Raw genomic sequence first — 72,089 nt, 5'->3', positions numbered from 1 at the left:
GTTGTGAACAATGTATGAGCAAATATTCAGGGGGAGAGTTTTTGATGTATGCCAAAGGGGGAGAATGTAGGGTTTAAGTTAGACCTTCATTACCCAAGGAGGGAGTTTGCCCTCTAAGAAAGGGAGAGAATGAAGGAAATCCTCATTCATGATTTGACATGAAGAAGAAGTTGAGCCTATGAGATTAGTCTAACTTAAAGGTCTTGTCAAACATCAAAAAGGGGGAGATTGTTGGTGCAATATCCCCTAGGTTAAGGTTGACCGGGTTGACTAAGCTTGAGTTGACTCAAGTTCGAGTCTCGATGTTTGACAATATATAGAGATTGCAGGAGCAATCGTCCGATTGGGGAGATTATTGATATAATTCCCCTCTGGTCTAGGACTGATCAGTTAGATGTGAAGAAGAGTCAGGTGGGTCAAAGACTTGACCAGATACTTGACTGGGAAAGTCCTAACTAGAGGTTAAGCAGGTGAAAGATCTAGTGAGTGAAGTTAGGTAGTTGGGAAATCCTGGTGAGTGAAGCCAGGTGAAAGACCTAATGAGTGAAGCTAGACAGTTGGAAAATCTTGGTGAGTGAAACCAGGCAGTGAGAAAGTCCTGATGAATGAAGCCAGGTATATAGATGAAAGTCCTGATGAGTGAAGCCAAGCAGATAGAAAGTCCTGGTGAGTGAAGCCAGACAGATAGAAAGTCCTAGTGAGTGAAGCTAGGCAGATGCAAATGTTGATTAGTCCTAGGAAGATCGTACCGGTTCCACTATACAAGAATTTTATACAAGTGTCGAACCTTTCCTAAATAACCTATTGTATTCTTTAGAAGTTAAATTAGGAATCACAGACGGAACTTAACATCATTGATTCCAAATTTAACTTATCTGTTCTTAATGGTTTAGATTTGAATCGCAAGCGGAACTTAACACTATTAATTCAAATCTACCTACGTTATAAATTCCATTAAATATTAATTTCCAAAATTGGCTTCTAGGACTGCATGGCAAGGCACATGACCTTCTTGGGTATTGGAGCATCCACCACCGCATAGACAAAGTCTTTTAAGGAAAGCTAATATTTAATTTCCTTATATAACTCTAGGTTTAACCAAAAGGAACAATCGAATTACAAATTCAAAAAACAAAAAAAACACAAACTCAAAAAATAAATTCGAAAACTAGAATCTATTGTCTCTTGTGTTTGGAATTCATACAAAGAAAAACTAGCATGATGCGGAAAATAATTACTAATTATACCTTTCTTTGTATGCAACGACCTCTTGATCTTCTGTTGTATTCCTCTCCTCCGCTTGGACGTCATGTGGACGACGATCTACCAAGACGAAATCCATCTGAACCACTTCTTCTTCTCCAAGAATCTCTAGCCACCAAGGGATGCCAAAATAGAAAATTTCCTCTCTTCTTCTTCTTCTCCAAGCAACCGTCCACCATGTACTTGTCATCTTCTTCTTCTTCCTCTCTAAGCAACCGGCCACAAGGATTAAGAAACCCTTGATACCGCCAGCTCTAAGGAAGCAAAAAAAGAGACAAGGTGCCGCCGGCTTTATAGAAGAAACAAAGAAGAGAAGGGGAAAGAAGATGGTCGGCCACAAGGAAGAAGAGAAGGGTCGGCCACACTAAGGAGATAGGGAGAGGAATATAAATATGTATGTCCTCATAAGGCACCCTCTCCCCTTCTTTTATAATCCTTGGTCTTGACAAAAAAAAATATTAATAACAATTAAAATCTCTCTCTTTTAAATTTCCTATTGTCTATGACAACAAAAAGAAAGTTTTAAAATTAATCTATCTCTTTTAACCATGTAGACAACTACAATAAAGGAAATATTAATTAAAACTTCTCTTTTAAAATCATGGTTACAAAAAAGGAAAGTTTATTTAAAATCTCTTTTTTAAATTTTATAGATAACTACAAATAAGGAAAGATTTTAACAAAATTAAAATATCTCTTTAATCTTTTATAGATAATTATAAAAAGAAAGATTTTAAAATTTAAAACTCTCTTTTAAATCATGTGACCTATTAAAAGAAATTTTTTAAAAATTTAAAATCTCTTATTTGAAATTTATAGAAGAGATTTAAAGAATTAAAACACCCTTTTAATGTGTTGTGGTCGGCCCCCTTTCAACGTTGGCAACAAATTTTCCATCAACGTTCAAGCAAACTTTTCAAACTTCTCAAAGCTTCTCACGTTGACACATCAAGCAAACTTTTGAAAATTCTCAAAGTTTCTCACATTGACAATTGGCAAGCAAGTTTTCCATCAACGTTTCTCTCACGTTGACACATCAAGCAAGCTTTTGAAAATTCTCAAGCTTCTCACGTTGACAATTGGCAAGCTTTTCAGAGCTTCTCACGTTGACACAATTACGTGAATCATCCTTGGATTACAATGCCAACATACGGACTAGAAGATGAATTTAGATGGATATAAGATTTTATTAAGGTTATAACAGGGATCGAGAGAAGAAATTAGTTTTAATCTCCCGATAAATTTGAGCTTTCCATGTTTACCTCGAACACCCAACTCAAGTTCATCAATAATAACTCATACCACTAAAGAGGTATTATTGAACTACCGCACCAATCCTAAATTACATTATGGACTCCTTCTTATGAGTGTGTTATTCTCCCTGTGTTTAAGATATATGTCGAATGTCCACTAATTAAATGAGTTACTAACAACTCACTTTAATTAATTTCTTAGTCCAAGAGTAGTACCACTCAACATTATCGTCATGTCGGACTAAGTCCACCTGCAGGGTTTAACATGACAATCCTTATGATCTCCTCTTGGGGACATTATCAACCAAATTACTAGGACACAGTTTCCTTCTATAACGAACAACACACACTATAAGCAATATCATTTCCCAACTTATCGGGCCTATTGATTTATCGAGCTAAATTTCACCCTTTGATAAGTTAAAGAAATAAATACTAATTATATGTGATTATTATTATATTAGGATTAAGAGCACACACTTCCATAATAACTAAGGTCTTGTTCTTTTATTGAGTCAGTACAAAAGGAACTTACCTTAAATTGTCCTGCTCAATACACTCAGAGTGTACTAGTGTAATTTATTAGTCAAGATAAACTAATACCTAATTACACTACGACTATTTCAATGGTTTGTTCCTTTCCATCTTAGTCGTGAGCTACTGTTTATAATTTATAAAGAACTGATAACATGATCTTCTGTGTGTGACACCACACACCATGTTATCTACAATATAAATTAATTGAACAACTACACTTAGTAAATAAATGTAGACTTTTAACCAATGTGATTCTTATTTCTAAATATATGTTTATACAAAAAACTAAGCTTTTAGTATACACTCTAACAGTAAAGACCTGGTGAATAAAGCCAGACACGTAGAAATCTAGGTGGGTCAATGTTGACCGAACACCTGGTGTTGGGAAGTCCAAGTAGGTTAAAGGAGTGACCGGATACTTGCCACAAGGAAATCCAGATGGGTCAAGGGTGACCGGACATCTGGTGGAAAGAAGTCCAAGTGGGTCAAAGGGTTAACCGGACACTTAGTGAAGAAGCCCCAGCAGGTCAAGGTTGATCGAATACTAGACATGAAGAAGTTCCAACAGGTCATGATTAACCCGATATTGGGTTTGGAAACCTTGGACTTGATTTAAGCAAGTCAAAAGAAGGTCAATCGATCAGTTGATCGATTGAACTGTGATTTAATCGATTAGTCGATTGATTGAATTGTGATTCAATCGATCAACCGATCGATTGAAGGTAGGCTACAATTGAAAGCTGGCCCAATCGATTGATCGATCGATTGGGAAGAAAATTTGTGAGCACGGAATGCTACCCAATCGATCGGTCGATCGATTGGGGGTTGTTTCTCTCACGCGATCGTGAGAAAGCCTAAATCGATCGATCGATCAATTCAGGTAGTTTCCAGCAGAGCATAGAGGTACTTTGAATCAATCAACCGATCGATTCAAGCCTCTCCAATCGATTGGGATGTGACCGTCACAAAGGAAGCGTCGAGTTTAAAGCTGTCTTCCTCGCAGCGACTCGATTATCTCTCGACGCTCTCCTCTCTTACGATTCTTACAGGTTCTTGCCAGTTCTTAATGTTGGTGCAACCTTAGGTCAAGGTTGACCTGGTTGACCCGACTCGAGGTGACTTGACTCGAGTTGTATTTTGATGTTTGACTTGGAAGATTGTCGGTGCAACCTTAGGTCAAGGTTGACCTAGTTGAGTTGCATGTCGATGTTTGACGAGAAGAGAGTTGTATTCTTGATGTTTGACAAGAATAGGTGTTTGGGAGATTGTAGGTGCAATCTTAGGTCAAGGTTGACCTGGTTGACCTGATTCGCGAAAAGTCCAAGTATGGAGACTTGGCACTGGAAAAGTCCAAGTACGGAGACTTGGCACGGGGAAAAGTCCAAGCAGGTAGCTTGGCACGCGGAAAGTCCTGGTGAGTGAAGCCAGGCAGTGGGAAAGTCCTAACTGGGATGTTAGGCAGTTGGAAAGTCCTGGTGAGTGAAGCCAGGCAGTGAGAAAGTCCTAACTGGGATGTTAGGCAGTGTGGAAGTCCTGGTGAGTGAAGCCGGGCAAGGGAAAATCCAGATGGATCAGGGATGATCGGACTTCTGGTGTTGGAAAGTCCAAGTAGGTCAAGGGAGTGATCGGATACTTGGCACGAAGAGGAAAATACAGATGGATCAGGGATGATCGGACATCTGGTGTGGAAAAGTCTAAGTGGGTCAAAGGGATTGACCGGACACTTAGCGGGGAGTGCTAGCGGGGACCGGATGCTAGGCATGATATACCAACAGGTCAAGGTTGACCGGATGTTGGTGTGGAAGCCTTAGGTTTAGGGTCGAGAAGTTTGGATCGGGCTGCAGATCGATCCAATGATACATGGGTCATCCGATCCGGTGACCGATCGATGCTATCGATGGTTATCCGATCGGTCCGAGACCGATCGGCGAGATGGCAAACTAGCGAAGAGAAGCCCGATACGGACCGATCGGACCGATCGATCAGATACCCTCGATCGGTCCATGGACCGATCAGAGTAAGCGAGCTTCTTCCCGATCGATCAGATGTTCGATCGGTCCACGCATCGATCAGGTTCTAGCCGCTGTGATGTAACGGCTAGTTTCTTCATTGCTTCTTCTTCGCGGTATAAGAAGACGAGGCATCTTCCGTGCAATTACTCGCTCTTTTCCCCGCTAGAACTTCGTTCTTCGCTCAAGCTTCGCTCAACCGAGCTTTGATTGAGCTCGCCTCCAAAGCTTCGCGTGAGCTTCGTCGACCAGCTGCTGCGTTTGGGTTGTGAAGTTGCTGCTTCACCTCCAGTCGACAAGAAAGCAAGCAATTGGTAGAGTGTTATTGTATTTCATATTGTATTGCTTTTCTTACTGTTCTTGTACTCTTTGTTTGCTGTTGCAAACGTTTGTGGCGAGGTTTCTCCACCCACAAGGAGTATATTGTATTAGCCGGTTCTCCGGGGACTCATCCACCGATGGATTGACTGGACTCGTCCACCTTACGGACACGCCGAGGAGTAGGAGTCCTAATCTCCGAACCTCGTTACATCCTTGTGTTAAGGTTTGGTTTTCTTCTCTGTCGTTTCTTTGTATTTTCCGCTGTGCTAACACGTTTTGTAGAAAGAAACGACGATTTGGGGTCGGCTATTCACACCCCCCCTCTCTAGCCGAGTACGAACGATCCTAACACTTAAAGCTTCTTGGAGCAAAGTGTTGTTGCACTTCCAAGGTCAAGAGGCATTCCACACAAGAAGAAGAAGCTAGCTAGGGTTTCATTTGTGAAAAATCTTGTAAGATTTTCTTTGTATTTGCTTCTTTTTTTCTTCTTGTTGTATTGAAAGATTGTACAAGGCTTCTCCGCTTTCGGTAGTTATCAAGAAGGAGTTATTTCATAGTGGATGAGTGAATGAGGGTCGAATCCTTGGATTTGTTACCTCTTCTTGAAGTGGATACCAAGCAAATCCCTTATGTTAGCATTGTGAGAGTTACTTGAGTGGTTTCCACTGCAACAACATCATCAAAGCAAGAAATCGAAGCACGATGAGCTATTCACACCCCCCCCCCCCCGGTCCCCTTGAGCTACAAATCGAACCTAACATTTTGGTCCACATGAACACAAGAAAATGGAGAAGACCAACATTTAAGGTTGTGCTAGTAACCCTCTAGTAAGTTTCGACCAAAGAAAGAGGAGAGAAGAAGAAGAATGAATCCTCATTTCAAAAATGAGAAGAAAATGCTTCTCTATTTTATCCAATGAAAATATTTAATGAGACTTAATGAGCATTAACACTCCATTAAGGCCATTTTTGAATTCTTCATTCTTGAATTCAATTTTTGAAATTGAATGAATAATTAATTTTGAAATTAACTCTTTTAATGTTTCATTAATCTCTATTAATCCTCTTTAGTAATGAATTCATTTGAGTCTAACTCAAGTCTAATTCGGATTAGACTGAATCCATATGGTTGGATTCACTTGAGTCTAACTCAATGAATCTAATCTAGATGTATCAATCATCTCATAATTGACTCTTAGAGTTAATACTAACAATCTCTTACTAGCTCGAATGTCAATAACTAAAATAATCTCATCCAATGGTTCATCATATTTTAGTCAAACTAAAATGAACCTATTTTCAAATGGATATGTTTTTAGTGTGTGACCCAATAGATTCTCATAACGTTGGCAATGCCTAAAATTATTTTAGATGCATAAGTAATGAGTGACATCTAACAAGACATCATTATTACCCAAGTGATAAGAATGTCGAGATCTGACCTAACATTTCTGTGTCTATTATCTTGTATGACTCAATCCTTCTATCCTTGATATCTAGATTAATCAATGAGGCATTGATCGTGTCATCCTCTTATCAATTTTTGTATTTCTTGATCTCTTAGTAGACACACTCAATTAAATAAGCTCATATCTCATATTGGCTAATTCGAGTATGCCCATATATTCTTGTGTCCTACTAATCAAGGGGTCCACAAATATCGCTTCTATCATAGGGAAGGGATAGATCTCATCTACATCACTCACATCCTTCTGCATAACTTATTGCATACCTAGTGATTGACTTTATAGTCCACCTTATTACAGGTGATGTTTGCTTATACCAAAGGGCATAACTCTTTATGTAGAGAACCGTAGTAACTTCAGGCCTAAGAACTATTTATACTAATAGTCACTATGAGAATATTTATGACCCTCATATAACGATTCATGAAACATTCTCAAGATGGGTCAATCAGTACATATTTTCTAATATATACCCATGTATCAACCTGATATCTCATATCTATGACTGTGAGATTAAGTCATCTATTGACCTACATGCTAGTCTCAAAGTATTAATATTGTCCTTATATATTAATGCTTAACTAGGAATAATTTAGAATAATATTCTATATATATCTACATATCTTACTATCAATTCAACCAATTGATATGTTGTAAACTAAAACCTATTACCCTAGAACATTATTATACTTATTCATTCGACACTGAACTGAAATAAATATAATAACTAACTTTACGTTTTATTAACTAATAAAATATGATACAAAAAGTACCCTTGTCAATCATATCATAATTATCTTTTAGGGCAGATACTAACAACTTCCAACTAGCACTAGTGCTAATTACTAAAATATCTAATACCCAATGACCTAGTGTAACCATTATGCTTCCTCTGTGCCAAAGTATTAGTCAAAGGATCTGCAATGTTAGCATCGATCAGTCGGTACTCTATATATCCTCACATCTCCTCTATTGATAATCTCTTGAATGAGATGGAATTGCTATAGTATGTGTTTAGAACGCTGATGAGAGTGAGGTTCCTTAGCCTGTGCAATAGCCCCATTGTTATGACAATAGAGGTCTATTAGATTCGCTATACTAGGAACAACACCAAGCTTTGAAATAAACTTCTTGATTCAAACAACCTCTTTTGCTGTAGCTAAAGCAGCAATGTACTTGGCCTCTGTTGTAGAATCAGCGACTATGTCTTGCTTCGAACTCTTCCAGCTCACAACATCACCATTTAAGCAAAATACGTATCTTAACTACGATCTAGAATCATCCTTGTCAGTTTGAAAGCTAGCATCAGTGTAACCCTTTGCAGTAAGCTCTTCATCACCTCCAAAGATATACAAATAATCTTGAGTTCTTCTTAAGTACTTAAAAATATTCTTGACTGTTGTCCAATGACCTTCACCTGAGTCTGACTAATATTTGCTCATCATGCTTAATGCATACGAGATATCAAGGCGAGTACAAAGCATGACGTATATGAAAGATCTTATAGTAGATGCATAAGAAATATAATCTATGTAGTCCCTTTCTTCCTTTGAAGAGGGGGATTGAGTCTTCGAAAGACTTACACCATGTGACATTGACAGAAATCCCTTTTTAAAATTTTACATGACAAAATGTTTAAGTACCTTGTCAATATATGTACTCTAGCTTAGGTCAAGCAATCGCTCACACAATCGTTCACACAATCTCTTAATCTATCTCTATAGATCTTGATGCTTAAAATGTAGGCTGCTTCACCTAAGTCCTTCATTAAGAAATAATTTCCAAGTCATGTCTTCACTGACTGAAGAGTAGAGATATCATTTCCAATGAGAAGTATGTCATCTATATACAATATGAGAAAGATGACTGTGCTCCCACTAATCTTCTTGTAGACACAAGATTCATCTTCATTCTTGATGAAACCAAACTCTTTGATCACATCATCGAATAGAATATTCTATCTTCTAAAAGCTTGCTTCAATCCACGTCCATCTGCTAGATCTCATATTCATAGTAAGCTATAATAGCAAGCATGATCCGAATAGATTTGACCATTACAACTGGTGAAAATATTTCATCATTGTCTATACCATGAATCTAATTGAATCCTTTAGCCACCAATCTACCTTTATAGGTATGTATATGACCATCTATGTCAGTCTTCACTTTGAAGACCCACTTACACCCAATGGGTTTGATCCTTTCAGGTGGATCAACTAAGGTCCATACTTGGTTAGTGTACATGGATTCCATTTCGAATCTCATGGGCTCTAGCCATTTCTTAGAATCTGGGCCTTGTACGGCTTCCTGATAAGATGTAGGCTTGTTGAGACCAACAAGCACTACATCACTATGGTCAGATAAGAGAAAAGAATATCTCTCAGGTTGACGATGGGTCCTATCAGATTTGTGTAGAGCTTGTGCTACTTGAACAGGTTGTTGCTCCACAACTTCTTACGGAGTAATAAAATCATGATCCATAATATCTTGTGGTATCTGTTCAATTTCCATTAAGGCTTCAGTGCTAGTTTGTGTATCTTGAATTTTTTCAAGAACGATTGTATCTCCACTAGTTTTTCTAGAAATAAATTCCCTTTCTAGAAACACACCATTTCTGGCAACAAACACTTTGCCTTATGTGAGATTATAAAAGTAATATTTCTTTGTTTTCTTGGGATGTTCTATAAAATAACACTTGTTTAATTTGGGTCATAGTTTATCTGAGACTTGTGGTTGAATATAAGACTCACAACCTCAAATCTTCATTAAAGACATCTTGAGACTCTTTCAGTCCATATCATATATGGTGTCTTTACGACGGCCTTAGATGGAACACAATTAAGTGTATAAGAGGCTGTCTCTAGAGCATGCCCCCAAAAGGAAGTAGGAAGATCTATTTGACTCATCATCAATTGTACCATATCTAATAAAGTATAATTTCTCCTTTCTGATACACCATTCCATTGTGATGTTCTAGGTGGAGTGAGTTGAGATATGATCCCACACTCAACGAGATGATTATGAAATTCTTGGCTAAGGTATTTCCCACCTTAATCTGATCGAAGCATCTTAATATGCTAACTAAGTTAGTTTTGTACTTCATTCTTAAATTCTTTAAACTTTTCAAAGAATTCTGACTTGTGTCTCATTAGATATACGTAGTCGTACCTACTGATGAAGTAATGATAGTCTCCTCTAGCTGCTACTCTGAAAGGGGCACATACATCAGTATGTATGAGTCCTAATAAGTCATTAGCTCTTTCGTTATATCCACTAAAAGAGTCTTAGTGATCTTGCCTTGAAAACAAGATTCGTATGCCTCATATGATTTAAAATTAAATGAGTTGAGATATCCGACTCTCATTTATGTGACCTGATAGACAATGCCAAAGATATGTTTGGTTCAAATTATTAGACTTGAACTGTTTAATATTTATGTTATAGTTTGAGTTTTAAAGTCTAGAACATAGAGTCCATTCATAATAGGTACACTACAATAGAACATGTCATTTAAATAAATGGAACAACATTTGTCTTTTATTACAAATGAAAACCCTCCTTATCTAAACAAGAAACAGAGATAGTGTTCTTAGTTAGAGTAGACACATAACAACACTCTTCTAGTTCTAAAACAAACCAGTGGACAAAGATAAGGAATATGTTCCTACAGTGACAGCAGCAATTCTTACAACATTGCCTACTCGTAGGTCCACTTAGCCCTTCATCAATGATCTAGTCTTTCGAAGTCCCTGTACATTGGTACAAATGTGAGATACACAGCCGATATCTAATACCCAAGAAGATGAGATAGATAAATTGACTTCTATAACATATATACCTGAGGAAGAAGTCTCACTTCTCTTCATTTCTAGTTCCTTTAGGTACAACTTGCAGTTCCTCTTCTAGTGTCAAATCTCACCACAGTGAAAGCAGGTTCCTTCCTTAGCCACCCCGCTTTTAGGTTTTAATGCATGTGTTTTGGGCTTCTCTTTGGTTTGGGTCTTACCCTTACCTTTGGGTTGTCGTTTACCTTTGCCTGCACCATCAGTACATTACTAGGTTTTACCTTCTTAAGGTTAAGTTTAGCAATTTTCAATATGCTTAACATCCCATATAATGACTTGTCAATTTCATTCATATTATAGTTCATGATGAACTGACTATAACCTTCTGGCAACGATTACAGAATAAGGTCAGTGGCCAATTTTGGCCTAATGGAAATCCCAATCTTTGTAGGTTCTCTACATACCCAATCATTTTGAGTACGTATGGTCTTATGAGACTTCCTTCTTGCATCTTGTATTGAAAAAGTGCCGTCGAGATCTCAAATATCTCATGCCTTGCATGTCTTTGATATAATTGTCTAAGATGTTCAATTATATCATAAACATCCATATTCTCATGTTACTTCTGAAGCTCAAAGTTCATGGTAGCAAACATAAGGCATGATACATCTAATGCATCATCTTGATGCTTCTTGTAAGCATCCTTATCAACTCTAGTAGCAGTAGTGGAGGGTGTTTCAGGAATGGGCTACTCTAGGACGTACAGTTTTCTTTCTTACTTGAGAACTATTCTTAAGTTTCTGTACCAGTTCAGGAAGTTAGCTCCATTGAGCTTGTCCTTATCAAGGATAGATCACAGAGAGAGAGTATTCGACGCATTTGACGACATGGTGATCTTCAACAATAAAATGTAAAAATAAGTATCATATTTAGATCATTTAATTAGACCTTTAATTAAATGATTCTCCCACTAAATTGTAAAGCTTGGTAGGAGCAAGTTATAGATGTGGTTTTAGCCACACTACTAGCTTCAAATCCAATCGCGATGACATTCATATGGGACAAAATCCATATTATACCTCATCTTGAGTTAACTTTGGCTAATCGCTCAAGACTTAGTATAATATAGGTAGACAATGTTTACTAATTACATCATATGTAACTCTTGTATCATTGGGTGAACAAGACTATTTGTTCATTTACCTATCTTATGAAATCCACATTATAACTCATCTTGAGTTAGCTTTGGCTAATCACTTAAGACTAGTATAATTTGAATTACATCGTATGGGATATGCCTCTAAGTTCTCAATCTAATTGAGGTAACCTAGTTAAGTCATATCTAAAGTTTAATAGTCGGGCATCACAATTGTCTTGTCACACTTTACTATGATAAATTGAGTCAGTTTACTTTGTCAAACATATCTACAATTAATCTAGGTAAAAGTGAGTATTAAATTTTGATAGACATATTTAAAAGAGACCTAATTATGATTAAACTACACACACATCACATACAATCATAGCACACATCAACATATATGTTAAATTAAATGTGGCATGGTTATAGCCCCATCAACTACTAATTTCTCAAGCCAATAAGAAGAGTGAAAGGTCAACCTAGGTCAAAGCAGCTTCTCCAAGTACTTCCTTGGTCATCGTGTGTTGTTGTCCTTCTTCTTTTTTCACCATTGTTTAGTAGAGTAGTTCTTTTCTAATTTGTATATTACAAAATCTAAAGAAACCTCGAGTTATATTCGAGGGTAGTCTAAATTTACAACAAGAATGAAAAAGGAGAGGCACGACACGCAGGCTGTGTAATAAATTACAGCTCACACATCCAATCATATCGAGGTTAAGGGTTATAACCATATACCATGTCATATAACATTCACAATATCTTTATGAAATAAAATCTACTATAATTTCAACAAAGAATTATGAGTCGCAATGCCACGGTGGTCCTTGCAGGGGTTAGGGGGTAGCACCCCAACGTAAAATTATTTTGCATATTCATTGTATGAGTTGTTGTCATACCCGAGACTCAGCTGCCTACAAAAATTTAGACCTTGTTGTTCTTAACAGTTTGGTCAAAACCTTGCTGTTCACAATAGTTTTTGGCTGAGATCTTGGAAGTATATATTTTTATCAAACGAAATCAGCTATAGCACACGTTCATAACATGTATGAAGATGCTATATACTTTAGTTTGTTCAACACAAACTATTTCGTTCCCAATAAAAACAAAGACTCATAATCATGCAAATCATAGTAATATCTCATGGTAATTTCTATATAACATATAAAATCTAACTGCAACTTAGTATATGCTTTCGCAAGCGGCTCTGATATCACGGTTAGGATCTGGCACGCTAAACACGTAAAATGCGCAGCGAAAAAACTTACTAGATCCTTTTAGAAGATCCATGCGAATGAGAGAAAAATATATACTAAGTTTTATGAGAAAGAGTTCTACCTTTGAAGCGTGAATACGATCTCTCGACAGCAAAGATTTCAGCACGATCACGTGTCCGTATCTCTTCTAGTATTCACATGAACATAAGTAAATGGAGAAGACCAACACTTAAAGTTGTGCTAGCAACCCTCTACTAATTTCCGACCAAAGAAAGAGGAGAGATTAAGAAGAATGAAACCCCATTTCGAAAATGAGAAAAAAATACTTTTGTATTTCATCCAATGAAAATACTTAATGAGTATAATTCACTTAATGAGACTTAATGAGCATTAACACTCTATTAAGGTCATTTTCGAATTCTTCATTCTTGAATTCAATTTTCAATTTTCGAAATTGAATGAATAATTAATTTCAAAATTAACTCTTTTAATGTTTCATTAATCTCCATTAATCCTCTTTAGTGAATGAATTCACTTGAGTTTAACTCAAGTCTAATTCGGATTAGACTAAATCCATATAATTGGATTTACTTGAATATAACTCAATGAGTCTAATCCGGATGTGTTAATCATCTTATAATTGACTGTTAGAGCTAATACTAACAACTTGTCAATCTCGAACTTATTATTCAGTAAAGTACGACACCCTACCTAGCATCTTCAGTTGTCTCGTACTCAAGTGGAAAAGAAGAAACCCTTGATATCCCCATCAACTCGTCAGAGGATGAACACGGAGAAGATAAATTACGATGATTGAGAAGATAAATAATTATGAATGAGTTATATAGGGTATAGAGATTTACCCCTTATTAACTCCGAGATTCGACAATTTGAACTCAAAAGGTAAATTTTCATCCATTTATCATCTCAGTTATGTCGACTTCAATAGCGTTGTGCTCGCATCCATGGTAGGTGAAGAAATAGAATATTCAGATAACTACCCATGTCAACTACCTTTCTTTTTACTGGTTGTGGTTGAGGGAGCTAGCTAACTGCTAGCTTGGGTAGATCAATTTATCATATTATGCATTTAATTTTAAATATTTAGTAAAGAGTCTCAATTACGTTCCCATAGGATACTGAAGGTATTGTAAGCTTCTGCATAGGATTTGATGGTCAACTATTTTGCTGGTGAGGTGGTCGAAGCTTGGTCGGGTCAAAGATGAATAGGACTGAGGACACCCAATCGAATTGAGCAGACCCCCTAAGATAGTGATTTATCTCGCTAGGATTCCTCTTAAAATTAGAGACTTGTTGTAGATCGGATTCTTATGACCCTAGTGGCTAGCTCTATCTTTCTCAATTTTGAGACACTTAGCCGAATGGATTATCCCGATCCTGTGGGTTTGCTCCCCTCAACTCATTGCCCTATTCTACTGGGCTTGAAAGACTATTAGCTGATCAAATTAGCTTAATCTTAACAAATACTCCAAACCAACATTCTTAGCCATCTTAGAGGCGCTTCGTCGATCAGATTTCCTCAATCCCTAAGAGTCATGCCCCTTATGACTCCGTGAGCCAATTGACCAACTCTTACCATCTGTCAACCCAACCCTAAGGGCGTACTTCCTGTCAAACCCCTATAGATGAACATGCACACCATCCGATCCACTCGCCACTACCCTAAGCTTGACTCATATATCTTGCATTAGCCCATTGGGCCCCCATTAAGATTTCTCCTATGAGATTTTTGTCTTGATAGCCCAATAGACTTTGTCAACCCCCTATAGATGAACATGCACACCCACTCGCCACAACCCTAATCTTGACTCATATATCTTGCATTAGCCTATTGGCCACCATTAAATTCCTCCTACAAGATTTTTGCCTTCATAGCCCAATAGACTTTGAGATTTATGACCCAAACCGTAATAAATGCCACACGTGGGAGGTCAGAACATGCGCAATACTATCATCATACATATACAGGATATTTGTTCAATACAACAAAAAATATAGTGATTTGATATTTCTAGCATAGGTGCTATGCACACACCTTATATTTCTACTTATTATTCATCTTCTACATTTCCTTATCTCACTGACTTGAATGTCAAAATGACTACATCAGAAAATCACCTGATCTATCTACTAACGCTCCTTCTTCCTCCCTGCTCTGTGAGTTTACCGATGTTCATATTTCAAAATCTTCTGTCAGTCAACTTTAAAGTTATCTCACTGGTTGTCCAAATCACCATCGATGAACAATAGCAAACTAAGGAAGTTACATTATGCTCCCAAGTCACCTACGGCCACACTTCTAAGGGCAATTCGTTGCATTACTGATACTATAGGTGTTAAAAAACTTGGTAAGTTCTCAAAAACAACACAAAATCCCGTGGATTATTCCATGATGAAACAATATTAGTTCATATCACATGCAACAGCGAATCAGCTGCTACAGTGGTGCGTGATTGTTATAAAAATCGTAACATACGTTGAGTTTTTTTTTTTTTTTTAATTTTCTTTATTTGCACTTTCTAATGTTACATTCATGTGCACAAATTCACTTAAATCTGGTTCAATATCATTGGTGAATATTCTATGATGCAATATACCATCAATATCATAGCGCAGGCTGCAAGATATTTTAGTTTGTGATATCTATTGTTACATTAGTGTGCAATAATTATTTAAATTCTGGTTCAATAGTAATAGATTTGAAATGTTGACGAGTAAAAGTTTTAGATATAATAGATCTACTATTCACTATTAAGAATATATTGATCAAGATAGTATTCACTAGAATGAAGATGTGTTATAGAATCTTGTGTGATTTTACCCCTTGGGTTCATAAGAAATTTTTATAAGATCGTGATATCACCTATTATATATGTTTTATAAACTAGGGCATATTAAATTGTAGCACACATTAAAAACTTAAAATATTGGAGATGAAAAAGTTAATACCGGCAAAGGAATAATAAAAGTTACAGAGTAATTAGTTATAGAGTTATAGCTCTAATGGATGATTTTACCCATTAGATGAATGAAAATATATTGAGATGGTAAAACATATTTAAATGTGACCATGAATATGTTAATTAGAAAAGTTGAATTAGATTGAAAATGGTAAGATATGCAGTTATAATATGAAAGACAGATTTAATAAAGTTTAAATATTTCTAATAATGTAGTTTTGAATAGAGCTCAATCAAAATTAATCTAAGCAATCTTAAATAATTAAAACAATCATAACTTGATGACAGTTCCAATTAAATATTATGAATCGTCAAACCACCTGTAACTTGCTAAGGTACATGTGCTTCGGAGATTATCGATAAAATAGTCGAAGGAAACTTGAACACACTTAAAATGGAAGGTTTGACTGGCCATAGGATGGGTCCCGTGACCACTCCGATGCCCAAGTTAGGATTTTTCTTTAGATGATAAGCATAAAACAAGAAGTTGGAGGAAACTCGAATCTCATTTGGATCCCCTTACTCCCTCTCTTCGTGAGTGCTTATATGGTTTTTCTTAAAAGCATCTCCATGTCAGCTAGGATGTCATAATTATGGAGGCTAGGGAGGAGACCAGATCTGGAAGCCATTGGTTCTCACTCCATTCATCTGGTGCCACATGTCAATAGGGAGGTAACTAGCGGACTAGCCTGGTAATCTTGTAATTGCCTCACCATTCCTTGATTGACACGTGTCCAAGAATATTACAATTACTAGCTACAAGTGCATGTAAGGTACAAACATGCTTTAAGGACAGAGAAAGTGACCGTTAACATGGAGTGGCTTTGAGGAGAATGATGTATATAACTTCTTCGAAGGAGTGTATCAGCGACCAAGGCTAAGACGAAGTTGTCGCTCGAGGCCACGGGGGCAGACCAAGATAACATCCGAGACTGAGATGGCTTCTAAGATTGAGACAACTTCCAAGACTGAGGTGGTTTCTGTGACCAAGATGACTTCTAAGACCATGAGATGACTTTTCAGGCCTAGATGACTTCTGAGACCGAGATGTCTTCTAAGATCGAGATGTCTTCTGAGACTTATATGGCTTATGAGATGAAGATGACGTCTGAGACCAAGATAGCTTTTGAGGCTGAGATCACTTTTGAGACCAAGATGACCTTTAAGACCAAGATAACTTCTAAAACTGAGATCCTAAGTAGGGAGTCTACAATCGAGCAGAGAATCCAAGATTTGATCCCCAGTAATACTTAATCTTCGGAGGGAACATGTTAGACCTCACTTTGATTGCCTAAGTGAATAAGTTTGACCACCATCTTGATTTTGACAGATAGCTCAGCTTAGGTTTTAACTCAAAGGTTAAACAGGTGTTGAATAGAAATCTCCATAGCACAAGCCTCCCTTTCAAGTCTAATCAAAGGAAGTACAATCTGATTAACTGGACTAGGATGAGTAGTGTTTTATTCTCTGGGTTATTCACTGTAGGTACCCTGGAGAAACAATAGCGGATGACTACAACAAACATCTAAGTGTTGACTTTTGAGAGGAGCAAATCCTTGCATTTAATAGACATGCTATGCGAGATCACGTATCCTTGTACTGATTGGTGTCTTCTGCTGTGGTATTGGAATAAAAAAATAATTTTATTGCTTTGAGGGTATGTGGGCACGTTACTGTAATAAATATAGTGATATAGGTTATGTCATCTTAGATCGGGTGGCGGGCAAACCCTGATGCACTCTTGATCTCTACATTGGAGGGCAACCTTTGAACAACCTTGGGAATTGTTCCACTTAATTTCCAAACTTGTTGATGATACGAAATTAAGTGATCGCCTCCCCTCTAATTTGATAGTGGAGAGCAACTTTTGTTTTTTTACTGATGTGATGGGTCGATTTGACAGCTCTAAAATGTCGCCGCCTTCATATGCTAGGTTAATCAAAAATCATTTTTCTTCACTTATTCACTTGGCTTGGCCCCTTACATCTTTTGCCTTCATCTTCTTCCTGCCTTAATAACTCAGTAAGTTCATCGTTCTTTTCCCTTTCCCTTGCTGATCTTCCCTATCTTCTTTTCATGCATCCTCAGGTTCATGGCTTTCGCGGACAACCTGTAGTATTGGTCCCAAAAAACTGCCCTTCCTTGGAATGTAGTCTCACATCTCAGAGAAATCTACGGCATACCCCTTGACCATGAGATTAGGCTCCTTGTACCAAAGCATAGGCCTCATAACCCACCTTCGGGATTTTTTACTTTTCATAGAATCTAGTTATCTAATGGTCTTAGATTTTCGATTCCTCCTTTTATTCAAGAGATGACACATTATTTCCAATTGTCTTTAACTCAGTTAGTCTCCAATTCATACTGCCTAATTTGCAGCACCGCCATCACCTTCAAGGTGTATCACATTCCCTTTGGCCCTATTATATTCCATTACCTCTTTTACCTCCAACAAACCAAACCTGGGGTTTTTTATTTTGCTGCCCGTTAAAAGTGCAAGTTTTTTTTGGTGAATTTCCCTTCTCTCATAAGGGATGGAAAGATAGTTTCTTTTTCTGCAAACCTCCTCAGCTGTATACCTGACCTATGCCCTGGCTCGATGATCTTCCAGAGCAACCTGTATTGGGAGAATATAGGTCAGAGCTACATTCTTAGAGACTCTCTCTATCCTGAAGGACTTGGAGTTCAATGCTAGTTTGTTGGTGGATTATGAAGCATTGCTTCATTGGGTTGATTTAAGGCCTAATGTCATATCGTTGGACAACTCTTTAGGTGAGATGCCTCCACTAGTTAATTTTCTTTGTCAAACTGATTAACTTTCCATTGCCTTTGTAGAGCATATTATGATGTGAGCTTCCATAAGCGGCCAGTTGAATTGAGAATTAACATCAACAAATGAACTGAACACCCCCATAATGGATCCAAGAAACCTATGGGGTTACCCACGCCTAGCCTTCCTCCACAAGTGATGTTGGAGCTACAGCTGTGGTCGCCCCTATGACGGATCTTGTAGTGGCTAGTGTTGGTGCAATATCCCTCAGGTCAAGGTTGACCTGGGTAACCAAGCTGAGTCTTGGTTTGGGTTTAGATGTTTGACAATAAGATATTGATTGAAGAAGAGTCAAGTAGGTCAAGGTTGACTGGATACTTGACTGGGAAGTCCTAACTGGGATGTTAGGCAAAATGAAAGACCTAGTGAGTGAAGCTAGGCGGTATGAAAGTCCTGGTGAGTGAAGCCAGACAGAAGAAAAGTCCTGGTGAGTGAAGCCAGGCAGAAGGAAGTCCTAGTGAGTGAAGCTAGGCAGATGGAAATCCTGGTGAGTGAAGCCAGGTGAAAGTCCTAGTGAGTGAAACTAGGCAGATGGAAAACCCTAGTGAGTGAAGCTAGGTGAAAGTCCTGGTGAGTGAAGCCAGGCAAGGGAAAATCCAGATGGATCAAGGATGATCGGACATCTGGTGCTGGGAAGTCCAAGTAGGTCAAAGGATTGACTGGATACTTGGCATGAAAGAAAAGTCCAAGTAGGTCAAAGGGATTGACCGGATACTTGGCACAGAGAAAAGTCCAAGTGGGTCAAAGGGATTAACCGGACACTTGGTAAGGGAGTCCTAGCAGGTCAAGGGAGTGACTAGATGCTAGGCATGACATACCAACAGGTCAAGGTTGACCGGATGTTGGTTTGGGAGGTTTGGGACTTGGTTTTGGACAAAAATCAAGTGCTGGATCGATCAATGGATCGATCCAGGCTCTGGATCGATCAGTGGATCGATCCAGACCTGTCCCAGCGAACAGAGAGCCTCTGGATCGATCCGTGGATCGATCCAGAGGTCCCAATCGATCAGTGGATCGATTGGGACGCGGCTGCTTCGCGCAATAAGCGCTGGATCGATCCATGGATCGATCCAGGCGTTTTCCCAGAGCACAGAGGCGCTCTGGATCGATCCGTGGATCGATCCAAAGCCTCCCCGATCGATTGGGAACATTCGAATCGATCGGGATTCGACCATTGGCGTCGTTTATAGCTGCAGGCGTGTGATGGTTGCGGTAACTCTTCTCCGATTCACTCCAGATTACTCGCCAGCTCCTCCACAGCGCTCTCAAAGATCAGATCGCCAGTTCTTGAAGGATCTTGGAAGCTTTCCAAGTCAAGAGGCGGATCAAAGGCAAGAAGAGAAGCTAGGGTTAGGGTTTTCTGTACTCATTGTAAGCTTTGCGCTTGTATTTTGTTTCTCTTTCCTTTCTTCTTGTACGGAGAGTCTTGTAGGGCTTCTCCGCCCTCGGTAGTTACCGAAAAGGAGTGTTTTCATAGTGGAGGGTGCGTGCGTGGTGTGGATCCTTGGACTAGTCACCTCTTGTGAGGTGGATACCAAGTAAACCAACCGTGTTAGCGTTGTTGTATTTGTTTCTGTGTTTTCCGCTGCACATCTTTGAAGGAACAAGCAACGCTAAGCACCGAGCGAACGCGACGAGCTATTCCCCCCCCCCCCCCCCCTCTAGCTACTTTTGGTCCTAACAGCTAGGATACCGGACCATGTTACTAACCTGACACAATTTCTAGAAATCAATGAGCAATTCGTTGTTCAACTGCAAAAGAAGAAGCAAAACACCCAACCATAGTTGTTAACTCCTAGTGGGAGTCAAAGGTCAGCTCTTGAAATCAGGACCTCCAAAAAATGTCTTTGAGGGTCATTAATTGAGAGCACTAAGGCCCAAACTCTAAAGGAATTATACTTTGAGACTAGATCCCCTGAAAGTAATAGCGAAGTCAATGATACTACAAGGGAAAAGGATATTAACCCATCTTTCCAGGGAGCATGTTCTAGCTTTACGTCTTGTGAAAGGTTGTCCTTCTCAGGAGAAATCAAAGATCGGTAATGGAGATTCTCATAGTGAGAGCCAGACCTCCGTTGTAGGGGCTCCAGGGGAAAAGGAGGATTCAACCCCCCCCCCCCCCCTCCAAAAAAAAAAAAAAAAATCTTCCTGCCAGGCTTCCCCTTCTCCCATTGTCAAATCATCCGCACTTCCAATAGGACTTCCCCCTTGTTCCTGCTTTTCTAGAAAAACCTCTCCATTACACAAAAAGTGTTGTACTAGGCATGAGTTTCATGGAGCTGAGCAAAAAACTTAGCTTGAATGATTCGGAAGGTAACATCTGTTCCTTTATTTGAAGAAATAACTTGTAAATTATGTGTGAAGCTAAGTTCTATTGGTATAGGCTGATGCAAAAGCGTAAGGTCTTATCCATTATGTATATGAGTTCTCTAAGACTACTATTAGAGGGGGGAGACCATACTACAGATGAAACATCAAATAGACCAGCTGATACTAGCTTCAATGGGGACTTCATTGACATCAAAGGAACCCCTGACTACAGAGGGAATCCAGCTTGGTAATGCACCTACCAAGAAATATTGGAGAGAACCTAACCATAAGAAGCTCTAGAGAAGATAGTTGTAAAGAAAAAACAGCTGGAAGATAATTTGGCAAAAAGATTAATAGAGAAAAAAATTGCCGGAAGAGGATTTGGCAAGGACCACAACAAAGAAAGATGCAACTGAGACATTCATTTCACACTGGAGTAAGAAGGTCGAGGATTATTCTGAGAGAGTTGAAAGATTGGAGGAATAGTTATCTAATGCTCGAGATGCTTTGCGAGTTGCAGACTCACAAGCTCAACGTGACCTGGTAATTGAAATGACTAAGAAAGTTGTTGTTGAAAACAAAATACTACAACTTCAAAATGATCTTCAAGCCGAGACCTTGGCCAAGAAGAAATTGTCGCTAGAAGTGGCTGAAGTAAAGAAACAAGATGGAATCCTGATATTGGAACTAGAAACCCTTAAAGCTCAGCTAGCATTAGAATAAAAAATCGCTATCAAGACAAAGGAGACCATGAAGGCTCAACTGGAAGCTTCTCAAAAAGAGTCGAATGACTACAAAGTGAATAAACAGAGTATACAAGCTGAGTAGAGAGAAGCTTTTCTGATGTTCCCTAAATTCTATGAAAGATTGTCCATAAGGACTAGCAACATGCAAGACATGAGTTTGTGGGAGCTCTTCGTTAGTGTGTTGACAAAATGCTGAAACCAGACGAGCAGACCTCTCTATATTAAGCCTAAAGCAAGTCTAGGATGAACTTCCAGATTTCGAGAAAAAAGACTGAAGGAGATTCCGGATCTATATATTTTTTGGCTCATTGCCACTTATGTTTGGATATTGTGTTAGTCATTTATTTTGCATGTTAGTAAATATTTTTAGTCTTTGAAATTTTCCCTTTTATAATGTGAATTATTGAATGATTGAAAACTAAGTAAGGATATATAAAATCATCGAAGACCTTATTCGTTATTATGACTTAAGCTGATAATTTCAAGCTGTCTTGTAACAAAGTATAAGACATAAGGAGGTTGTGGAACTCCTAGTCAACAATACTGAAAGCCTATGATAGGTTTCATGGGGAGTCTATGGCCAAGACCTCGGGGGTTTGACGTTGAGACTATTTATGAGAGTATGTGGCCAAGACCTCGAGGTTGGGCATTGAGACTATTTATGAGAGTCTATGGCCGAGACCTCGGGGGTCAAGAGTTGAGACTATTTATGAGAGTTTGTGGCAAAGACATCGAAGGTTGGATGTTGAGACTATTTATGAGTCTGTGGCTGAGACCTTGGAAGTCAGAAATTGAGACTATTTATAGGAGTTTGTGACCAAGATCTCATGGGTCGGGCATTGAAACTATTTGTGGGAGTCTGTTGCCGAAACTTGGGGGTCGGGTGTTGAGGCTATTTATGAGAGTCTGTCTATTGTGTAAGAAGGACAAACAGATAGAGGCTAAGCTGCAATTTTATTAATTCTAGCTTAAGTGCATACAAGAACAAGTTGCAAAAAGGGAAAGAATGTAGAACAACAGTACCCGAGACTAGATACGATAAGGCCTTAGGTGTGTAGCGTGCTATGGTTGCTTGAGCTCCTTTCCTTGGGGATCAATTAAGTAATAGGAACCATTTTTGAGCCGATGAGTGACACAATATGGCCCCTCCCAACGCGGATCTAGCTTGCCCACATCTCCCATAGGTTTCATTTTCCTCTACACGAAATCCCCTACTTGGAAGGAACGGAGGATTACCTGTTTGTTGTAGGCTCGACACATGCGCTGCCTATAAGCTTGGAGGCAGGTCTCTATCAAGTCTTGGGTTTTGTAATGAGATCTAACTCAAGAAGCCTCTTGCCTGAATTATCTTCACTGTCTCCATATGCTCTAACCTGAGCAGACTCAAAGTCAATTTCAGCAAGCTCCCAAAAACTATTAAGTAGGTAAACTTCAGTCTCTAGTGCTTCATCACAAAAAGATTTAGATAAGAAGTGAAAGTCATCATACTTCTTACCATATCTTTTAGGATATGGTTGTGATACTCAGCTACACCATTCTGACTAGAAGTATCAGATATAGTATATTGAGGTATAATTCTACACTCAGCAAGGTAATTCACAAAAGGTTCTCAACATTATTCACTTAATCCATCATATCGACCGTAATATTCACCTCCACGGTTGGATCTAAAGGATTTAATTTTCTTACCTAATTGATTTTCAACTACAGCTTTGAAAATTTTGAACATTTCTAAAGATTGCAACTTCTTGTAAATAAGGCATAGATAGCCGACTCAAGAGTAATAATCTATGAAGTTAATAAAATATGGGTGTCTATGTAACGCCCCGCCCCTTTCTGCTTAAGCTGACTGGGGTTACTTATCTTTTCTTCTTAAACAACGGAAGACTTATCTATAGCATATATATTTTTTTTTCTTTAAACCTTTCTTTTATTTTTTTTTTAAAACACATCATCATCAACTACCTATCATATGAGTCACATAACATGCTTAACATAAACTTAGACCATGATACTAAAGAGCATGATGAAGTGTCATAGAGTTATAAAGGAAACAACATGAACATAATTCTTATTAATTAAAAGCAGGTTTTCCTCTTTAGCCAAGTCACTACTACACACGTCCTTCTTGCCCCCCTCCTGCTGCTCCCTTAGTACATCCATTCTTTGCCCTTATCTGTGGTACAAGGAAAGTAAGCTGTGAGCACTCAAGGCTCAGTAAGATCCTTTCCTACTCACAAAAACCGTATAGCATAAATAAAACTTCAATGCATAAAGCGTAAAGACAACTCATCATATCATGTATAGAAGCATCATATCATAACATAATCATATGGTATCATGGCATATCCTCATAAAGTCATAAAGTGCATTCTAGCATAACATGATCATGATCATAACCTATCAAAACATAATCATAAGGTTCATCCTAACATAACATAACATAATCATAGGCATCATGGTATATCATAACATAATCATAATGTGTTATGCAAGATGACTTTCAAAAACATGATTCATGCTATAGTATATGCAACATGTCATTTGAAAACTTATTTCATACATACTTAAACATAATCATAACATGGTTAGGGCCCCGGCTTGTACCACATACATAAATGCGCGCGTCCTATGTAAGTCCAAGGTAGCAAGTCTTGCACCCTACAAGGCATACATACTAGGCCCGTTTCTTAGTCCATCGACCTAGGGGCACTTAGGAGCTCATCCCTAACGAGGCCCGTTTCTTAGTCCATCGACCCCGGGGCGCTTATGGAGCCCACCCTTGGTACAAGCCATATAAAGTAAAGTAGCATGTCATACATATCATGGTTCTTATCATTTCTTGCACATCGTATTTCTTATCATATCATACCATATAGAATTTTGGGCACACAACTTATCATAATGGTATGTAAAATTTGGGCACACAGCACATTATAAATACATGCATAGTGTGGGCACACAGCTCATCATAAATAGCATGTAAACTTGGGCACACAGCTCATCACATATATCATGTATAAATTGGGCACACAGCTCATTATAATATAACACACAATATAGCATAAGAGTTTCCATCATGTATAAATCATAAGTGTGCATAATTAAACATAGAAGCATAGCAATCTCATAAACATGACATATAAGGTACATGGGAAACATAATTAGATTTCAAACCCTAATGCCTTATAGTGGCCGAAACCTATAAATTAGGTTTTAGGTAAAAACTCCCTACCCACATGTGAACCGTAAACAAGTATTACTCCATACACCATAAGAAAACATCATGAGCATGTTTAGGTAGAGTTCTAGGTCTCTTAAGCTTACAACTTATCATGGACGAATCTTATCAAGCATACATTGGGTTAAAAATTATCCTTCAAGCTTGTGAACCCTAAACAACTTCCATAGCAAACATTTCAAGGAAATAACATGAGCATAGTTGAGTTAGGTTCTAAGTTTCCTAGGCCCTTAAGCATGATATGGCCGAAACTTGTAGGACTTAAAGCTAGGGTTCAAGTGTCCTAAAAGCATGAGAACCTTAAACAACTTTTATAGCAAATAATTCAAGGAATAACATGAGCATAGTTGAGTTAGGTTCTAAGTTTCCTAGGCCCTTAAACATAATGTGGCTGAAACTTGTAGGACTTAAAACTAGGGTTCAAGTGTCCTAAAAGCATGAGAACCTTAAACAACTTTTATAGCAAATAATTCAAGGAATAACATGAGCATAGTTGAGTTAGGTTCTAAGTTTCCTAGGCCCTTAAACATGATGTGGCCGAAACTTGTAGGACTTAAAACTAGGGTTCAAGTGTCCTAAAAGCATGAGAACCTTAAACAACTTTCATAGCAAATAATTCAAGGAATAACATGAGCATAGTTGAGTTAGGTTCTAAGTTTCCTAGGCCCTTAAACATGATGTGGCTGAAACTTGTAGGACTTAAACTAGGGTTCAAGTGTCCTAAAAGCATGAGAACCTTAAACAACTTTTATAGCAAATAATTCAAGGAATAACATGAGCATAGTTGAGTTAGGTTCTAAGTTTCCTAGGCCCTTAAACATGATGTGGCCGAAACTTGTAGGACTTAAAATTAGGGTTCAAGTGTCCTAAAAGCATGAGAACCTTAAACAACTTTTATAGTAAATAATTCAAGGAATAACATGAGCATAGTTGAGTTAGGTTCTAAGTTTCCTAGGCCCTAAATCATGATATGGCCGAAACTTATCAAGCATATAACCAAATTTCCATGCAACAAATAAACCTAAAAAAACATTAAGTTAGTTTCATATCATTTCATCAAGAAGGTCATGAGTATCTTAGACTTGTTTTAAACTCTCCTAGGGTTTCAAATCTAAACATGGCCGAACTTTCATAGATATGAAATAGAGTTCAACTTAACATACAATCATGGGCATATCATATCATAATAGCTTCATATCTTATCTTAGGGAAAACATGACATGCTTAGTTTTAAGTTAAAGCTCTCCTAGGCCCTTACTTCTATCATGGCCGAATATTCATGAGCTTGAGAAGAAGTTCCAATCCACATAACAAGTAGGAGAAAATGTTAACAATACCATTATCATAGGGCATCTATCATAAGAACAAAGGAGCATGTTTTAGTTTGAGGCTTAAACTTACCTAATCCTTTTATTCTTGCTTGGCTGAAAATCTAGGACCATGGATCTAAGTTCTACTAAACATTCTAGCATAGAAACATGGGATAAATCCCTACCATAAAATACATGTTTCAAGAAACATATCGAGCATGTCAAAAATTTAGATCTTTACATTTCCTAGGTCCTTCCTTTGGTCTTATCTTGATTTAAATTCTTCATGAGGTTTTCTTAGATTTGTTTTTCTTTTTTTTTTAACCAAATCTTCATAGAACAACCAAGAGCTATTGTACCACAGGTGAGGGAAACTTACCTCCTTTTGCTTGTGGTTTTCCTTAGAGAGAAAAGTGTTCTAGGTGCCAAGGAAGGAGGAAACTTCTTCTTCTTGTACCTCCTTTTGTTTCCTTTGCTTGGAAGGGCTAGAACTTGAAGGTTTCTTCTCGGAAATTAGCTTCCTTGGAGAAGAACTTAACTTAGCTATTGGAATGAGGAGAGGGAAGGGTTTTTTGGTTCGGTGAAGAGTGAAGAAGGGAGAAGGAGGAAGAAGAAAAAGAATTTAATCCCTTGTTTTTCTTCTCTAAACCTATTTATCCCTTTGCCAAATGAAACATGTCTTCATTCATTCCCTCAACTCCTCTTTTCCCCCACTCCTTTAATTCCCACGAAAATAGAGAGAGGGAGGGAAGTAGACAATTCTTCTTTTGCTTGCTCCTTTTCTTAACCAGGAGGGAAAAGAAGGTAAGCAACTTGGTTTTCCCTTGCTCTCTCTTTTTTTTTTTTTAGTTTTCTTTTCTCCTTTAATTAAATTTTTCATTCCTTTCTATCCAAATATTTCTCCTTATCCTAGTGGTTGTCATTCATCAATTTATCTCCATCATTTGTGGGAGGTTCAAGGTTCAATCCTTGACCTCACCTCTTCTTATTCTATATATTTGTTTTTTATTTTCCCTTTTTCTCTTATTCTTTTCATTTCTATGCTCTAAGGAAAAATAATATTCATATACATATCCTATAATTTCGTGGGTGTTATAGTCTATTCCAAGATGCCTTGAGGAATGGGTCACCAATGTCCATATATATTAGATCTAAGACATCACTACATGGACTTTCTCCCTTATTTCTTTTGTTAGTTATCTTCCTCTTAACACACTCTATGCAGACATCAAAGTTTGACATATCAAGAGAATCAAGAATTCTATGTGACACTAACCTTTTTAAGTGTTGTCTGGATATATGTCCTAAATGCATATGCTAAAACATAGATGAATTCTCGTAAGTCAATTTGTGTTTAGTACCTATACTATGTATTATCACATTGTCAATAGTAGGAGTTATGATGTTTAATTTATAAAGCTTATTAACCAAGAAATCATTGCCCACCAATATTGAATTAAAGAAAATACTTAAAATTCTATTTCTGAATGAACAAGAATAATTTGATTTGTCCAAACAATAAATTAAAATTAAATTTCATTGAAAAGATGGTACAATAAATATATTTTCTAAATTCAGAAAGACATCAGTTCTTAAACAAACCCTAAAACCATAAATCAACTTATAGCCTTCTTTCCATTCCCCGTATAGATGTATCTTTCACTATCAAGTAGAAGATGTATCCTGAGACAACCTTGCATAATGATACTTATGTGAGTAGTAATACCGGTATCTATCCATCAAGTATTAGTGGATACAATAGACAAATTAACTTTTGAACTAACAAAGTTAAGAAGTTTATATTTCTTTATATGCCAGTTAGAATATTTAAAATAATCTTTCTTCATATGACTTTTCTTCTTACAGAAGAAATAAGTGGACTCCTTATCCTATTTCTGATACTTCTTATAGTCAAAACCCCCAGAATCTATAATTTGTTTTCCCTTTTCTTTATTATTGATCCTCTTTCACTTCTTGATCTAATCTTGGAAACCAAATGCTAATGAGCACTTTCAAGTATCTCAAGCCTCAGTCTCTCCTCCTCTTGCATGCACTGAGCTATAAACTCATTCAATTTCCACTTTTCATTTTGAGTATTATAAAAAATCTTAAAAGTAGTGAACCGTGAAAGCAAAGACATCAAGATGAATTGCACTATTATAGATTTAGACATTTCAAGTTTAAGTGTTTTCAGATTTATAGTGATATTGGATATCTTCATAATGTATTCTTTGATATTTCCTTTGCCATTATATTGCATAGTTACCAATAGAGAAAGAAGTGTAGTAGTTTCGACCTTTTTGTTTGACACGAAATGGTCAACTAATTGGCTAAGGAAACTCTTAGCATCCTCTCCCTCAGTTATAAAGCCTTTAATTGGTGTCGGAATGAAAAACCTCATGATACTTAGACTAATGCAGTTTGATCGCTCTCATTTTTCAAATTCAACCCTTTCTATAATGCTAGAACTAGTTCGGGGTGGGGGGCAATTGTATCTTAAGGCATAGTATTGCACAAAAAGGGGGGCAACACCTCTCAACCTATAACTAGGAAGAAGAGGAAGAGAGAAAGAAATCATACGGAGCAATGAGACAAAGATGCACAAGAAAGAGCAAACACGGATGAGAAGAAGAAGAAGAAGAAGAAGAAGAGTTACCGTGGTTCAACAACGTGCCTACTTCACAAAAATAACCGAAGCTTTAATAGAATTCTCTTTACACAAAAGAATTACATTCAATGATTTTTATTATACAATAGGTTTATAATGATCCCTATAAATAATGCCTAAATCCCAAACCGGGTAAAATCATAACAAAATTCTGTTATAAACAATCATAACTGAATTTTGTTATGAAAAATTGTAACATAATTCAGTTATAAAAAAAATCTTAACAGATTTTTCTTTCATGACGTCCTTCGCATTGACCTTTATTCAAATATGATCCACCTCTCAATAATATCAACATTGGCAAATATTCACCCTTTCAAAGAATACGAGTATTTGAGTAAAACTCTACTTGAATATCTGGGTCTGGGCTTCCTTCTTCTAGCATCTAGAGATATGGATTAAGTTCAACCAATGCTTGAACTTCTTTGTGGTCATTGGCTTTATCAACATGTCTGCAGTGTGAACTTTCTCAAGTTGAATTTTTTTTAGAAGCAATCAGCTCTTTGATTTTGTGAAATTTCATATCAATATGCTTAGTTCTCGTATGATACATCTGATTCTTTGCCAAATAGATAGCACTTTGACTATCGCATAACAACTTATAACTCCATCTTGCTGAACGCCCAGTTCTCTGACCAATCCTGTAAGCCATAGAGTTTCATTCATTGCTTCAGCTGCTGCCATGTACTTCGGCTCTATAGCAGATAATGTAACAATAGCTTGAATCATATACTTCTAACAGATAAGTCCTCCCGCCACAATGAACATGTATCCTATAGTAAACCTCCTATCATCTAAATCTCCTGCATAGTCTACATCCATGTACCCAACAACTGAAGAATCTTATGGTTATCTAATGAAACATGATGTCACAAGTAGTTGTATTTTTCAAATATTTGAAAATCTACTTCACTGCATCCCAATGTGGTCAACCAGGATTTGAGAGAAACTTACTCACCATAATAACTGCTTGCACCAAATCTGGGCTCATGCAAATCATGACATACATTAGACAACCAATTGCACTGACATAAGGAACTTCTGACATCTATTAGATGTCCTCATCCATCCTTGGGTATTGTGTACTGAATAACTTGAAGTGATGCATCAAGGGTGTGTTCACCGACTTTACATTCTCCATGTTGAACCTATCCAACACCTTCTCCATATAGTTACTTTGAGACAATCATAATCTCCCTACAGCTCTATCCCTGTGAAACTCCATCCCAAGAATTTTCTTGGTGTCTCCCAAATCTTTATTGTCAAATTCTTTTTATAGTAACCTTTTCAATTTGTCGATCTCTTTCATCTTCTTCGCAATAACCCACTTGTACTCTATAACTTATTTTCCCTCAAGAAGTTGCATTAGATCCCACGTTTGGTTCTTATGCAATGACTTCATCTTTTCTGTCATAGCACCCATACACTTGTCCTCCTTAGAGCCGTGTATCGCCTCCTGAAAATATATGGGCCTCCGCTATTGGTGATAGACACATAAGATATCAAGTTTTCAAATTCGTATATAGTGGGTAGCTTTACGACTCGTCTTGTTTTGCCACTAGCTATAGTGCGATATTTTATGTGGTCTGAGCTAGAATCAGCGGCGCCAGTAGTCTCTAGCTCTACTTGCATAACATTTTTTTTTCTTATTACTCTATAGTGTTTCTTTTCCTTCTTCCTAAGGATGTTGTGTTGGTGCAACCTTAGGTCAAGGTTGACCTGGTTGACCCGACTCGAGTTGACCTGACTCGAGTTGTATTTTGATGTTTGACGAGAATAGAAAAGTTGTATCTTGATGTTTGACAAGAATACAAACTTGGGAGATTGTGGGTGCAACCTTTAGTCAAGGTTGACCTGGTTGACCCGACTTGAGTTGACTTGATTCGGGTAAAGTCCAAGTATGGAGACTTGGCACGGAAAAGTCCAAGCAGGGAGCTTGTCACGGGAAAAGTCCAAGTATGGAGACTTGACACGGAAAAATCCAAGCAGGGAGCTTGGCACGGGAAAAGTCCAAGTATGGAGACTTGGCACGGAAAAGTCCAAGCAGGGAGCTTGGCACGGGAAAAATCCAAAGTATGGAAGCTTGGCATGGGAAGTCGGAGAGGGCTCGGCAGCTCGTTCTCCGGACCAGGTCAGAGAGGGCTCTCGGAGCTCGTTCTCTGGACCAGACGAAGTCGGAGAGGGCTCGGCAGCTCGTTCTCCGGACTAGGTCAGAGAGGGCTCGGGAGCTCGTTCTCTGGACCGGACGAAGTCGGAGAGGGCTCGGCAGCTCGTTCTCTAGACCGGAGGAAGTCGGAGAGGGCTCGGGAGCTCGTTCTCTGGACCGGACGAAGTCGGAGAGGGCTCGGCAGCTCGTTCTCCGGACTAGGTCAGAGAGGGCTCGGTAGCTCGTTCTCTGGACCGGATGAAGTCAGAGAGGGCTTGGTAGCTCGTTCTCCAGACTAGGTCAGAGAGGGCTCGGTAGCTCATTCTCTGGACCGGACGTGGAAGTCGGAGAGGGCTCGGTAGCTCGTTCTCCGGACTAGGTCAGAGAGGGCTCGGTAGCTCGTTCTCTGGACCGAACGTGGAAGTCGGAGAGGGCTCGGTAGCTCGTTCTCCGGACTAGGTCAGAGAGGGCTCGGTAGCTCGTTCTCTAGACCGGGAAGGCTTTAGGGTTTAGGGCTGGGAAGCTCTAAGGCATTGGATCGGTCTGGTGACCGATCCAGTGATACTCTGATTGTCTGGATCGGTCTGGTGACCGATCAGTAACCAAACAGAATGTTTCTGTGGGTTAACTGATCGGTCTGTAGACCGATCAGGAAGCGATGGACTTAGAGAGCGATAGGAGGGGATCGGTCTGTGGACCGATCCACCTATAGTCTGATCGGTCCATAGACCGATCAGACTTCGAAGCCAACTCTCTGTGAGAGTTGGTTGATCGGTCTGGGGACCGATCAGCCTAGGGCCTGATCGGTCCACAGACCGATCAGGAGTCTCCCTGACCGATCAGGTTGGAGCCTGATCGGTTCAGGCCTAGCCGTTGCGACACAACGACTAGATTTCTGTGTTGCTCTTTGACTTCTTCACAGGTGCAGCAGATGAAGAATATATATCGAGGTCAAGGGCCTCTACAGTAACTGTTGTTCTTGTTCCTCACTCTTGCGATCTGAGCTTTGCTGAGCTCTGTGTTTCTGAAGCTTCGTGTGAGCTTCCCTCGGCTGGTTTGCTGATCAGTTGTTGCTGGCATCGTGAAGTTGTTGCTTCATCGAACTCCAGTCGACAAGAAGGCAAGCAAAGTGTTGTTACATTCATATTCTTCTTGTTTTCTTGCTCTATCTTGTACTCCTTTATTGCTGTTGCAAAAGAGTTTGTGGCGAGGTTTCTCCACCCAGAAGGAGTTGTTGTTAGCCGATTTTTCGGGGTCTCATCCACCGACGGATTGATAGGTTTCGTCCACCTTACGGACACGCCGAGGAGTAGGAGTATCATCTCCGAACCTCGTTACATCATCGTGTTCGAGGTTTGATCTTCTCCACTTTCGTTTCTACATTGTATTTCCGCTGCGCTAACCTAAATTGTAGGAAGAAACGATAATTTGAGGTCGGCTATTCACACCCCCCCTCTCTAGCCGCTATCCGAAGGTTCTAACAAATGGTATCAGAGCGAGGTTGCTCTTCGTCGGATTAACACCCGGGGGAGCACAAGCTAGAGAATGGATCTACTTGGAGAAGACATCACGATTCCACCCTTCTACGATCGCGACGACTTCGCGTATTGGAAGGTAAGAATAAAGTATTTTCTTATGACTAACCTAGTGAATTGGAATTGTGTACGAGTAGGTTTTACTCCTCCGGTGGATAAAAAGGGAGAACCTCTCGAGAAGAAGAAGTGGACGAAGGAACAAATCCACCAATACACAATCAACGACGAGGTAACGAAAACCCTTGAATTTTCATTACCTAATGATATCTTGTGTAAGATAGGTGGATACAACGATGCCAAGGAGTTGTGGAACAACTTGGCTAAGTTCCATGAGGAGAGCTCCAATTCAAGTCATGAAGAGGAGTCAAGTGAGTCAAGTAGCTCACATCATGGAGGTATGGAATTAGAAGTTGAGGGCTACTCAACATCTAAGGAAGAAGAGGAGGAAAGTTCTTCATCAAGATTGGTGCAAGAAGAAGCCTCTACCTCCGGAAGGGATGAAGAAGAGAGCTCATATCCATCCTCAACCCTAGGTAACTCAAGCAACTTAATTTCAAGTAAATTACATATAATGTGCTTTGAGTGTAGGGAATATGGGCATTACAAGAGTAAATGTCCAAAGAGGATTAGGAAGACTCCACCGGCGCCAAAGGTCAAGGAAGCCGGAGTCCCGATACGCAAGGGCAAGGAGCACGTGGTGTGCTTCCAATGCAAGCAAAGGGGGCATTATAGGAGCCAATGTCCGAGGGGGAGGCAACCTCACAAGGACAAGAGACCAAGCACATCTATAGGGGGAGCTAAGGCAAACCCTAAGGTACCCTTTAAGGCACATTATTGCAATTCTAATAAGAAACATGCTAGTAGCTTTATTGCAATTGCCAATAATGATAAGCATGATAACCATAGAAACCGATACATGTCCTTAGGTGTCAAACATGTTAGCCTAGATAAGAATAATACTAGAAATGCCAACCCTAGAATTAACTCATCTAAGGTTAAGGAAACCCTAGATAGGAATCCCAAAACAACTAGACATATGCCTAGGAATACCTCAAAGAAAAGTGACAAATTAAAACTTGAGGTATTAGAGAAGGAAAATCAAGTCTTGAGGTCAAGACTTGACACCTTAGAAAAGACCCTTAAGAATTTGGAGAAGTCAACTCTAGGGTCTAAGGGTCAAAAACAAAAGCCCAAGGACATGAGAGGTTTGAGTCACAAACCTAAGTTTCAAGTGGTGAAGCCCACTTATCATAATGTTCCATTCGATTATGGAACAAGACCTAGGGCTAGGAAGACCATCACCAAGGTCACAAGGGGAGTCACCCCTAGAGTTGATCTTGATGAGTCCCAAATGGCCAAGGCTTTAAAGCCTAGGAGGGTCATTAGGAGGGTTGCTAGGGAAGTCATCCCTAGTGAATATTTAGTGAACCCAATGAGTTTAAATAGGTTTTGGGTTCCTAGGAGCGTGATTCCATCACGCTAGATGGGTTAGGGTGTGTCAACCTTAATTGGATAGGTAGTTAACCTAATCATGGCAAAAGGTGGCATTTTAGGAATTTTCAAGGTGTAATCAAGCCTTGAAAATGAAATTTAAAATTTTACTCATTCCTAAGGTGATTAGAATGTGCCAACCACACTTGAGGAATTTTCTAGGGTCAATCTAATTGGTACATAGTAATCTAAAAATCTTTAGTATATGATTTTAGATCTATTACACTTAGGAATATAGAATTTATGGCAAAATGATCAAAATTATCAAAAATGACAACTAAGGCTAGAATTATTTCTATACCTTTATATGTTATTTTTCATATATTGTTTGCCATATGCCATGTCATGACATCATATTTAGTTTATCGTCATTTGAAATGTCATGATAATGCATAGGTTAGTTATATGTCATGCCTTATTTAAGTTTCATACTTTATGCCATGACATCATGACATAGGCACATATGTTCACTTATGATATTATTTTATGCCATGTCATCATCTCTTGCATTTATGATCAATTAAATTGATTTAAGGATAAAAACTCAATTTGATATGGAAATCAAATTGTTGTCTAGAAAATGCATGAGAACTTAGCTTAAGATGACCTAAACCCATATCTCACATCAAAATTGACTTGGATGTGTTTGATACACCTTAGATGTGTGTGAGATATTAGGATTATGAGTTAGGATCAAGGTGCATAGTTCTTGTACCTAGATGAGCCTAATTCGAAATTGAGGATCATAGGGAAAGCTTGCGTACAAGTCATGTACACTTAGCCCTAAGATTGTGGTCCTAAATTAAATGGTTTAAAATCATTTCAAAATTGATTTGAAAAACCTTGATGAAGCTTTTCTAGTGATAGCATTCATCATTGAGCAAGTTGATACAAAGATGGATTAACCTTGAGCTATTTCAAAGTTTTTCGAACTTTGTATCAAGATTTGAAAATGGAAGTTATTTTCATAGAAAACTATTTTTCCATGATAATATATGTTATGAGGATTGTATCCTCAAAATTTTACAATTTTTGAAATTTTCTGTGAATTTTTAGGGGTTTCTAAATTTCGGGAGAAAAATCAGAAATTCCTATCAGAGATTTGTGGACCGATCAGAGGGAATGCTGATCGATCCAGGGAGGTCTGGATCGGTCACTGGACCGATCCAGGGAAGTGTGGATCGGTCTGGTGACCGATCCAGTAAAGGGCTGAGCATGCTGATTTTCGACTGATTGTCTGAAATTTCAGCTGGAAGTTGGTATTTTAGATTTCTAAAGGATTGAAACTCTCCAAGACATTGTTGGTGCAATGGTCAAGGGGGAGTTGACCTTTAGGGGGAGTTTTACCTATTGGTCAAGCGGGAGTTGACTTTTAGGGGGAGTTTTTACTCGTCAAGATTAGTGATATGAGGATTGTCACTATGTTGATTGTTGTATCTAGTATCAAGGGGGAAATTAAGGGTTTCAATGAAAGGTATGGGACTTTCATTAGGAAGAAACTCTTGACCTTGATTCACTCTTTTTTGATATGTGTCAAAAAGGGGGAGAAATGTCTAGAGAATGTTCAAAGAAGAACATTGGAGTTTGGGGAGAATGTTCAAGGAAGAACATTGATTGAAGAACTATTGGAAAACCTAAGTTAGATTATCGGGTTAACCTAACTTGATTATGGTTTTTGTCAAACATCAAAAAGGGGGAGATTGTTGGTGCAACCTTAGGTCAAGGTTGACCTGGTTGACCCGACTCGAGTTGACCTGACTCGAGTTGACCTGACTCGAGTTGTATTTTGATGTTTGACGAGAATAGAAAAGTTGTATCTTGATGTTTGACAAGAATACAAACTTGGGAGATTGTGGGTGCAACCTTTGGTCAAGGTTGACCTGGTTGACCCGACTTGAGTTGACCTGATTCGGGTAAAGTCCAAGTATGGAGACTTGGCACGGAAAAGTCCAAGCAGGGAGCTTGGCATGGGAAAAGTCCAAGTATGGAGACTTGGCACGGAAAAGTCCAAGCAGGGAGCTTGGCACGGGAAAAGTCCAAGTATGGAGACTTGGCACGGAAAAGTCCAAGCAGGGAGCTTGGCACGGGAAAAGTCCAAAGTATGGAAGCTTGGCATGGGAAGTCGGAGAGGGCTCGACAGCTCGTTCTCCGGACCAGGTCAGAGAGGGCTCGGGAGCTCGTTCTCTGGACCAGACGAAGTCGGAGAGGGCTCGGCAGCTCGTTCTCCGGACTAGGTCAGAGAGGGCTCGGGAGCTCGTTCTCTGGACCGGACGAAGTCGGAGAGGGCTCGGCACGCGAAGTCGAGAGGGCTCGGTAGCTCGTTCTCCGGAAGTCGAGAGGGCTTGGTAGCTCGTTCTCCGCACTAGGTCGAGAGGGCTCGGTAGCTCGTTCTCCGGACTAGGTCGAGAGGGGCTCGTTCTCTGGACCGAACGTGGAAGTCGGAGAGGGCTCGTAGCTCGTTCTCCGGACTAGGTCGAGAGGGCTCGGTAGCTCGTTCTCTAGACCGGGAAGGCTTTAGGTTTAGGGCCGAAGTTTAAGGCATTGGATCGGTCCGTGACCGATCCAGGATACTCGATTATGCGGATCGGTGCGGTGACCGATCAGTAACCAAACAGAATGTTTCTGTGGGTTAACTAATCGGTCTGTAGACCGATCAAGAAGCGATGGACTTAGAGAGCGATAGGAGGGGATCGGTCTGTGGACCGATCCACCTATAGTCTGATCGGTCCACAGACCGATTAGACTTCGAAGCCAACTCTCTGTGAGAGTTGGTTGATCGGTCTGGGGACCGATCGGCCTAGGGCCTGATCCGTCCACAGACCGATCAGGAGTCTCCCTGACCGATCAGGTTGGAGCCTGATCGGTCCAGGCCTAGCCGTTGCGACACAACGGCTAGATTTCTGTATTGCTCTTTGACTTCTTCACAGGTGCAGCAGGTGCAGGATATATATCGAGGGCCTCTACAGTAATTGTTGTTCTTGTTCCTCACTCTTGCGATCTGAGCTTTGCTGAGCTCTGTGTTTCTGAAGCTTCGTGTGAGCTTCCCTCGGCTGGTTTGCTGATCAGTTGCTGCTGGCATCGTGAAGTTGTTGCTTCATCGAACTCCAGTCGACAAGAAGGCAACTTAGGCAAGCAAAGTGTTGTTACATTCATATTCTTCTTGTTTTCTTGCTCTATCTTGTACTCCTTTATTGCTGTTGCAAAAGAGTTTGTGGCGAGGTTTCTCCACCCAGAAGGAGTTGTTGTTAGCCGGTTTTCCGGGGTCTCATCCACCGACGGATTGATAGACTTCGTCCACCTTACGGACACGCCGAGGAGTAGGAGTATCATCTCCGAACCTCGTTACATCATCGTGTTCGAGATTTGATCTTCTCCACTTTCGTTTCTACATTGTATTTCCGCTGTGCTAACCTAAATTGTAGGAAGAAACGATAATTTGAGGTCGGCTATTCACACCCCCCCTCTCTAGTCGCTATCCGAAGGTCCTAACATGTTGTAGCATGACTTTCTTGTCAAACATCATATTTCTACTGATCACCACCTTATTTGGCTTAGAATCCCAAACCTTAAAGCCTTTAACTCCTTTTTGATACCCCAGAAAAATGTATTGCTTTGACTTCGCATCTGGTTTTGATCTTTCCTCACTAGATTGTTGGTTGCTACTCAGAATACCATTCTGTTTCTCCTGTACAAAAATTTGTACAAATACAGAACTTAACCTAGCTACCCATGTGTTCTACTGAAGTTAAACTTGGATTGCAAATGATGCTTAACATTATTAATCGAAGTTGCTCTTCAGAAGTTAAACTTTGATTGGAAACGATACTTAACATTTTTACTCCAAGTTTAACTGATGTGATCTTCTTAAGTTAAACCATATTACAGAAATTGATTAAATATCTACTTCAAAGATTGACTTCCAGGTTAAACATGGCGAGACTGCCTTCTTAGTTATGGGATCATCCACCACTTCCTAGACAAAGTCTTTCAAAGAAATTGGATATTTAACTTCTTACAGTAACCCTAGGTTTAACTACAGAGACCACATGGAAACACAAGATCGAAACATAAAATCAAAATACAAAATCGATAGCACGAAATCGAAACATAAAATCGCTAGCCTCTTGTGTTGGTGTTTCAGAATCCATGCAAAGAAGACTAACTAATTAATTCGAAGCGGAAACCATTAATTAGTTATACCTTTCTTTGTAGCTAAAGACTTCTTGATCTTCTATTGTATTCCTCTCCTCCTCTTGGACGTTGTGTGAGCAACGATCTACCGAGATGGAATCCACCCAAACCACTTCTTCTCCTCCAAGACTCTCGAGCCACCAAGGGATGCAAAAATAGGAAACTTTCTTCCCTTTCTTCTCCTCCAAGCAACTGACCACCAAGTGCTTCTCCTCTTCTTCTTCTTCCTCTCCAAGCAACCGACCACAAGGACTTTTCAATCCTTGATACCACCGGCCCTAAGGAAGCAAAAGAGGAGATAAGTGGGGTGCCGACCTAAGAGAAAGGGAGAATGGAAGGGGCCCGCCACACCAAGGAAAAGAGAGGAGGCTTAAGGTTATGTGTATCTCTTTTTTGAGGCACCCTCTACCTCTCTTTTATAATTCTTGGTCACGGCAAAAAAGGAAGTTTTAAACATAATTAAAACTTCTTTATTTGTGGCCTCCCCTTAAAAAGGAAATTTTAACAACAATTAAAATCTCTCTTTTCTAAATTTCCTATTGTACATGGCAATAAAGGAAAGTTTTAAAATTAATCTATCTCTTTTAAAACATGTAGACAACTACAAAAAGGAAAGATTGATTAAAACATCTCTTTTTAAATCATGGTTACAAAAAAGGAAAGTTTTATCAAAAATTAAAATCTCTCTTTTAAACATTATAGATAACTACAAATAAGGAAAGATTTTAACAAAATTAAAATCTCTCTTTAATCTTTTGTAGATAGCTATAAAAGAAAAGATTTTAAAATTTTAAAACTCTCTTTTAAACCACGAGGATGACTATAAAAGGAAATTTTAAAATTAAAATTTCTCTTTTAAATCCCTTCATGAATGATTACAAAAGGAAATATTTTAACAAAAAAATAAAATCTCCCTTTAGTTCTAATGGTGTGGCCATCCCCATGCTTGGACACCAAGCATGGCTTGGCCGACCACCTCTTGGGCTCCAAGCTAATGCTTGGCCGGCCCCCTTTACTCCAAGCAAGGATGTGGTCAGCCCATTACTTGGGTAAGAAGTAGACTTGGTGGATACAAGGCTTTATAGAGGCTACAACAGGGGTCAAGAGAAGAGATTGGTTTTGGTCTCCCGATGAGCTTGAGCTTCCTATGTTTGTCCTGAGGCCCCTGAACACCCAACTCAAGTTCATCAATAATAACTCATACCACTAAAGAGTTATTATTGAACTACCGCACCAATCCCAAATTACATTATGGGTTCCTTCTTATCATGAGTGTGTTAGTCTCCCTGTGTTTAAGATATCGAATGTCCACTAATTAAATGAGTTACTGACAACTCTCTTAATTAATATCTAGCTCCAAGAGTAGTACCACTCAACTTCATTATCATGCCAGACTATGTCCACCTGCAGAGTTTACATGATAATCCTTATGAGCTCCTTAAGGGGACATCATCAACCTAGATTACTAGGACACAATTTCCTTCTATAATCAACAACACACCATATAAATAATATCATTTCCTAACTTATCAGGCCTATTAATTTATTAAATTAAATCTCACCCATTGATAAATCAAAGAAATAAATATTAAGTATACATGCTTGTTATTATATCAGGATTAAGAGTACGCATATCCATAATAACAGAGATTTTGTTCTTTTATGTAGTCAGTATAAAAAGAAACAACCTCAAATGATCCTGTTCAATACACACATAGTGTACTAGTGTAATTTTATAGTTAAGATAAACTAATACCAAATTATACTACAACTATTCCAATGGTTTACTTCATTCCATCTTAGTTGCGAGCTACTATTTATAATTTATAAGGAATTAATAACATGATCTTCTATGTGGCACCACACACCATGTTATCTACAATATAAATTAAATAGATAACTACATTTAACATAAATGTAGATATTTGACCAATGTGATTCTTATTTCAAAAATAAATGTTTACAAAAAGCTAGGCTTTTAGTATACATCCTAATTAGATATATGTATATAGGCTAGCATCCAAAAACTCGAAGATGAAAATAATCTACTGGATTCCTGTCCATATTTCACTTTGTCTTCTAGTGTTGTCCTTAGTGATCTATTAATGAGATAACAAGTTATGTTAACTGCTTTCACCCAGAAATTCTTTACTAACCCTGCGTTCAGCCTAAGACATCTTGTCTTCCCAATGACTGTCCTATTCAACCTTTCTACCATGCCATTCTGCTATGGTGTCATACGAATCGAGAAATATCTCATATCTCATAATCTCATAATGCTCACAAAATTCTTGAAACTTTGAATTTGTGTACTTAGTCTCATTATCTGACCTAAGACATTTAATCTTTCTTCTGGTCTAGTTCTCCACTTCAGTTTTCCATAATTTAAACTTATAAAAGTTTCCGACTTGTGATGCATAAGGTATACCTGGAACTTTCGTAAGTAATCATCAGTAAAACTTTCAAAATATAAGTGCCCTCCTTGTGATGCTACACCGGTCGGTCTCCAGAGATCTGTATGTACATAGTCCAGAATTCCTTCCGTCTTGTGCGTTGTCAACTTGAATTGCACTTTCTTTATTTTCCAAAAACACAAAATTTACAAAATTCAAACTTGCACGTCTTGACGACCTCTAACAAATCTCTTTTGTGAAGTTCTAGCATCCCACGTTCATCCATATGCCCTAGCTGCAAATGCCACAAGATTGTACTCTCTGATTCAGACTCCATCGAGGCAACTCCACCTACAACTATAGTCCCTATCAATTTGTAGATGTTCCTTGCTAATTTTTATTCTTTCATTATCATTAGAACTCCTTCGTTGCCTTTTTATCACCCCATCACTGATTTGTAACTACAACCAATACTCTCTAGTGTGCCTAGTGAGATAAAGTTCTTCCTTAACTCTGGTATATATCTGACATCACATAGGGTTCTGATCCCATCAACACTGAACCAAAATCTACTGCCCTGTAGGTATTAAATCATTCCTTGTTTAGAGTCATGTGATATGAACATGCAGAGTTTAAGATTCATGCATCTGTCAGTTCCTCCGAACTCGACATAACTAATGACATATCTCCATCATCAATCTCTGAATTTTCTTTTTCAATTATGTTTATAGACTATGTGGGACTACCTTTATCCTCTTCAATATGTTCTTTATCTCTGAACAATCTCTTTTCATATAACCTTTGCCTCCACACTTGTAGCACGTGATCACCTTCTTCTTTCTTGACTTAGAACGAGTCTTGTTATTGTTACCTAATCCATGTCGAGATTTGCTTCTACCATGCTCTTGATTGTTACTTACCACAAGTCCTTGAAAAATTTCATCGTTTGTTTTCTTAGTTTGATGAACACCTAGCAACACACCTATGAAAAATCGTAACTAAATTCTGTTTTGAAAAATTGTAATAGAATTCTCTTATGAAAAAATCTTAAGAGATTTTTTTTTCCATGACGTCTCTCGCATTAACCTTCATTCATATATGAGTCATCCGTCAACACATAGTCTAAGTCAATGCAAGTTAAGACTACAATAATATACTATTTCCATTCAACAAAGTTAGAATCAGTTAGTGTGAGAATGTTATTAATACTGATTGTATTAAAATTATAGAAAGGAAAATAATGTAAGCTTAATTAAAAGCTATATATATATATATTAATATTAGTACAAATAAATGAATATAAATTATGTAAATAAAATAAAATTTAAATATATATTGATGGATTCTTTATGAGATACCAAATATAATATTATATTTTATTTTTTAGATTAAAATATAATTTATTAATGACACTCTTAAGATAATTTAAAATTTAGTTGGTTACACAATAAATATCACATAATTTGACTCATTGTTAGCGGTACTACATGAGAAGCTGATGTACATTTGACAAGGAAGCCAAAGGTTGCATCCACCTACTTTGATTTTCACATACAAACATTTTATTGAAATAAAAAAAAATCAAAATTCGTTTATCTTGCTGCTAAACAAACATCGCCATCAATTTACTCCATCCATGATGTGGACCTCAAGGTACCGTACGTTGACTCTTTTTCATTTTCACGCCTCGATATTTTAAATTTATCATAGGTCGGTTAGAAATTTTATTTTTAAGTAAGAGAAATGTGACTTATGGTAGTAATGTAAGACATTTTCGATTCGACTCGTTTATTAATATTTTGAATGACCGAATTATTATTATTATTATTATTATTATTATTATTATTATTATTATGTTTTAAGTGAGATGCAGTGCAAGTGATAATAGACTTAATCTCAACCCTCCATCTTCTGGTCCTCGTCTGTCATACATCTTTTTTGCAAACAGACTTGCACTCGATCCGAATCGTCTCCCCCGTCTCTATAAATTGTTTCGTATTTGTAACTTCTCTGCCTTCGATCTGAGCTCGGAGATCTTTGAGATTTCGATCGGTCCTTGGAAATGTGGAAGAGAACGATGCATCTGGCGGTGGCTGCTCTTCTATTGCTCTTTGGCGTACCTGGAGTCGCGTCGGACGCCTCCGATCATTGCTACAAGAAGGGCGACCACGTCCCCCTCTACGTCAACAAGGTTGGCCCTTTCCACAACCCCAGGTGAGGTCCTCTCCCTTCTTTCCCTCAGATCTCTAGTCCCTCTATCCTGATCCGAGCGTAGCTATGCACTTTTTATTTCGATGTGGAAAATTTAGTATATTTGGAATAGGATCGCTGAAGTTTGGATCTTTTCTGAATCAGATCCGTTCCGCATAAGTTAAATGTTCCTTTTGGTTACTACGTTCATGCAATTAATGAACTTCTTGTGCGAAAATTTAATTCCTTCTGAACATCTGTTGGTAAATTCACGTAGCTTTTGCTTGTATATTGGTGGACATCGAAAGGTGATTTTGGAAGTAATTATGAGAACTGAAAGTAGGAAATTTTCAATTTAAAGAAACGATGAGTTGTTTGTTTTCTGCATTTTTTTTTTTTTTGCTGTATGTGAGTACTGTTTTGCTCAAACTTCATTCTCGTACTCTGTCATCCTCACTCGTCTCACATTTTTGCCTCTGTGCAGCGAGACGTATCGCTATTTCGATCTACCATTTTGCACCCCAGGTTCGTCTTTAATCCCTTGTTTCTGTCTCGCCTCCATTCCTCAGTTCCACTTACATTTCTTCGAGGATCTATGTTGTGGTACCAGAGCATGTGACAGAGAAAAAAGAAGCACTTGGAGAAATTCTGAACGGGGATCGCCTAGTCGATGGTCCATACAAGCTTGATTTCCGTGTAGATCGTGAGTCTGAATTACTTTGCAAGAAGAAACTTACGAAAGAAAATGTGGCCAAGTTCAGGAGTGCAGTTTCTAAGGACTATTACTTTCAGATGTACTATGATGATCTTCCTCTTTGGGGATTCATTGGGAAGGTTGAACATGATGGCAAAGAACTTGGAGAACTCAGATACTTCCTCTACCAGCGGTTCCACTTCGAAGTCTTTTACAACAGTGACAGGGTGATTGAAATTTCTGTCCAAACTGATCGCAATACACTGTTGGATGTGACTGATGATAAGGAAATTGAAGTTGAATTTTTGTATTCTGTTAAGTGGAAGGAGACCACCATACCGTTTGAGAAGAGGATGGAGAGGTATTCACAGGCTTCTTCACTACCTCATCACCTAGAGATCCATTGGTTCTCCATTATAAACTCTTCCGTGACAGTTCTTCTCTTGACTGGATTTCTTGCCACGATTCTCATGCGGGTGCTGAAGAATGATTTTGTCAAGTAATGAACCTTGCACATTTCTGTCTCTTTGTTGTTTGATTAACTTATTGCTCTGTAAATATTAGCAGATTTTTTATGATTAAGAAATGAAAAATAATAATGAATAAGATCCTCTCAGAACGAGCTAGATCATTGTTTACTGTTACTGTTAGAATTTTTCATTGCATAATCAAGATTTTGTGCTGTGACCATTTAGATTCTTTGGACAATAGAATATATAGTGGTGGACATTTACCCTCAGGTTTCACACAATTGCAATTTGATTTTGGCAATTAATGAATTTGATTTTCTTTTTCAGGTTGCACAAGAAGTGCTTGCATGTTTTTATTAGCATCTGTTTTTGGTTGGTAAAAACATGACTTTTGACCGAAAGAATTCACTTACAAAAAGTTGGCAACTGAATTTGCATTTTCCTCTATGATTTTTTTTTAATCAAAAGTAAAGTAGTTGAGATATGGTTAAAAATGTTGATCATAATATTTGCATCTGATAGTAGACAAGACATTCCTGGGATTATAGACTTGATAATCCACATGATTTCTAGGCTTTACACTTGAACGTAGCATGTGACCAATGGATTCTATTATTTTAAGAAGTGAAAGCATGACCATGAAGACAGAGTTTTGTTTTTAATCACCAGAGTATTTATTAATGTTTGTGTTCACTTTGAGAAAATAAAGGCACTTGTTTAGGCTACAAAAGCATTGCTTGAGAAACATTGGGATTTGCTTCATGTAAGTTATTATGTCTACCTCTTGGATTTTTATTCTAGGTATGCACATGATGAGGAGTCTGTCGAGGATGAAGAAGAAACTGGATGGAAGTATATTCATGGGGATGTCTTTAGGTTCCCAAAGTACAAGTCTTTACTGGCTGCTTGTCTTGGTTCTGGCACACAGTTATTTACTCTGTGAGTATCTTTATAAAACCTTACGTTGCTAATTTGCAAAGAAAAAACCAACATAATTATTTTTATTCTTGAATCTACCGACAACATATTTCCAGTTTCAGCTCACCTTAACCCGCTTTTGTCATAAATGACAGCACGGTTTTCATTTTCATTCTTGCACTTGTTGGAGTTTTCTACCCCTATAATCGCGGGGCTCTTTTCACTGCCCTTGTGATCATTTATGCACTTACCTCTGGTATTGCTGGATATGCTGCTACTTCCTTTTATTGCCAGCTAGAAGGAACAAACTGGGTATGCACTTCTATTTTTCAACTACACTTAGTTTGTAACTTCTCCATAACTTCATATGTGCATAAAAGATATGGAAGAAAACCTACCTTAAAAGAGTGTAAACGTATTGCTTTTTGATTGGCAGGTAAGGAATTTGCTATTGACAGGATCCCTTTTTTGTGGGCCTCTGTTCCTTATGTTCTGCTTTCTTAACACTGTTGCCATCGTCTATAATGCCACTGCAGCATTACCATTTGGAACTATTGTTGTTATTGTTCTTATTTGGGCTCTAGTGACCTCTCCTCTACTTGTTTTGGGTGGAATTGCTGGTAAAAACAGTAAAGCGGAGTTCCAAGCACCTTGTCGCACAACAAAATATCCAAGAGAGATCCCTGAATTGGCATGGTATCGACAAACTGTTCCACAAATGATAATGGCTGGTTTTCTTCCTTTCAGTGCAATATATATTGAGCTTTACTACATATTTGCGAGTGTGTGGGGACACAGAATATATACTATATATAGCATTCTATTCGTTGTCTTCATCATCCTCATCATCGTGACTGCTTTTATTACCGTTGCACTCACCTACTTTCAACTTGCTGCTGAAGACCATGAGTGGTGGTGGAGGTAAGATTTATTTTGTGTATTCACTTTATGTTTGCTCACTTGATAGAAAAGATTGCTCGCAGCTTGTTCTGGCCGTGTTAAGATTATTTCTTTTCGTATGCATATAGAATGCATGCTATTTTCTTTGGGTAATTTATGGTTTCCTTGTTCATATATTTTGTATGTCCTTGCATTTAATTCACTGATTGAGCATAATTTCATCATCAAACATTAGTGTGCTTGCATCCGCTATTTGAGCTAGTCGTGGGAAAGTTCTCCCTTCTTTAGTTTTTCCATAGGGGGCAATTAAAATGCTCTATGCTAAATTCACGCTTGTACTATTTGTTCTTTTTCTAGTATAAAAGGAATTTTTAGCACATTAAACAATAGGAAAAATTGTAAATATATGAAGATTACATTTCATGCTTGCCATAACAAGGGCTCCTGTGCTCGCAATTCTTTCATCAAATGTTGAAAGATCTAGAACCAAAATTGGGTGGTAGTCTAACTCTCAATCCAGAGTAAACATTATAATTTTAAAGAATCTAGGGAAAAAATAGCTTTTGTTTATTATTATTTTTATTATGATTCATGTACAAATCTTTTTGGTTGGGATGCAGTCAGCATCCAAATTAAGTATGTTGGAGCTCATTCTTTCATTGTTCGTTAGACTTTTTCTCACTCAGTTATCTTGCTATTTTGATACTCCTACTGTCTCTTGAGTGGCTAACTTTAGATATCAAAACTACTAAATATGTGAAGCTTTATTTTTTTTAATATATTTTGAACTTTCAGAAAAACTAACTACTTTATCAAAGTCTTTTTGGCGTCTGAATTACTTTGGCACAGAATTGATTTCTGTTCTTCGCACTTGTAAGATCTAAATTGTAATCTGCTTTATTTAATCCAGATCTTTCCTATGCGGAGGGTCAACCGGCCTCTTTGTCTACGGGTACTGTTGGTATCACTACTATGCTCGCTCCTACATGTCAGGATTCATGCAGACATCATTCTTCTTTGGATACATGGCTTGCATCTGCTATGGCTTCTTCTTGATGCTCGGCACGGTTAGTTTCCATGCCGCGCTGCTCTTCGTTCGTCACATATACCGTTCCATCAAGTGCGAGTAGATTACATATAGCAAATTGTATTGGCTTCATGGATGGATTCACGTCGGTGACTGTTGATGATAGCACTGGTTCGATTTGGAGATCAGGAGTTCCAGTAGATGTAGTAGTCATATATAGAGTTGCACACTTTTGTGCTGCCTGTCATCAGTCAAATCTTCCTCAACTTCCACTTGTATGTTTGTCGATGTTTGTAATACATAAATACGTGCATTTGTGAGACAGATTTTCTTGCTATATTTGATGAAATCACTAGATCACAATAAATATTTACACTACTACAAGTGATCCCAATAAATATTTCGTTTTGGCTCCTTATACAGTCTGGTGGTAGCAATAAGGATCATTCCTATGTAATAACTAATGAGGGTTTAAATCTCATGCCTGTGGAGTTCGAACGATTGGTAACACCTAATGGCTGATCTGTGGAGCCGAGTTATCCATCTCCGGGACTAGTCGGAGATTCCCATTGTATAGGATGCAAGTGGTCAGCTGCATTTGCATTTTGGGTTTCGAGACAAAACTTTTTTCTTCTTATTTTTTTTTTTCATGTTTCTTTCTTTGAATTTAAATTAATTTTGATAATTACACAGATATAATTTATTTTCACGAAAAAATGCATTGTTTATTAACAATCGCATGTAGCCAATGAACGACATGATGGCAACACTTTAATTATCTTTTTTCAAAAACACCCCCTCAAATCCCGCGGCCTATCCGACTTTAGTCGGACCCGCCATCGGGCACCAAGAACGCGTCAAAATTCGTGCGACTCCATGCATCTGACGGGCATCAATTACTGGTGTGTCTTTTTAGGAAACGCCTTTAGCATTTACGTATTACTAATTCATCCCTTCACCGTCGATTTTAGACCTGACTTACCTATTTAACGCAACGACCGGAATAATGAGGAATAAAAATGGGACGAGAGATCTGATCGCATCAGCAGACGCCCCCGCGCCGTCCATCGCATTCCGCCCCCTCGTAATCCCCCTTCTCCCATCCGATTCCGATTGCTCCCGCCGCCTCCGAGATTCCAGTCCGATCGATCCGATCCCCATCCGACGTCCCACCGATCGCCGGCCTCGACACCGCTTCGTCGTCAATCTCCACGCCTCGGTGGATGGCAAACTCCGGATCTGCGAGGCTTTGTCGCGGACGGGAGTGAGGGCGTGGGCAGGGTGATACAAGATGCCTGGACTCTTGATGAGATGCGCTGAATTTTCGGCGCCCGCCCGATCGGCGTCGCCTGACAGCATCTGGTCCAGGCACCGCGATAGCATCTCATTCGACAAGCTAGAGAAGGTAATCGGCGGAATGGATTGATATAGTTTCTTGATTCGCCGATTCGGTTTCGTTCCGGTGTTCTGCGTAGTTCTTGATTTGGAATTTCCTTTTTTTTCTTCTTTCTTGGATGTTCGGTATCCATTTTCTTTTTTGGTTCTAGATCCGTTAGTTTATTTATAATGGAAACATTTCGTTTCAATCGAATCAGTCAGAATGTATCAGTACTTCTAATATTTTCCATAATATGCTTTGTTCGCTATTTCATTTGGATTCGTGAAACGTTGACGCAGAATTTCTTCAATCTATGCATATTGTGAGAATCGTAAATTTGTAGCAACATTCAGTGATTTTCTTTTATTGCATGTATTGGTTTTTGGCATCTGACAAACGAATTTGGTTCCAGAAGTCTAGTTTTGTTGATTAGTGTATGCACAATGGCAAATTTCTAATTCAAATGCTGTTCATATGGATGTCTATCCGTGAATGACATTTTAATTCGCTTATTCTTCACAGTTGGGGTGTTTGGTTTTTGTAGTCATATTTGTATCTTGTAAATGATTTAATATGGCAAACATTAATCTTGTTGACAATGTAAATGAATTAGTTCTGGAGCGAGCTATCCCTTCAGGCACGAAAGGAGTTCCTGAAGCTTGATAAGCAGGCTTTATTTGAACATGCTAGGAGGAACCTCTACTGTTCAAGATGCAATGGATTGCTTCTGGAAGCCTTCTCACAGATTATAAACTATGGGAAGTCAATGCAACAGGGAGGTTCTGATTTTCAACTTTCAGATAGAGCTGGGAATTGCCAGTCTCAGAGCTGCAGTGACGTAGATGAGGTACAGGATCCATCGTTACATCCTTGGGGTGGTCTGACAACAACTAAGCATGGCCCTATCACAGTTCTTGACTGCTTTGTAAGGGCAAGGTCCCTGAAGTCTCTCCAAAAAGTAAGTTGTTCTGCTATGATCATCATATCTCAAGAATCACCATGGCTCAATTCCAACTGAAATTCTAATACTATTCATTTTATACTCTTTATATATATATATATATATATTGCTTTTTTCTCCTCTTGCCTTCCTATCCATTTAGATACTTAAGTCTCTAAATGCATTATTGCTTTCAAAATCGAACCAACCTTATAATTCTTTTCTTTTTCCCTGATTGCTGTTTTCTTGAAGTTTTTCACTTTTTTTTTTCTTATTCTGTAGGTATTTGACAGTGCTCGAGTTAGGGAACATGAACGCGAATTACTTTACCCTGATGCTTGTGGAGGAGGAGCAAGGGGTTGGATAAGCCAAGGGATGGCTAATTATGGTAAAGGGCATGGATCCAGAGAGACCTGTGCTTTGCATACTGCACGACTTTCTTGTGAGACACTTGTGGACTTCTGGTCCGCTTTAGGTGAGGAAACTAGATTATCACTGTTGCGGATGAAGGAAGAGGATTTTGTTGAGAGACTTATGTACAGGTGAAACTTTTGGTCTATCATAGAGTCAACTTATGCATAGGAACTTATTCTACAGTGAAGTGCGATATTCATATTCTACTAATATTTGAAAAAAAAAACTAGTTAGTCTTACATGGCAAGGTTTGGGTTGAAATGGAGCCATTTTTTTACTCTGTAGTTTGCCAAAAATTAGCCACCTAAGCTTCAGAAATTGTTGCTTCTAATATTTATGTAGTAATACTGCAACAAGCTGTGAGTTCCAACTATTTGAGTTGGCTAGATGTATTTTATTATGCTATTGAACTTCATGTAAGATTATATTGTTAATGATATTTAAATTTGTTAACTAAATTGTAATTACTTAATAATGCTCAAATATTCAGTTACTATGGTTGTAAAACTCAATTCGAATGTTGCAGGTTTGATAGCAAGAAGTTTTGCAGAGATTGTCGAAGAAATGTCATTCGTGAATTCAAGGAGTTAAAGGAGTTGAAGCGATTGCACAAGGAGCCTTGTTGCACTAGATGGTTTTGTGTTGCAGATTCAGCTTTCCAATATCAGGTTTGATTTTGCTAGAATTATCTGTTGTTAATACCATAATATTTAGTGTCTTCCTTTGTTTGTTTTTTTTTTTTTTGCTGTGTTAATGTTGACATGTCAAATCTAGCAAGGTCTGTTACACTAACAGATGACCTTGACATATTCACCACTCAGGTAACGGAAGATACTGTTCAAGCTGACTGGCACCAGTCTTTTACTAATGCAGATGGAGCTTATCACCATTTTGAATGGGCAATTGGCACCGGAGAAGGACAAACTGACATTTTAGGATTTGAAGATGTTGGCTTGAATGGAAAGGTCCAAGTAACTGGACTTGATCTTGGTGGTTTTGATGCTTTCTATATCACACTTAGAGCTTGGAAACTCGATGGTCGTTGCACTGAACTCTCTGTAAAGGCTCATGGACTTAAGGGACAAGATTGTGTTCATCACAGGCTCATAGTAGGTGATGGTTTTGTGACAATAACTGAAGGGGATAACATTAGGAATTTCTTCGAACATGCTGAGGAAGCTGATGAAGAAGAGGTATTTGCCACCAGAAATTATTGTTCATAATCTTTATAAGGACAATGCGGTCATTGAAGGGATCATTTGAGCTGCTACTCATGAAATTGTTTGAATTTTACTGTTACTATTTTTTTTTTGCCGATTAACTAATTTACAAAAACAGGATGATGATGCAATGGAGAAAGATGGAAATGAGCTTGACAGAGATAGTTCCCAATCACAGAAGCATGCTAAGAGTCCTGAATTGGCTAGGGAGTTTCTTCTAGATGCCGCAACTGTTATATTTAAAGAACAGGTGCCTCTGACTTCTTATTATACCAGCATTTTGGCAATTGGGTTCATTTTTCTTTTACTTGTTGCAATTACACATAAGTTAGTTGTTATCACTGAAACTTATTTCTGATGTCAACAATTCTTGATTTCCTGGTATGCAAGTCTAAATATAGCTGATAAAGCACAAGGTGACTTTTATAACTCTCAAGGCTCTAAATATAGATGATGCTGGTATATTTTAAAAATATATCTAGCATGATTTATCACACTTCAATTTATTGGGACAACCCTGCGCTGCATGAAATTTGGCATGGGTCCACCTGGCACCCATCTAAGGCTCTGATTGTGAAATGAGTTCCGTATTTTGAATTCTATTGTTGATAATAATAGTCTTATCAGATCTAAATTTAAAACATTTAGTTTTTAAATGACAAACAGTATGTAAGTTTCTTCCTCTAATTAAATGACATTCTTCCAGGTTGAAAAAGCATTCAGAGAAGGTACGACACGACAAAATGCACACTGTATATTTGTTTGTCTTGCCCTAAAATTGCTTGAAGAGCGCCTTCATGTTGGTTGCAAAGAAGTTATTACTTTAGAAAAACAGGTAATTCTTTGTTCCTAGATCATTGATTGTTAAAATTTCAGATCTTTTTTTTTCCTGTAACCAAATACTGCAAGGCTCAAAAACAGCAAATTTCCAGGATCTTATATCTGAAGTTATTAATTATTTCTCAGACTAAACTTCTTGAAGAAGAAGAGAAAGAGAAACGTGAAGAAGAAGAACGCAAGGAGAGAAAAAAAACAAAAGAACGGGAAAAGAAGCTTAGAAGAAAAGAGAGGCTAAAAGAAAAAGGTAGGGAGAGGGAAAAGAAGCTTACTGAATCAAAGTCACATGATTCTTTGCCTGCAGACTCAAGTATATCATCTATCAGTTCTCATGATGAATCAATTATCATTTTGCATCATGGGGATTCTGTTGATGAACACGTTGATAGTTCTATTATTCAAAACCCTGATTCTCTTGATAATATGGATGAGAAGTCCTCAGGTGTGACTGTCACTACGGATCATGAAACTGTAGAACATCAATTTGATATTGATGGAAACCTTCATGTTAATAATGAGACTTCTTCCGCATCTGATTATTCAAAATCATCAGGACGGAAACCAAGACCAAGGAAAAATTACCTTTTAGGTCAGGCATCCAACTGGTATGGTAGGCACTGTTGCTATAATTCTAAAGAACTTAACAATCAGCAAGATAAAGCTGGCATTCATTTGTGTTCCTCCAGAGGCACAAATAGTTTACACAGACCTTCAAAAGAACGGTTTGCAAAGCATAATCATAGAAGTTGCAATCCCCAAAAGGAGAGAGATCAAGATAGATTTGACTACCAGTCTTCTAGCTGCATTCAACTTGAGGATTGCAGTGAAAAGGCTGGGTACCATGTTTCAACGGGTAGATTTGGGAAGGAGATAAAGATTGCCAAACCAGATTATGCAGTGCATATGCCCAGGTCGTCCTATCAGAATGCAAAATATGGTATTGGCTATTATTCACATGATAATTTTTCGTTTCCAAAAGGAAAACATGTTATTAATTCTCCAGGCAAAGAGGTTTTCAGGAAGCAGGTTTGGGAACCACTGGATGCACAGAGAAAGGTATCTAGAAATCAATCTGATCCTCAACTGACCTCAATAACATGTTTGGAACCCTCCCAGACGACAGGTTTTGTCAAAGGTGAAAGTGGGTGTCAGCAGCATATCACACTTGAATCAGTTAACGATGTACGCTTGGATAACAATTCTACAAGTTCAGGAGAATTAGGTACTATGATGAGTTGTGATGCTCATGTTTGCCATGATAATTTAGACAACTTTGATACTGGTACTGATGTTGCTTGTCAGGATAAACTTGGTCCCTTAAGAAAGAAAGAGAAATATTTGAAGAATGATATAGAGGAGGATCTCATCCCTGCCAAAATCACTTCTGCTGATCCAGTAAGGAGCTCTTCTAGTTCAGATAACTGTTTTTCATGTCCTAGTGAAGGAGATAGCAGCACTAGCTCTTCAAGTGGGCAAAATGCAGAGTCATCAGTAACTTCAGATTCAGAAGATGCTTCCCAACAATCTTGTGGTGGTGATGCATCAACACCTAATAATGATTTCTTCCAAAGATTGTCAGATGAATTTCCAGATAACAAGGGTAAGGCAAATGGCAACGATTCTTTTTCAAGCTTTATTGCAGGATGTCCATCTGAGAACTGTGTGGAATGTGATTATCCAGTACAAAATTCAGTTGTTGGCAGTGAATCCTATAGCGGCCAACCTGGATATGTCACCCCTCCAATTAAACACATGTTTGTAGGAGCAAACCATAGTATGAATCTGCCATATGTCCACTCTCCAGCCTTTGGCTACCATACCTGGAACATAGATCCTTGGCAATGTGCTTGTAATGGATTCATGACATATCCCCAGGCTAACCATTACTTGCTTCCAAATCATCTTGGATATTGTCCTTGGACAGACAGGCAATCTGATTTCATGATTCATTACGGTCCTGTACAACCTGTAGCCTTATCTGTTTTTGATGCAAACAAAGAATTATTGTATCAAAAATCTAACAGAACGAATCTTCGAACCTTCAAAGAACAAAAGGGCCATGACCAATCTTGTGGATTTCAGCAATCACACGATCTTATTGAACCAATTGGCCACCAGCGGTCAGTTTCAAATAGACAAGTGCTATCAAAACCTTCGTCTGCAGAAAAAGTCATTGGTGAACATTGTGCCAAGCCAAACAGTGGACATCCATTCTTTTCTTTATTTCACTATGGTGGTCCAGTAGATGCAAATACTGCTGGATTTAATGCAAAATCACATCCTCTTAAAGATGAAACCACTGATGGCATAGTCTCCAACTTATCAACGACTCAGGGTCAGGCTTGCTCAAAAGAGGAAATAGAGGTTGAAGAGTATTGCTTGTTTTCTTCTAGATATGATGCAAAATTTTCGTTCTTTTGATGCAGTTCCAAGTAAGCATGCTATTTAGGCTTCTCTGCTCTAGTTGTGAAGGCGTGATCAATTGTAGTCTATGATAAAACAATCTTCCTTGTAAGTTCTAGCATATCCTCATTGGTTGGTGTTTCCAGTTTGCGCTTCCTGTTACGGATTGTAAAAAGGAAATCTTCGAGTGATAATAGTTTTATTTGTTTTTTCCTTCAGACCAGTACTGAATTGAGATATGCTTTTCCATCGTAAATGAAATTTGATTTATTACTTGAGTTTTTAAATTCCTGGAGCTATTCCTTCACGCTTTGTTGGCAAGCCAAGATTTGTTACAGATGGCTTGCTTTGGTTGTGCCTTGTGCAAATACTTTTATTTCTAGGCGTCTATCGGTTGCTGTCTATTCTCCTCCCTTTGTGTTGGATATGCACCTTAGCCTTTTGCCATGCCGAAACAAAGAATACAGTGGTAGCTTCTATTTTTTTTGCACACGCCTTACACACCCCATAAACTCTTAAAAAAAATCGGTTTGAAAATTATGTTTAATACTATAATTTAACCCTTAAATTTTAAAGATAAAATTTTATTAGCATAATCAGCGGTTTAAAAAAATAAAATCACCGTGGTGGACGCTGTGAGCGTTGCACACACCGGGCACCTAACATATATAGTTCCTGACTTGTTTTCATGCTTGATTTTCATGATTAAGACAACTTGGAGCGCCTAGAATCACTCAGAATGACTTGAGTGCCAGGAATCACTCAGAATCACTCAGAATGACTTGAGTGCCAGGAATCACTCAGAATGACTTGAGTGATTCCAAGCACCTTGAGTCGTCAATTATAGAAATTAGGCGCAGAAACGAGTTGGAGAGCATATCATCATTTGTTGGTGCAATTGTCTTTGTGTCAAAGTTGACCAATTTGACTCAAGCTTGAATTTTAATGTTTGACATTATATTGAGATTGCAGGTACAATTGTCTATTTAAGAGATTATTGGTATTATTCTCTACTAGTCAAGGTTGACCAGTTTGATATAAGAAAGTAGTCTCATAGGTTAAGGTTGACTGAATATTTGATTAGGAAAGTCCTAACTGGAAGTCAAGCAAGGGCAAGACCAACGGGATGATTGGTCGAAGAAGAAAAATCAAGTGGGTCATGGAGAACCGGACACTTTATGTGAGAAGTCCTGGTGAGTGAAGACTGCAGATGGAAAATCCTGATGAGTGAAGCTAGATAGTTGAAAAGTCCTAATGAGTGAAGCCAGACAGTTAAAAAGCCCTGATAAGTGAAGTCAGACAATTGGAAAGTCCTGGTGAGTAAAGTTAGGCAGTGAGAAAAATCTTAGTGAGTGAAGTTAGGTGGAGAAAAGTCTTGATGAGTGAAGTCAAGCATTGAAAAATCCAGGTAGGTTAAAGGTTGATCGAACCCCTAGTGTTTGAAAGTCTAAGTGGGTTATGGAGGATCAGACACTTATCATAAGGAGAAAAGTCCAAGTGGGTCAACGGATTGATCGAATACTTGGTGGAAAAGTCCCAGCAGGTCCAGGGTGACCGGATGCTAGGCAATGAAGAGCTCCAACAGGTCATGGTTGATCGGATATTGGGCAAGAGAACCCTAGACTTGAATTAAGAAAGTTAAGATTAGGCAATCGATTAACCTAAGCTAATCGATTAGGAGGTTCCTGCCAAAACACAGAAAGGACCCGAATAGATTGGTCAATCGATTGGGCCAAGCCTAATCAATTGGACCAATCGATTAGGACCAGGATATTCGAGAAGAGGAATTCACGTAAATAATGGCTGAATCAATTCAACTATTGCTAATCAATTCAACCACTGCTAATCGATTGGGTCAATCGATTAGGCAGTGCTTTGTTGTGAGAAGAGGGAATCGATTGAGGCAATCGATTAAGAAGGCTTAATCGATTAAGACATTTTTGCGAGTGAATAGAGAGTTGCATAATCAATTGGGTAATAGATTAATGCTCTCTGAATCGATTGAGATGACTCACCAATAGATTAGGGTTTAAAAAAACTGTTCTCCAGGTGTTGGATGATCGGATAACGTGGCAGTCGAATAGAGAAAAATTGAATCGATTGGGAGGTGTTGAAGAACCCTAGAAAAGGGTTTTCATGGGCATTTCGAGCTAGACCTCTCGCTCACAACTTCTCACCCACACATGGCAAGTTCTTGGAGACTTGGAGTGATGTGCTGGTGCATTTCCAAGTTGATCAAGAGGTGGTTTCAAGCAAGAAGAGAGTAAGCTAGGATTTCATTATTGTAATCTTGTAAGATTTTATTTGTATTAGCTTCTCATCATCTTCTTCTTGTCTTCTTTGTGTGTGAGCTTGTACGAGGCTTGTCTACCTCCGGATTGTTTCTAAGGAGTTCTTTCATAGTGTATGTGTGAGAGAGGGATGAATTCTTGGATTAGTTACCTCAAGGGGGTGTATACCAAGTAAATTCTTATGTTAGTATTAGAGGGTTCTTCGCTCCAAGTATTCCCTTGCAAATCATCTTTATTGAAGCGAGCAAGCTATTCACCCCCCTTCTAGCCCCCCCCTAATCCCAATATATATATATACACACACACACACACACAAATTTGATACTCTACACACCCTTATGTGAACAACCAAGGGCGACATCCAATGTGGCCACTTGACGCGTCTAAAATCCAAATTTTTTAATCTCTATCTTCCTTCACGTAAGTTTATTTTTGTCCTTTTTCTTCCTTCACTCATCTCTCTTCCCTAATGTAACAACCCAAATTTCCTCATTTTGAGTCCTAATGGTGATTAAAAATATTTAGAAATGCTTTAGAAATATTCTAGAGATTCTTAGAAATTTTTAGAGTATTTTTATGCAATTTTTGGAGTTCGTTTGGTATTTTTACCAAAAGAAAGAAGTTGCAAAAAAATAAAGAAGTTAAGTCGAGGTACGAACCGGAGACCTCCGGTTAAACAAAGTCTTAAGTGTCTCGGCTGACCAAGTGCCCAAGCGGGCGTTGCTGATTAAAGGAAGAGTGAAATTTATTTAAGTAGTAGTTAATAAACAGAAAATAAATAGGAATAAAAAGGGTTCGGCTGAGATTCGAACCCGCGACCTCCGACCCAATCCAAGTCTTAAGTGGATTCGGCCAGCCAAGCGTTCACCAAGTGTTTCGTGAACAAATTAATAATGAATTGGTCTTAAGCCATAACAGAAATAACCTAGTTATAAAAAGGGGATAAGTTGGGGTTATGTTACCGTGACCTAAACCTTTTCCCTATCTCCCTCTCGCTCGTCGTCGGTCTCTTCTCGGGCGAAAACGCAGCAAGAAGCTAGGGCGTCTCCGGTGGTCGGCGAGCATCTTTCTCCGTGAGGTCTTCACACCTTCGTGATCCCCTCGTCGAGAAGAGCAAGTAGATACAAAGAGATCGTAGGGGAAGCACATCTCCGAAACCCTAGAAGCTCCCCTTCGGTTGTAAGTCCAAGAACACCAAGGTAAGTTGCTTCTCACCTGCGGTAGGAGTAGTTTCGGATCTTGTTCTCCTTGAATTCGAAGTATGTTGTAAGATTTTTGGTGTTTCGGAATGTGCCGTGAGGAAGTTCGGATTTTACTAGGAGTCTAGTTTTTTCTGGTATTCGAATGATACTATAAAGGCTATGGTTTAGGGCTTGCTGCCGTGAGATTCAAAGGAAGAACATGGAAGGGTTAAGTATGTGGAGTATTCTGTTCATTTTCTTTTGGTTTCCTTGCTTCCATGAATCTCAATCCAGATTGTTAGATCGTGGGAAACAAATGAATTGTTAGATCGGCATGTGGTATAGCAGTTCACCTGTGTGGGAAATTTTATACATGCTATTTTAGGTTCAGTGTTTCTGCCGTGGATTTCTGTTAAACCCGAATAAGATAGCCATGAATATCATATTAGTTTAAGATTTTATTGTTAATTGCTTCAAGTGCTACAATCCGAGCCCTAGATTTCAGTTTGAGCCTATGGTTTAGTATTTCAATTTAGATCATGTTGTAACATGCTTAAAGACCTCTATTGCTCTTTAAAGGTATAAGCATTGCATAGGTTTCACATAGATTTATAATCCGAACCCTACATAGATTGCTTGTGACCTCAAATAGATTCAGTTTTGTGTTGAATAACTAAGCATGAACGTCTTTTGGGGATTTCGGATTTCCTGCCGCTGGGCAAGGAACAAGAAAGAGTTTAGTTTTCTTCGAAAGCCTGTAGGTTTATTTTTTTTTGTAGCTTACTGCAGAATGGATTATGCTTTGTTACTGAACATAAAGAACAGTCCTTATAGTTAGCATTTCATTCTACAATTCTTATAAATAGCATGCTTAGTCTTGCTTTAGTTTATATGGGACTACGGTCCAATAGGTGGGCTCCCATAGTCGCCTCTAGGTTCAGATAACCTAGCTATAGGTTCAGATAACCTAGTAAGAGCGAGATAAGATAAATCAGCTTATGAATCAGTATTTTACTTTTATCAATGACACTGTGCTGGACTCTTAGTTGTCCTTGGGTTGGACTCTCATAGTCGTCCCTAGGTTTAGATAACCTAGTAAACCCTACTAGATTCGGAACTAGCTACCTCGGGTCTAGTCAGGGATGCGCGCATAGCAAGTACAGTTGCCAGGCCCATCAGCAGCATGATTATTATTTTTATCTATTATGAAAATAGTTTTCAAAACTTCACAAATCAGTTACATGAATACAGTTCAGATTCAGCATTAGCCTAGCATCAGTTTAGCTCAGCTTATGTATCAGTTCAGTTAAACTTATTATTCTGAAGTATAAAAGTATAAGTTTTGAACAAGTGAAATAAGCTTTACATGTTTAGCATTTCAGCATGCCTTGTTTCTTTTGCTATTAGATGAGCATGTGTAGTATTTCCTTTAAAGCATTCAGTTTTAGATTTATTTTATTCACATTCATATTCAAGTTTTGTGAGTTAGATAGCGCTTACTAAGCAATTTTGCTTATAGTTGCATTTCCTCTTACTGCAGATAAAGGAAAGGAAAAGTTATAGCAAAGGAAGGCGACAAGGAGGTGCGGATAGATGTGTGATGCCTGGACTATATAAGCCTTGGGATTTAGCATAAGAATTTATTAAGATTGCCATGTATTTAGAATTCTTTCATTTAAATTGTTATGCACATTAGACCTATTATCTGAGTTGTACAATGGTTGCATGCATGTTCAGATTAATACATATATTTCAGCATGTTTAGATTGATGTATAGTTTTAGTTATGTATACGTGCTGGAGTAGAATGTAGGGATAAGTTATTCATGTTTCCACTGTCATTAATTACATGTTTAGAAAGTTTTATGTATTGATATTCACATGTGTGCAATGTTAGTTAAGATAAGTTAGTAGTCCAGTAGCGCTCCGCCCTCACAGACTAGTAGTGAGGAGGGTGGGGTGTTACACCTAAAATGAAAGCCTTAAACCCTATTCGCTTCTCATCTCCTCCTCTCTTCCCCCAGTTTCAACCCTAGATACAATCATCTTGTTCAACTCTCAGCTCACGACAAGTAAGTTAGGGGTTTTGTCAAAACTATACTGGTCATCTCCCTCCTTTCCTTTTTATACTCATGTTTCAGAATGATGTAAGAAGGTGTTATAAAGGTATGTTGAGTGTTTGTCTTTTATCCATCATAGTCTCTTAGAATTAGTTGTTTAAAAACCACTGTGAGATCAATTTAATACTTGATTTTGAAGAACATGATGGTGCTGATTTTCCCAAATAGGCACAGTAGTGCTGGTTTTCAGAAACTAGTACTCTAGTTTGTAAAAACTAGCACTCTGGTTTGCAAAAAACACTCTAGTTTCAAAAACTAGTACTCTGATTTGCAAAAAACCAACACCACATGTGTTGGTTTTCAAAAATGGGCATGTTGGTGTTAATTTTAAAAAATGAGCACATGGGTGCTAGTTTTTGAAAACCAGCACCACCAAATTTTAAAAATTAGAGAAGCCAGACCAACGTGGTTCTGAAAAATCAATATCAATATGAAAACTAGCACAACCCCAATATATTGATAAAGACATAGAAGTGAGAAGACATAGTGTTATATCAATGCCAAAATTTTAAAACCATTATTTCTGCATATGTATATTTGTTTATTTATGTTAATAATGTATATTTTGAATAATTCTAGTCATCAATTGATGTTGACCATAAACTTCAGTGGACTAGCATTTTAGGTCACTTTAATGGTTTTTTGACCATTCAACAATGAAAGGAAAGAATTGTGGGTATGTTCATTTACATGATCGACACAAAGCGATCATTAAATAGTCCTCTTTTGTTATTTTTTAACATACAAGATATTCAACAAATTCATAGTCTATTGATGAATATATTTCAAAGTTGGGATTCAACATCTCAAACCTTTATATTTTCTAGTTTTGAAAGTTAGGACATAATAGAAAACTAATTATTTTAAATTTTCATGTGTCCCAGTTGCTTTCGCTAGAAGAGATGTATCTGCATTGCTTGGTATTTCAGTTAGAGGTGCTTCCATTGCTATGAAATGAAAATGCATGGGGTGACCTCTTTCTTGCTTACTTCTCTAATAAAAAAGAACCTACTAAATCAAGAATTGAGAAGTTGCTTAAAGTCTATTCTCATAGAGTTAAAGTAGATGATGATGTTTTAGTATTTTGTAAATTATACATTTTGTAATTTTTTTTTATGTGCTATTGTCTTCTAGTATATATAAGGTTTCATTAGGTCTGGTAGATATTATAGATGATTTTGAAAATCTAGGTAGATTCATTTGCGTTAAAGCGATTCATCAATTTATTGCTCCCCAATTACCTACCATCAGGGCTATTTTTCATCAAGTCTGACATATCACATGACAATTTCAATTCTATACCTAAAGGGATTTGCTGGTCTTTTAGCTGTAAGTTTTTTTAATGGTAAATCTGATTTTTTATATGGATATTATTATGTATGTAAGATTGCGTATAATGAAGTAGATATGGTTTTTGGAGCATGTCTCAATCCAAAAATCATATAATACTGAAAGTACACAAATAAATAAGTGGAGGTCTACTTCAAATATTAGTAGGGTGAGAGCTTTGTTGGATCAAGTCTCACCTGAGAGGTAAATATCGAAGACTATCACCTAATTTTTATTTACAGTTTCTAAATAATTATTTCTAATTTGAAAGGATATTAGTGAACTAGTTTCTACCTCTTCTAAAAATACATTGGTAAAACATCTCCCTTACCTCGATGATACTCTACGTCCATTAGAGACATCACTGGTACATGATATAGAAACTAGATACCCAAGTGATAGTGAATGCCCTAATTATATTATTCATCAGAATTGAATCAAAGAGCTAACAATGGAGAATATACAACTAAATGAAAAGATGAAATAATTACTTGGAATAATAAAAAAGGTAGGGCATCTTGGCTGAATCAAGCACCCTATATTGAATCCTCATCTTGAATCAGTTGCTTCTAGAACAAAGACTACGTGAGAACGTGATCTAAGTCTCTATGATTACAGGGATACTCCTATTAATAGTCCTATGTGGTTCAAACTTTTACCTCAGAAGAAGAGAAATAAGATAGAAATCTGTAAGTATTTCGAGAATGTAACATGAAAAGGAGTTGTTCTTAACTGGGGAAAAGAAAATTTGATATGTATGATACTCAAGGATATTCCTATTAATAGTCCTATGTGGTTCAAACTTTTACCTCAGAAGAAGAGAAATAAGATAGAAATATGTAAGTATTTCGAGAACGTAACATGAAAAGGAGTTGTTCTTAACTGGGGAAAAGAAAATTTGATATGTATGATACTCAAGAAGAGGGAGAGATTATCTCAATTTCTCAAGGAAATTCTGAAGAAGATACCAAAAGGAGGTTGAAAGAATTACCAAACTTAACAAAATGAGATTGCAAATCATTACAGTAAGTCTGTATTTATACATCAATTTTATTTGAGTAGTTTGAATTCAATCATTAATTATAATTTTTTTATTTATGGTAGTATGTCAAAAAATAATTTAAAACTCTCAAGAAATAAAAATAAGATGAAGATGTGACCAACTTATTAAATACATTAGAAAAATAAAAGTATGATAGTTTCAACCCCTTATTATACAGTTAATTTAATTATAAAACAAGTTAAAAAAATCATAGGTTCTAATATTTATTTACCTTATTAAAAGTAATTGATTTTCTTTGTAAGCCTACTACAGAACTTGTTTGAAAGGAAGCACATTTTTGCTTAACTACAGCTTCTTTATTATTTGTACAAGATGGAAGTTAATTGATACATATTATTTGATTCTATTTAGTGGGCCTCCTCATCTAGTAGGTCAAACAACAATTCTATATATTTTTTAATTAGCTTCATTATAAGTAATTTAAATTATCAAATAATATATAGTGGTTGAATATGTTATATTAATTGGTTACTTATATATCTCTTTACACAATTGTGTTCAATATAAAAAATTTTATGGAAGACTGCCACGACACAAATCATAAAATACAATATGGTAGAGGGAGGGGTAAGGTAAATTTTTACACCTATTGTCATAGGTGATGCACACTTTCACTTGTTGTCTATCGATACAAAAACAATGACTTTCAATCATTACAACTTTCTTAAATATAATGGTAAATTATCGTCAAATTTTAATGCATTGTTGAGAATAAAATAATCTTGTTTATGTTAGTATTGCAATATAAATTATAGTTTATGTTAATTTTTCCATTTCTTGCAAGTATCCAAATTAAAATAATTTTCTGATCAGAAACTTACTACTATTTATCCTGGTTTAGAATGCCACCGTCCCTTTGACAAATGGGTCTGTATCACAGTTAATTGTCCACAACAAGAAGTCAAATCATAAAATACAATATGGTAGAGGGAGGGGTAAGGTAAATTTTTACACCTATTGTCATAGGTGATGCACACTTTCACTTGTTGTCTATCAATACAAAAATAATGACTTTCAATCATTACAACTTTCTTAAATATAATGGTAAATTATCGTCAAATTTTAATGCATTGGTGAGAATAAAATAATCTTGTTTATGTTAGTATTGCAATATAAATTATAGTTTATGTTAATTTTTCCATTTCTTGCAAGTATCCAAATTAAAATAATTTTCTGATCAGAAACTTACTACTATTTATCCTGGTTTAGAATGCCACCGTCCCTTTGACAAATGGGTCTGTATCACAGTTAATTGTCCACAACAAGAAGTCAGGTAAGTATAAGAGAGTCAGTGTGCATATGCAAATTTAACTTAAATTTAAAATACTAAATTGTTCATGTTATTTATAGTAATGATTGTAGCTTCTTTGTGATGCAATACATTAGATGTTTGCTATATGATTTGAAGATGGACTTCAAACAAGTAGACATAAAAAATTTAGAATAGATGTATTAGTATCAATTTTGAGGGGCAAGTTCTCAATATTTTTAGTCTAATTATCCATTGTTATGTAACATGAAAACTTGGGTAGGGTTATTGTAAAACTAATATTGTTACTTATGTTACTTGGATGTATTCGTAAAATATAGCAAAGGTATAGTTTCATTAGTCTTGTTCGATTTCTATATTCTATTTGTAACAATCTTAGTAAATGCGGCGTCGTAGTAATGTAATGAAATACTTGTGATATGTTTGATTTGGTGTTAATAATGTTGTTAATAGAGTATTGAAGATTATTGTGTGTGAAATGTGAAATTTATACTGAGTAGTCATAAAAATCAATCTATTGTCAAGCCAGATAGAATACACAATATCATTGGCACAATGGTATTGATATGCAAAGACCAACACCAAAATCGTGCTGGTATTATGATACCAACACTAGGATTCGTGTCACTTGGCATGCAACTATAACTTCTTATAGGATACTCAAAACCATGACTTCACAACATTTCTACCTTCTCCACACTCATATCTTCCAAATCATGGCAAACCAACGTGGCGATGGTTTTAAAAGACCAGCACCAACGTGGTGCTGGTTTGGCAAGACCAACACCAAGGTCTGTGCCACTTGGAAAATGACCATAAATTCTTGTGGGAGAATCAGAGCCATGGTTAGAGGCCATATATACATTCTAGATATTCCCTCCTTCCATCCCATGCTAAAATTTTAGAAATTCAAGCCCCCTAGGTCAATCAATGGATTTCGGTCAAAACTCATTGATGGAGCTAGAGGACTCTGATCTTATCCATTCTAAGTTCTATGGGTTCACATGGCTTAAGAGAGTCCAAATGTACCCTCATATACGGTTTTTAGACCTTTCCGACATTACTCCAAACAATTTGAATCAAGGTCACATTGTGGTGTTGTTCTGAGAAGATTAGCTCCACCTTGGTGTTGATCTTCAAAACTAGCACCAAACTTTGTGATGAGAACCTAATGGCACATTGGTGTTAGTTTTGCAAGACCAGCACCAAAGTCCGTGCAACTTGACACACAACCATAACTTCTTGTGGAAGTTTTAGAACCATGGTTGGAGGTAATATATATATATATATATTCTAAACACTCACTCCTTCCATCCCATACTAAAATTTCAGAAATCCAAGCTTTGTGATGAGAACCCAAGATCACATTGGTGTCAGTTTTGCAAGACAAACACCAAGGTCCATGCCACTTGGCACGCAACTATAACTTCTTGTGTAAGTCTTAGAACCATAGTTGGAGATCATATATACATTCTAGATACTCACTCCTTCCATACCATGCCAAAATTTTATAAATCCAAGGGTCATAGTTCAATCAATGACTTTCGATCAAAATTTATTAATGGATCTAGAGAGCTCAGACCTATTCACATGGCTCAAAGGAGTCCAAATGTACCCTCATATATTGCTTATAGACCTTCCCAGTATTGCTCCAAATGATTTGAATCTTTTGTACATTGTGGTGTTGGTTTGAGAAACTAGCACCAAGCTTTGTGATGAAAACCCAAGGTTACATTGGTGTTGGTTTTACAAGATCAGCAGCAACGTGGAGCTGGTTTTGCAAGACCAACACTACATTGGTGCTGGTTTTGCAAGACCAACACCAAGGTACATGCTACTTGGCACGCAACCATAGCTTCTTGTGGGAGTTTTAGAACTCTGGCTGGAGGCCATATATAACATTCTAGACACTCATCCCTTCCATCCCATGCCAAAATTTAGAAATCCAAGGCCCTTAGGTCAATTAATAGGTTTCGATCAAAACCCAGTGATAAATCTAAAGAGCATCAGATCAAACTCATTCCAAGTCTTGTGAGTTCACATGGCTTAAGGGAGTCCAGATCATACCCATTTCACTTCCACCCCTCCCTAGTGACTAGGTAGACTCTACAACGACTATTTGCTTATCAAGCTTTTGACTTCTGACTTTCCTCTTATAGGATCGAGATTTTTTTAGCACAAACCTTTCTTTTTTTTTTATCAATACATGTAGGTTATTGTAGTGTTGGTGCTGGTCCTAGATGCTCTAACTTAGACTATTCGACATCCTTATATAGTTGAACTATTACACCCTCATTTGAATCAATTACCAATTCTTTTGAAGTTATCAAATAGCCCTTTTTAGCAATCAACAATTTGAACTCATTTATCATATTGTCTTTTTCAGATATAACGTTGTTCATATTCTTTTTCACCTCTTCAATGTGATTAAGAAGATGTTGATTTTTTTTCCTTCTTAGAGATGATGAATGATCAATCTCTTTTAACCTCATCCATGCGTTGAAGAAGATCTTCCATTTCTTTATCCTTCTAAGAGATTATAATGTCTTTTTCTTGACAATATATGCAGGTTTCTTTTTCAAGGTCATGCTGTGAAGTATGAGGGGACAGTGTGAGGATGATGCAACAACATATTTAGGTTGTTGAGTTGGTGGAGCAATTATATGCCTCTAACTCTGCCACATTTGGACTCCCTTGAGCCATGTGAACCCATAGGACTTGGAATGAGTCCGATCAGAGTCCTCTAGGTATATCAATGACTTTTGACCAAAACTCATTGATTGACTTATAGTGCTTGGATTTCTAAAATTTTGGCATGGGATGAAAGGGGTAAGTATCAAGAATGTTTGTATGGCATTCAACCATGGTTATGAGACTCCCATAAGAAGCTATGACCATGTGCCAAGTGACACAAACCTAGGTGCTGGTCTTACAAAACCAGTACCGTATTTGTGTTGATTTTTTAAAAACAGCACTACGTTGGTGTTGGTCTTCCTAAATCAACACCAACATGGACTTTCTCATTAGTGTTGCACCCAAAGGATGTCCACATATCTCCACAATGTTATGGTATTATCCACTTTGGGCCTAAGTCCTCACGGCTTTGCTCTTAGGTTCTCCCCAAAAGGCCTTATGCCAATAGAGATATCATGCATCCTTTTAACCCCATGATCTTTATCAAATCTTTCCAATTTGAGACTTTGATTAAACCCCAATTGTAATGCCCGAAAATTCTCAAAACTATTTTAGGAATATTCTATGATTTTTCTGGAATTATTAGATATTTTTCTGAAATTTTTGGAGTATCGGAAGTAGCAAAAAAAAATAAATAGAAAAGGAAAATGGTTTAAGCGAGAATCGAACCCGGGACCTCTCGGGTCCGCTAAACCTTTAGTTAGCCTTAGTAACCGGTGAACCCAGCAGGGTCGTGCTGAAAGAGAAGGGAAACATTTATATTTATATTGGAGTTGGGCCTAGTTACCCACTTAATATAAATGAAAACCTTAAGTTGGTTTGGGTTATTTCTTTTATTTGGTTCGGCAACTTCTCCCTCTCCAAACCCTCACCGACGCCAACTCCTTCTCCTCTCTTTCTCTCGGCGCCAACACCCAAGCAAGCCTAGGGTTTCATCCCTAGGGCCATAGGAGTGCCTTCCGGTGACATCTCGGGCACAAGGATGTTCCCCTCCGCGAGTAGAGCACGTGGACGCGAGCGAGTCGTCGAGAAGTCGCCTCCACCGGAATTTCTAGCGATTAGATTTGTAAGAAATCTAGCATACAAGGTAAGAAACCCCTCACCTGCAGTATAAGTAGCTCTCGCGTGTTTTCTTTATGCATTAGATTAGTTTTATTGACTTTTGTCAGCATATAGTGTGTATTTTAACTCTTCTAAAAGATTTAGGGATTAGTGAGCATCTCTAGATGGGCCGAGCACATGTATCCTCTGTAGATAGGGGTTTAGACGCTGCTGGGTGCCTAGAGGTGGTCTCCCTGATTGAGAGGAGAGTTAGAGAGCGCCAAATGCTCGACAAAATGCCTAGCACAGCCTTATGATACAGTGGGCATTTAGTTAAATGTCATAGAACATGTTAATTAGCATGATCAGTTTTTATTTCAGCTTCTATGAGACTAGATGTCCAAATGGGTGGGCTCCCACAGTCGCCTCTAGGTTCAGACAACTTAGTTCTAGGTTCAGATAACCTAGATTCAACAAAATAGTATTAGCTATTTCAGTATTTTACTTTTCAGTGGCACTGTACTGGATTAGATATCCATTGAGTTGGGCTCCCATAGTCGTCCCTAGGTTTAGCTAACCTAGTAAACCCTACTAGATTCGGAACTTGCAATCCCGGGTCTAGTTAGGGGTGCGCACATAGCAAGTACAGTTGCCAGGGTCCATCAGCAGCATGTATAGTATTTTTACTTACTATATGTATATGGTTTTCAACCTTTCACAAATTAATTCGTGAATTCAGTACAGTCCTAGCAGTAGCTCAGTATTAGCTTAGCTCAGTTTTAGTATCAGCTTAGTTCTTCATTGATACCATGTGATTGATATCATGATCAACTTTAGATATGTCATGTTTAGTTTATTCAGTATACTTAGCATATCCTTTTAAACAGCATGATTTAAAAACATATTTGCATCGTATGCATGTTTTAGTGAGGTAGATGGTTTCTTACTAAGCGTTTAGCTTACAGATACTATTTTTCCTTATACTACAGATACAGGTAAAAGGAAAATGGACTAGCAGTGGAGGCTGGAGGTCAATGCAGGTGAAGATGTGTGTGGATGGAACCTGGAAGAAGGTCTTAGGGAACTTAACAAGCTTTATCTAAATACTAGAACTGTTTAGAGATTTAGCATTTTGCAATCTAGTTGTTCATCGTTATGAATTAGTTAATCATGTCCTTATTATGTTTAGAACACTTCTTTCATGATATTAGAATGTTGGCAGATAGTGTTACAATGTTTTCCAGTTGTTGTAGAGTTTGTAGGAGTGGTTGAGGCACGAAACAGTGCTGAAGTCAGAGTTTCAGTGCGAAATCAGAAACTCTGATCGATCCATGGATCGATCGGGAGTCCCCAATCGATCCCCGGATCGATTGGGGGCCGATTCCGCGAACAGAAGGCTTCTGGATCGATCGGCCGATCGATCCAGTCACACGCTGTCGCGAACAGAAGGCCTCTGGATCGATCGATCCAAGCTATCCCTTGCGAACAGAAAGGTTTTTGATCGATCATGGGATCGATTGACTAGGTTGGATCAATCAGCCGATCGATCCAAATAAAGTCCCGTGCACAGAAGCACGCGGGATCGATCACTGGATCGATCAGTGAGCCTGGATTGATCAGCCGATCGATCCAGATTATCACCCGAGCACAGTAGCAGTCGGGATCGATCCATGGATCGATCCAACAGAGAGCAATCGACCCAGCTCAGTCTGGATCGATTGGGAAGTTCAGTTTTGACCAAGAGACTTAGCAGATCAGCTTCTAGCCCATAGGGGATGTGGGATACACCTTGTATCCCTTAGATTACATGCACCAGTACATGTAGAACCAAGAATGGTTATCAGTTAGCGACTAAAATTTAAATTAGATCAGTTTTCCGCACAGTTAGCACAGCATAACTGTAGCGATCGGCCTTACAGCTCAGCTAGTAGAATGCGGGTCGTTACAGAGTGGTATCAGAGCCAAGTTCCATACTTCCTACACACACATCAGCATTGAACCTGCAGCTTCCAAGTAAGAATACCTCTACTTTATTTATGCTTTCTGTTCCTTGCTATAGTTCATGTTTATAAATAAACTGCTGCATGATAGTATGTGATAGTATATAACATGATAACGATAGTTATACAATTATGATTGTAATAGTTATTCATGTTCTGTCCTCTATGTCTTTAGAAATGGCACGAGGACGCCCAGCTAGAAGGGCACTAGCTACTGAGCCCCAGTGCCTCCTCCTGACCTTACAGCATTAGTGGCTCAGTTACAGCAGCAGCTAGCTGAACAGCAACAGGAAATAGCCACCTTAAAGGCTAATCAGCAGAGTACCCCCACAGTCACCCCGGAACCAAACCTGACGACTCCAGAAGTCTTAGAGGTTCCACCAGCCCAGCCTACAGCACCAGCGCCAGCACCAGTACCAGCACCAACAGTCCCAGCAGCTGAGCCAAGAAAGGAAGCCTATCTGATCCAGTGGCAGCGAGTCAAGCCAGAGAACTTCTCAGGCACTAGTGAACCATGGGATGCACAAGCCTGGTTCAAAACACTGGAGAGCACGATGGAGCTTCTGGACTGGCCAGAACACGAGAAGGTGAAGTGTGCCTCCTTCTGCCTGACAGGAGACGCACGCATGTGGTGGGAAAGAATCAGAACGAAGAGCCCAGTGAACCAGATGTCATGGGCTAACTTCGAGAAAGAATTCTTCGAGGAGTTCTTTCACATACGGGTTATGAACCGCCACTACGACGAGTTCACTGAGTTTCGTCTGGGCAACCTTTCAATTGAGGAAGCCGTGAAGAAATTCAACAGGTTGGCTCGTCTATGCCCAGAGCTAGTCAGCACAGAGAAGGAACGAATCCGGTTGATGCTCAAGATGCTGAGGCCAGAGATAGCAGTGAACGTGGCTGGTGGCATACATAGGCCACAAACCACAGAGGAGTTAGTGAGCAGTGCCTTGACCACAGAGCATTACCAGAACAGCATAAAGCAGCAGAAGCAAGTCTCCTCAGAGTCCAAAGGCCAAGGAAACCCTCACACTCAAAAACAGCAAGGCCACAGCTCTAACTGGAAAGGGAACTCCAACGGCAAGCGCAAGTCAGGGAGTGAACCAAAAGGAGGACCATCTAGCAAGCGACTCAGTTATCCAAAGTGTGCTACTTGTGGGAAATTCCACCCAGGGGTTTGTCGCAAGGGCACACGAGGATGCTTTGAATGTGGACAAGAAGGGCACATGACCAAGCAGTGCCCGAACAAGACCGGTCTTCCTCAGCCACAACAGATTCAGTATGCAGGCCAGCCAGCTCAGTTATATCAGATGCAGGCCGCTCTAGAAGGTCCACTTATCAGCCAGGGCAGATTAGAAGCCCCTCCAGCTATGGCGAATGCGAGGATCTACTCACTCACCAGAGAGGACGTAGCCAATGCCTCGACAGTTGTCACAGGTCAGATTAGTATTTTTCAATATAGTGCTACTGTTCTATTTGATACTGGGGCAACCCATTCATATATAGTCATTGATGGATCGAGACGCGCTAGAGGGGGGGTGAATAGCGCTCGTGGCTATTTTGATCGTATCGGAATCGTAAAACTATCAAAGTAAATATACGCAGCGGAAATAACGAATGCAATCACAGAGGGACACAAGAAGTTTTACTTCGTTCGGAGCCTAAGGCGACTCCTACTCGAAGGCCCGCGATCCTTGATCGCTTTCCGTGGGCAACAACTATAAGCTCGTAAAATGTACAATAAGATATTACAATTGAAAGAACTAAAACCAATTATACCGACAACAATAAAGTAGCAGAATCTGAAGCTCCGGGTTGTCGGGGACTTGTAACAGCACTTCTGGGTGTTTCTATAGCAGCTTGTAGCGTAAGGATTGCTTGGAGTTCGTTATGCTGGTGTTGCTGCTCGAGACCCCTTATAAAGGGTGTTCAAGGCGCCTTGAAGCCCTTCAAGGCGCCTTAAACAGGCCGAGTCACCCGCGGAGATCAGCACAGACTTGGTCGAACTTCATCCAGTTCAAGGCGCCTTCAGCCTACACAAGGCGCCTTCAACCTTCGACCCAAGGCTCCTTGAACTTCATCTAAGGCGCCTCCAACCTTCTGCGCTGGCTTTTCCTGGTTCGCACCCGAGGCGCCTCCAAGCTCCATGGAGGCGCCTCGGACACTGTTCATCCAAGTTGTAACTTGCTCCTTTGTTCCTGCAAAATGTGTTAGTCCCAAACACATACCCTGCAAAAAAAAGTTAGCACAGAAACATAATGAATGATAATAACGAAAGTTTTGACAGCATTCGAACTGTCCGGGTCTGACTTTCCCTGAAACCCTAAGTCGACCCGACGCCTTCCCTCTACGGGAACACGTCCTCACCTACTCCACTCGGAGATTTACATTGTGCGATCCTCCGGATCGACTGGACTTTTGCTCAAGACTCGACGCTTCCGGACTTTCTCCTGGACATCCGCTTCCCGGTCCAGTCTTTCACCTAGTTCGCGACACCGTGACTTTCCACCTAGGGTTACCACCCCTAGGACTTTTGCCCCTCGAACCGCCAAGACTTTCCGCATAGGGTTACCACCCCCTATGACCTAGGGTTACCGCCCCCTAGGGTTTTCCCTTTGCCTAACCGCAGCTAGGACTTTTCTCCACCTAGGGTTACCACCCCCTAGGGTTTTCACCTGCCTAACCGCAGTTAGGACTTTCCTGAAACACTCAACAAAGCTGTCAGATCACAAAACCCCTTAACTTTGAATCCTTTGCCATTATCAAAACTCGGGTTTGATCGTCGGATGCTTCCCGCACCAACAGCCAGGATGTTCTTCGAAAAGTTAGAAATACCCTCAGAGGTACTTAGTGGTCAGTTTATGACGGCACTACCTTCAG

General features: G+C 38.5%; 2 protein-coding genes across 3 annotated transcripts; both read left to right on the top strand.

The window, feature by feature from the left end:
• Positions 1-42,830: 42,830 nt before the first annotated feature.
• On the top strand, positions 42,831-47,407 carry LOC122032489 (transmembrane 9 superfamily member 2-like). Its single transcript, XM_042591779.1, has 7 exons — positions 42,831-43,044; positions 43,505-43,545; positions 43,631-44,213; positions 44,986-45,123; positions 45,258-45,414; positions 45,539-46,023; positions 46,913-47,407. The coding sequence occupies exons 1-7, from the start codon at positions 42,893-42,895 to the stop codon at positions 47,130-47,132; spliced, it is 1,776 nt and encodes a 591-aa protein (XP_042447713.1). The 5' UTR covers positions 42,831-42,892; the 3' UTR covers positions 47,133-47,407.
• Positions 47,408-48,045: 638 nt separating this feature from the next.
• Positions 48,046-54,439, top strand: LOC122031011. 2 transcript variants are annotated; one of them, XM_042590056.1, is made up of 9 exons: positions 48,046-48,434; positions 49,021-49,365; positions 49,630-49,889; positions 50,288-50,429; positions 50,583-50,954; positions 51,100-51,231; positions 51,688-51,816; positions 51,948-53,040; positions 53,121-53,262. In XM_042590056.1, the coding sequence occupies exons 1-9, from the start codon at positions 48,321-48,323 to the stop codon at positions 53,123-53,125; spliced, it is 2,592 nt and encodes an 863-aa protein (XP_042445990.1). In that variant the 5' UTR covers positions 48,046-48,320; the 3' UTR covers positions 53,126-53,262. The 2 variants fall into 2 exon arrangements, with proteins under 2 accessions (XP_042445990.1, XP_042445989.1); XM_042590055.1 differs by having other exon boundaries at positions 51,948-54,439.
• Positions 54,440-72,089: the final 17,650 nt, after the last annotated feature.

The sequence above is a fragment of the Zingiber officinale genome, chromosome 11A, assembly GCF_018446385.1.
Source record: "Zingiber officinale cultivar Zhangliang chromosome 11A, Zo_v1.1, whole genome shotgun sequence".
Lineage (NCBI taxonomy): Eukaryota > Viridiplantae > Streptophyta > Magnoliopsida > Zingiberales > Zingiberaceae > Zingiber > Zingiber officinale.
This window is presented reverse-complemented; position numbering and strand designations above follow the sequence as displayed.

Excerpts from the sequence above, each read along its gene's own strand:
- LOC122032489 (XM_042591779.1), top strand. The coding sequence starts at position 42,893 with ATGTGGAAGAGAACGATGCATCTGGCGGTGGCTGCTCTTCTATTGCTC. Across the intron at positions 43,045-43,504 it reads GGCCCTTTCCACAACCCCAG|CGAGACGTATCGCTATTTCG; the intron begins GTGAGGTCCTCT and ends GCCTCTGTGCAG. Across the intron at positions 44,214-44,985 it reads CTGAAGAATGATTTTGTCAA|GTATGCACATGATGAGGAGT; the intron begins GTAATGAACCTT and ends TTTTTATTCTAG.
- LOC122031011 (XM_042590055.1), top strand. The coding sequence starts at position 48,321 with ATGCCTGGACTCTTGATGAGATGCGCTGAATTTTCGGCGCCCGCCCGA. Across the intron at positions 48,435-49,020 it reads CATTCGACAAGCTAGAGAAG|TTCTGGAGCGAGCTATCCCT; the intron begins GTAATCGGCGGA and ends TAAATGAATTAG. Across the intron at positions 50,430-50,582 it reads ATTCAGCTTTCCAATATCAG|GTAACGGAAGATACTGTTCA; the intron begins GTTTGATTTTGC and ends TTCACCACTCAG.